Source organism: Carassius carassius, chromosome 47, assembly GCF_963082965.1.
Source record: "Carassius carassius chromosome 47, fCarCar2.1, whole genome shotgun sequence".
NCBI classification, from domain to species: Eukaryota; Metazoa; Chordata; class Actinopteri; order Cypriniformes; family Cyprinidae; genus Carassius; species Carassius carassius.
Genome location: NC_081801.1, coordinates 7,819,814 through 7,880,761, shown reverse-complemented (window position 1 = coordinate 7,880,761; position 60,948 = coordinate 7,819,814). Strand labels below are relative to the sequence as shown.

General features: G+C 36.5%; 2 protein-coding genes across 3 annotated transcripts; one reads left to right on the top strand and one right to left on the bottom strand.

Moving 5' to 3' along the window:
- Positions 1 to 7,383: 7,383 nt before the first annotated feature.
- Positions 7,384 to 32,722, top strand: LOC132130020 (tumor necrosis factor receptor superfamily member 10B-like). The gene is made up of 10 exons (XM_059541597.1): positions 7,384 to 7,636; positions 23,088 to 23,241; positions 24,150 to 24,278; positions 26,139 to 26,250; positions 26,561 to 26,691; positions 28,425 to 28,508; positions 28,712 to 28,749; positions 28,897 to 29,196; positions 29,368 to 29,404; positions 30,286 to 32,722. Exons 1-10 carry the CDS (start codon positions 7,610 to 7,612, stop codon positions 30,573 to 30,575), a joined length of 1,302 nt encoding a protein of 433 aa, XP_059397580.1. The 5' UTR covers positions 7,384 to 7,609; the 3' UTR covers positions 30,576 to 32,722.
- Positions 32,723 to 33,384: 662 nt separating this feature from the next.
- LOC132130395 (pyroglutamylated RF-amide peptide receptor-like) lies at positions 33,385 to 42,902 on the bottom strand. 2 transcript variants are annotated; one of them, XM_059542102.1, is made up of 8 exons: positions 42,380 to 42,902; positions 39,359 to 39,517; positions 38,573 to 38,634; positions 37,586 to 37,818; positions 36,078 to 36,175; positions 34,502 to 34,975; positions 34,300 to 34,395; positions 33,385 to 33,487 (listed from the first exon to the last, which is right to left on the bottom strand). In XM_059542102.1, exons 1-7 carry the CDS (start codon positions 42,708 to 42,710, stop codon positions 34,346 to 34,348), a joined length of 1,407 nt encoding a protein of 468 aa, XP_059398085.1. In that variant the 5' UTR covers positions 42,711 to 42,902; the 3' UTR covers positions 33,385 to 33,487; positions 34,300 to 34,345. The 2 variants fall into 2 exon arrangements, with proteins under 2 accessions (XP_059398085.1, XP_059398086.1); XM_059542103.1 differs by lacking the exons at positions 33,385 to 33,487; positions 34,300 to 34,395 and having other exon boundaries at positions 34,494 to 34,975.
- Between the last annotated feature and the right edge of the window lie 18,046 nt (positions 42,903 to 60,948).

Genomic DNA, 60,948 nt, shown 5'->3' with positions numbered 1-60,948 from the left:
AGGCCTGTGTGTGTGTGTGTGTGTGTGTGTGTGTGTGTGTGTGTGTGTGTGTGTGTGTGTGTGTGTGTGTGTGTGTGTGTGTGTGTGTGTGTGTGTGTGTGTGTGTGTGTGTGTGTGACTTGAGGTCGACTGGGCATAGTGACCCATGTCTCATTAAAGACCTAGTCTTTAGCCTCAGGGGAGAGCAGACATTCACTAGCGCACACACACAAAAGAGAGAAAGAACAGAGGGAGGGCGGCAGGGAGCACAGGGGTCAAGGCCAATAAGGAGGCCTTTAGCTGTGTTTATGAGTCTGTTATGATTCAGGCCTGTGAGTCACACACACCACTGCATATACACACTTTAAACACACCACCTGCTTCAGTCTTGCCTACACTGCATAATGAGCAATACTTTCTCAGTCAATTAGTTTAGAGAGTTTCACTAGTTCACTGACTTTTAGTTCATAAATAAATCACATTCTGTGTTGTAAATAGTGGACATGCTTTCAGAGGTAACATCTGCCTATTATGTAGCTCTTTTGAGGCTTTAGACTCAGATTTGCAAACATTTAATCATGGCTATTAAATTAAAACTCTGACAAGCCATCCTTTAGGAAGAAGTCCTTCTGAAAGCTATATCACAGGCAAATATTCCACACCTGGAACTGCTAAAGATTCCTCACATATCTGAAGAAATATCAGTCTTTGCTGAATGAATAGCTATTCTCATCACTAGCAAATGAGAGCACTGTAAATTCCACGTTTAAGCTTCACTGAGATGTGTATGGATGTTGTTGCTGTAACAAAATAAAATAAATATCATTTACAGCACATTTCATAGGTTCCACAAAAAACTGTTTTGCTAGATGTGTGTTTCTTTAAGTGTGAGCGCTTTTGGATTGTGACCTTTAGGAATAAAACACATTTTCAAACTTTATTTAGTTTATTAAGCTGAATTTTACTTTAATCAAATTGTAACAATATTGTGTACTGTATATACAATAGATGTATCACAAGAGAGAATTTTGTATTTTGTTCTCCTGAACCTTCAAAAGTCTGAATCTGAAATCATTAATTCTGCAGTTGAAATTACATTTTACATTTTTGGAATAAAATGGTCTTCTTAATGCTAGCATTTTACAGTATGTATCTCAAATATGCACAATTAAATTTTTACTGTTGTCTTTACATGTCGGATGTACATTATATACCAATACAGAGATGTAATAGATGACATATATTGATATATCAAGGCAAGAGTGATATTGCCATTTATTTTAACTACTGTATATACAATGATATATACTTTACACATATGTACTTTCTGTGGGTTCGAGTCTCGGGCCAGCAATTCCATGACTGAGGTGCCCTTGAGCAAGGCACTGAACCCCCAACTGCTCCCTGGCTGCCCACTGCTCTGGGTGTGTGTTCATGGTGTGTGTGTTCACTGCTGTGTGTGTGTGCACTTTGGATGGGTTAAATGCAGAGCACGCATTCTGAGTATGGGTCACCATACTTGACTGTATATCACTTCACATCACTTATAAACAACATATATAAATTCCCCGTATTAAAAATTGTATATATTCATATGCTGCTATCTATATAATGACTCTTTTTTTCCTTTTTACACATTGCATTATATGCAGCAACCATGAATGTCAACAAAACCTAAAACCAGTAAGAGAGGAAAAAAACTAGCCTGGCAACATCCAGCATAGTAGGCGAGCAGAATATAGAAAAAAGAACGGATTCTTTTCATATTATTTTGCTCTGTAAAGACAAAGTAGGAATTGTAGATGGCAAGTGATTGATACACTCTGCTATTTTGCTGTAGAGAGAGAGAGTCAAAACAAAAAGAGACAATAACACACAAAGACGCTGATGATAGAAGAAAGAGACAGGGAGAAAGTGATATGTGGAGCAGACTGTAGTGCTGGGGTCAGGAGAGCATTATCCACCAGTCATTTGAATAGACAACGTGACACAGGAAAAATCCACGCCCTTGTCACCGGCAGCCATACTAAATTACCGGATGTGCTCTTAGATAATACCTACCTTGTGAATTTTCAAGGCCCTGACTTCCCAGGTCTTCTTTTCTTAGAAAAACTTTTCTTAAAAAAAAAAGAAGTGTCAAGGAATCACATGCAGGTGTTTTATCTAAAGCTCTTGAATGCTTTATTTGTGTTTTCTGATTGTTTTACAGTGCGATGGAGTTAGCATGGCTAACTCAGAATCAGAATGGCCTATTCTGAACTGCTTCAGGGATTACAAATTCCACTTGTTGCAACCACATGAAAAATGGAAAGGAACATTCTGTCTGCCGTGATCATTTTCGCAGCGAAAGTTTTAAGTCAGAATCAAATTCAGACTTTTTACTTGTTTCTGGAAAGCTGGAAAGTTAATTTGCTTTTAAGAGCACATAAACAGACACAGAGAGCTTGTATAATGCAGATGACTCAATGAAATCCTTTGGGAGCCATTGAGGTTTATTTTTAGGTCTGTGGCTGTGTCCGGCTTGTTTCTCAGTGAATTGTCGGTGTTGATGATTGTAAGAGAAAATAAATGAGGGGATGTGTGGACGTGAAGACTTGCTGGAACATGCTGTAACAACATGTAGAGGTGTTTTTTATATATATTTGAGATGAAAAACATGAATGCATTGTGCATATGAACCGTGGAGTGTCACACTTGTAGACAAATATGGTCACGTGTTACATCTGTCACATGGGTAAATGTAACATCAGGAATGTGTTTTATCTGACAAAGGGTTTGCAGACATGAAACTATAAACATAGATGCTTTCAGGGTTAGTTCACAGACAAGTTCAAGTCTGTGTCTTTTCTGTTTTAAACACTTGAGAAACAATGAGAAGGCGTTACTGGAGCAGCCCGTGACGCTCAGGAAGTTTTCCTTCACTTTATTTTCACTTCTTTTTCCTCCTCGGCTTCAACCCTTCAACTGTTCAGAGCCCCCGTTTCCCCCTCCTCGTGTCATTTCCCATCTGCTCTGAGAGAAAACGCAGGCTTGTAGTTTATCAGCAGGTCAAATCACATCATCTGATTAAAATGAACAGGATCATACAAATTAAAGACCTTATAATAGTATGTTTTGTGGTTGATGTAGCTGGCAAAACTTAGGAAATATAAGTGAGTTTTAATGCTGTTTCATTTCCTCTCATGGTGGTGTATTATGGATCTTTTGCTCCTCATACTATATGCTTTTGGTTCTTGATATCTGGATAAATATATGCTTATGCAATAAACTTGGGTTTGACTGTGTGGGTGTATCCGGTTTAGTAAAAGTAAAGGTGTGACCAGGTGTTCGTGGGCTGTGCATAGTTCTGGTATATTGTCAGGCAACTTTCATATGAAGTCATTTCCTGCTTTTGACAAGATCCCATGAATACACAAACACACACACAAAATCAAACTCAGGAAGGCATGTGAAAGGACACAAACACTCATAATTTTGTTTTGAACAAGGAAGAGACGAACAATGATTGTGGCCTTCATACTGTCAGGTTTTACATACATTTGTTGGCTATTTAATTGAAAAAATATTAATATTATTTTATCATATTGTTATTGCTGACTACATAATAAAACATGAATTAAACAAAAAAAGTTGTAAATGTCTTTGATTTGTCAAACCATTAATAAATTTAAGCCTAGACAAACGTGGAGATAAATAAAGCCAATGGAATCAGTTTGAACATCTTTTAAGCGCTACAAACTTTGTGGACCACAAATGGAGACCTTTTTTTATTGATCTGGTTGAAGTTGCTTGCACAGATATTTTGAGGAAATTTTTGTGTATTCTCATTTTTAATTGTAATAAAAAAGGTTCTAATAATACGTAGATTCTATTATTAGTCTTATTCCAAGTCTGCCTCTAAGAATCTTTATTACGTCCTATAGCAATGTCGCAAGACTTTCAGGCTTTTTTGCCAATATCCATGTTCAAACATGTTGAGGATCCACTCTGAAATGGCATGAAACTGACAGTACTGAATGGATTTAGTCTAGTAAATGCAAACATAGCACATTAAAGGAAAAATTCTGTTGTTATTGTTTTCATCATCTAGATAATGTTGCTGTTATTTTTTTCTGTGGAAAAGACTTCGGAAGTGGTCACTTTGAACAGGTTATATGGAAATGATCTAAAGTATGTGATTTTTAAAAAATTTTAATAACTTTTTTGTGTGTTTCACAAAACAAAAACAGCGTGTGTGTGTGTGTCCGTATGTGTTGTGACATAAACAGACCCTAACAAATGATCGTCAGGGACCCATGCTTAAAATCGTTATAGTAACTGTACAAAATCAAAACTGTGTTCCCAAGTTTTTGTCAGTACCATGAGCTGAACATCCTGTTCACGTGTCCTCAAAAATGTATACACAGATATGATTTATAAAACATAAAAAACATACATGTTTTTAATGCTTACCATTTTCCCGAGCATGAGGCCGCACAGATCATTGCTCTGAATTATGGGACACATCCTGCAGCCCAGACGAGAGTATCCTGGTGTCAACCACCACCATCCTGTATTTTGTCAAACAAAATCTGCTCATTCCTCTCTGATTGCATACTTCTGTTGCCTCTTCAAAAAAAACTTTAGCGATGCAAAAGTTCATGCAACATCTTCCAACATCCCAAACAGTGTCCTTGGACTCACCCAAAACCCTTCCCCTTAAATATAAATGAAGAGAGGAGGAGGCATGGAAAGAATCTCTACTTAACTAAGTGATGGCAAAAATATGTGATAATTAGCCCTGTCCCACGGTAAATTCACCATCAGTCATACTGAGTCCATTGTCTGGGTCTGGCCCGCTCGTGTTCATTTTGAACTCCCTAAACAATACAAATTGAGGAATAAAGACTTTTTCCTTTGTTTGTTTATGTGTGTGGGAGTGAAAGAGAGAGTTTGAGGGAAATAGTGCAGACTTGGTTAATTATGCTAGTGTGAAAAGTAGCAGTCGGATGCCTTTAAGCAACACTGTCATGCAAGGTCAACCTTAATTCATCGGAGTGTGTGAGAGTGGCATTCTCTGCGGCCGGCCACAGGCATTACTCATTACATTTCTCTGAAGGAACCCTTCCCACAATGTGAACAATGAGGCCTCTGCGGTGTTTTGCGATAGATTTCCACTAAAAACAGCAAAAGTCATTCCCAGCTTGTCATCACAGGCTTGCCACAACACTCATATATTCTTGTTTTATGCCCCAGAATTTATTTTGGTGCATTCCACTGCAAATTGATTTATTATTATGTATAAATTTGTTTTTTAAAAGACTAAAATCCATGGTTTCCATCAAAACAGCTGCACAGATGCATGGGTTATTGCATGACACTGTGTCAAGATTAACTGTGCTTCACATATTAAAAATGCTAAAAAAAAAAAAAAATAGAAAGACACTATATATTTTCTTCCTGTAAACTGTACAGCCTCTCTCTCTCTCTGTTTCCTGATTTTTTTTAATATTTTCTGCCTCACTAGACTAAGCTCTCAGCATAGCATGCATACCAGGCTGTCAGTGTTTCTTCTGCCACCTTTGTGCTGATGTTTAGAAAGAGTAAGGTGACATGCATAAACATATCCATATGTCTTAAAGAGATAGAATCATGTGTTTCTTTGTGGTTATGATTTTGTGTGCACTCTTACTTTTCAACAATCACAATTTTTTTTTCTACAAGAACTGACTAAATTGATTGTGTAAATAAACAAGTATTTGCTACATATAATGTTAGATTTTATGGAAAAAATAAACATACTGTGCAAAGCAGTAATCAAAGCAAAAGGTGGCTACTTTGAAGAACCTAGAATATGACATATTTTCAGTTGTTTCACACTTTTTTGTTATGTATATAATTCCATATATAATTCCACATGTGTTAATTCATAGTTTTGATGCCTTCAGTGTGAATCTGATTATGTTCATATGTTCATAGTTCTGCCTATAGTGTACATACACTTTTACATAATCCATCTGTATAGTATGTTCATAGTACACCTACCTGTATATCATGCTTATAGTATTTAAAATCTGTAAATTATGTCCATAATACTTATCTGTATAGCTATTGTACATATTATAGACCTTGTATATTCTGTACTTACTGCTTATTGCACTTCTGGTTAGATGCTAACTGCATTTCGTTGCCTTGTACCTTACATGTGCAGTGACAATAAAGTTGAATCTAATCTAATCTAATCTACAATTTTCATAGTCATGAAAATAAAGAAAACTCTTTGAATGAGAAGGTGTGTATATATATATATCAGACCAACTTAATCAGTTTCCCTGCTCCTCCAAGTTGTACACCAATCCCAAACCTATGTGAATATGCATATAACATGTTAAGTTCAGAAAGGCTTTCAATAATAAAAGTAAAATTAACTGAAAAATGCCAGTTCATATGTCTATGGGAGAAATATTCCATCATTGTATTTATTAAATTTACATTATTGTTTAACTCCTAGTGTTTTCATAAGTGTTTTCAGCAGCGGATATAAAACACATCAGACAGGTTATTTCGCATAACAGCCTTGATGGATGGTTATTGTTTTGGGTGTAAAGGCAGATTAATTTAGCCTATGAGATAACAATTAATATTTTATAATAGGATAAATGTCTTTCTGAGTCTGCATGCATTATATGTCTGTTATAGTGAAATCACAAGCTGCTCACAATGGGTCTGCATAAATCTAAGCAAGGGACCACATCACTTTGTTCCACTATAACACTGAACATTCCAACAATAATCCATTTAAGACCCTGTGTTTTGTGGCCATTATAATGAAGGCCATTTATCTCTTTTTGTATGGATACCTTTACAGATGAACAAATGAAGCGAAGCAGATCATTCGGTCATGAGGGCCTGATTTCACAATGCTTGTGCATGTTGCATCAGAGGCTTGGAATGAAGGATTACCTTATGCCTTCTGTGCTGGAATCAGAAATCCCCTTGTTATCACCCTTCAAAGTCTTAAGGGAAATTGTTAATGACAGTTTATAGGTTGTTTAGGTCGAGGTGGTGACAAACCATCCTGAATGCAACATTGTTTGCTTTTTACTCTGGTTTAATTTTGTGAGAGGAGCGAAAACAAAATAAGATTATGATGATTAAATTTGCCTAATTTGTATAATTGTCAGAGTAAGGTTTTATAAAGTGGTTAGGAAGTCTGTAACCCAGTCTACTTTTGAACCAAAAATTATTCTTAAAAAAAATGGCATTACTTGTATTGACTTAAAAGGCAGGCTACCGAATTGTAGCAATGACCCATAATAATACAGTAACATACAAATCACGGCTCTTTCATTAGTCTAGATTTCTTCACTCTGATTGGCCAGTGAGAGTGACGTCACCGACCTCTGTCTGACTTTTTCTTCTTGACCAAAAGATCAGAGAGAAAGGCGTCGCATTACACCAACCGCGTTTCGACGAGAAAGCAGCCGACAATGATTCTGTTCTGACAGGCCGTCAGACATTGGATGTACTTTGATTTGGGTAGTCACTTTTCTTTTCTTTTTTATAGTTTGTTCTGAAAACATTGTTTCCGGAGCGTAAACGAATCAACAAGTTGTTGGAAAAGTCGGGAAAACGCGCCATCCTTTACAGGATGGATAAATCCACGATGAAAGTCATGGTAAGAAACCTCACGGGTTTTGTTTGGGTAGTTTGGCTGAACAGTGCATATTTTTCGGAGTACCTATTGGATTATTTCATTGTTGGCACACCATTATTCTGTACTTGTAGCAAAAATGGATATGAACTCCTGGTGTGAGCGATCATAACGCTTTGAATGTTATAAGTCATTTTCTATGATTATGCGTTGCTTCATCAGACTTTTCGGTGCATGCAAGTATATTTTATTCTAGATATGCTTTTGGTTTTCTTTCTTTTTTTTCTTTCTCTCTTTTTTTACTGTTTTAATTTGTATTATCACAAATATGAAAGTGGATAGTGATAACGAACATCAAACTGTACTGGCCGCTGATATTTTATTCTGGTTCCGACTTCACTTACATTAAAATAGTGTCATGTTTTTATATTGCGTTTTGATTTCATTTACTAATATCCGAAAACTCTTGTAGACTATCTCAATTCTTAGTGAGCTGCCTACCTAGGCAACATTTTCTTGACCATTCAGTGCATCCAACATGTCACAAAGCGCTGTCTAGTTTTTGAGACAGCCTTAATGTGTAGTTCATCATAATTTTGTATGATAAACTACAGAGATTACACCATATTACTTTGACATGTTAGATTCTGGTACAGATAACCTATATGCAACAGATTTTATTTCTATTTAATTTCTGACACAATGATAACTAGATGATCATGATGCTACAACAATAAAAATATGCATTAAACTTATTTTATAATTAATAATAATTATATTTCTTATTATAAGAAATAATAGTAATATTTGTATTTTGTTTGTTTGTTTTATTTGGATCCCCATTAGCTTCAGCATAAGCTAAAAGCTATTCTTCCTGGGGTCCTATAATCTACCATGTGACAATACAATTTATGACACACCATACATACAAGACATTACACTACATTGAAAATACATATTATACAGTTAATACCATTGATCTCAAAATAACAATTAAACAATAAAATAAAAAAAATAATTTGAATTTATTTTCATTTATTTAAAATAAGTAGACTATTTGATAAGATGCATGGTATTCACTTAAGAATAAATGACTTATTATTAAATAATCAACTTTTTTATACTATTTTTGAGTGCTATTTCCAGAGGCCCACCAAATAGTGACATATTGGTTTAAACCGTGGAAGCATTGGTTAAAAATATCAGCTGAAGCAATTATTGAACATTTCAGCTAGTAAAGCAGTTCCCGGTCTTCTCTTCTCTTATGAACCTTGCCTTGTGAGAGTTTTCTAAGAGTAGTGCCACTGCCAGTGTTAAGTTTAATCCACATTGAAAGAGCCATTCACTGCCCTTCTGTTGGTTTTTCCAGCTCTGCTTTGCCAAAAGTGGCACTATGAAAAACGCTTCACCGACTGAATGCTGAGACTCACCTTAAAAACTTTCCCTTGTGTTCAGAGCCACACTCGGCTCACACTGTGTATGTTTAACTTAAAATCACACCGTTCCATAAAGCAGCGTATTGAAAAACACAGGTTAGTTGTGACATAAAGCAGCGTATTGAAAAACACAGGTTAGTTGTGACATAAAGCAGCGTATTGAAAAACACAGGTTAGTTGTTGCACTAAACTTAAGCGTATTTCATGTAAATGCATGCATGCATACATTTATATAAAGAAGCAATTGGCACATTTAATCATTAGTTACTGAGTAAATTCGATAATAAAATCATCAAAGGGAATGATGGCCATCTTAACTAGTAAACTTGACTGTTAACTCAACAGCCTCTTTGTCCCATGATCCCCAGGTAGACTCATCCTACTTTGAAGCCCATGTTTGTTTATTGAAATGACAGGGCAGAGATTGTTTGCAACACGACTGTTTATGCACGCTGTAAACTTTGCTAAGTTATTGGTCTGCTCTGGTTGGCTGGTTACTAGATGAAGATAGCACATCCTTGCCAGTCTGCATAGCTCAAATCCTGGACTAGTGAGAGCGCATGGGGAGGGGGTGGACGGAGGCGTACAGCTCCCACTTTAAACTTTCTGTCAACAAAGATGACCGGAATCAGATCTTTGTCAGATCTTTTGAGTCACAAATATTTTGCGTACAATTGAAGCAGGGGCCCCCGATCCCAAAGTCTTTCCATTTTCTTCCTGTTGTGCTTGGGATTTCTTAGGAACGTAAAAACATACATGCTGTTTCTTTTCACTTTGTGCACAGATATCTTTCTCACTCTCTCCCTGTCTTGACCTTGTTTTTTTTCTTTTTTTTTAATACCCTCTCACACTTCTTGAAGTTATGAGTGTGCTCTCTAGGGTGTGGGCATGGACAGGAAGTGTGCATGGTATCTCTCCGAGCGGCTCTGAAATCCAAACAGGACATGTGCTGCATACCTCGGGATCCACAAGAAAGACTCCAGAGCAGAGTCGACATCCCGCAGCTCGTTAGGAACCTTTTAAAGCCGCTTTCCATTGTCAGATGTTTGTAGAATACACAATAACGAGGAGTCAGGAAGAGGGAAGACTGAGTGATGCAATTAAATGCAACGCTCATTATCAGAGCAATGAGAATGATGTGGATGTGTGGGAGACTGTGTGTGTTTTAGAAAACGTACCATATATGTTCGTCTCTGCTGTAGATTACCCACAATAAACAAGGTCCTGAAGTGTTTATACTGAGATGAGAAGTACATTAATCCTGCTCTCAAGCTTTACGGCTGTTATGTAAGGATGTTGATGAGTAGTTGACATGAAATGCTTCATGAAACTTTTATTTTTATAATAAGTATGCATGGAGCTTTTAAAAAATATTTATACATGTATACATATATATATTTTATGTTTATGGTTTATATGAATTGAGATTATTTTTTGCACAATGATTTTAGGATAAACTCATTGATACACGTAGTAGATGTCTCGGGGGAAATTTGGTTCACATGAAAGTAGAAATGAAATGCTTTAGGGACATTAACTTTCATCCAGTTTAACGTCATCAAAATCATTAGAAATTATTTTAAAGACCATTTTGATAATTCTTTGATAATTGTTACAGTTTTTACAAAATATATTTAAAATATATTTTATATTTATAATATATATTTTTTATCTTTTATTTTATATAATATAGGTTTTGTATATTTAAAAAGTATATTTTAAAATATTAAGGGTTTTAAAAGTGCAAATATTCTGTACTCTTCTCGATTAATAAAAGCAAAATAAGCCAATAAAATTGCTTATTGAATATTTATTGACATTAATGACCATTTAAAATTAATGAGTGAGGCAAAACTTGTTTAAAAATGGTGAAATACTTGGTTACATGACCTAAGATATAGACATTCATATAAATGTTAACCTAAAACTTAATGTTAATCAAATCCATTTAAGTAGGGAGATCATACATTTTTGTGAATCATGTGCAAAATCTTCAGATTATTCATCTTTCTTGTGACATTAAATTTGTGTGTTTTTCAAAAGTTCAAGTAGGAGACCAATGAAATATTATCTGCAGTCGAAATGAAAGGACCTTGATAGCATGTGGGTTTGTGGTTAGGCTTGTTTCTTTTGCCATTTAGCTCTTCCCAGGAAAGGTGAGGCATCTTTCGGTGTTTCATGTATTTCTAAGGTGGCCACACCTTACAGTTCACTGCACCCAGATTCAGTGACTGAATGTGAGATGCGTTACATATATTACATTGTGCCTGCTATTCAGCTACCCTTCTTTTCAACCACCATTGACTGCAGTTAAAATGCTAATAGTGTACATTTTTCTGTGTGTGTGTGCGCGCATTAGGGCTGCATGATAAATCAGTGTACAACTGCTCTGTGTAGTAAATGCTGCTCCATGTGAAAGCACGCAGGTAATGAAGATTTACCGCTGATTACTGAACCGGCTTTACTGACAAGATGCACATTCAATATTTCATGCGATTTATCGTGCATGTTAGTGTGCATGTTTTTCTATTCCATTGGGCACATAAACCTGAATAATAGGTTACACACCGACTCATGGAGACTCGTGTTACTGTGGGGACCTAAATTGAAGTCCCCAAGCTGTAAATCATAGAGAATGAGTTTTTTTGAGAATGTAAAAATGCAGAAAGTTTTCTGTTGAGGGGTATGTTTTATATGTGTAGGGTTAGTGTAGGGCGATATACAGTTTGTACAGTATAAAAACCATTATGGCTATGGAGAGTCCTCAAGAATAGTAAATGAGGTGTGTTCCTGTGTGTGTTCATTCTTGAAAACAACACTCACTTGCTCTTTTATTCTTATGTTTTCTACATGAATCCACAGGTTAATCACAGATCGGGGACCCACCACCGTGGCAGACAGGCTTGAGTTGGGGTCTGTGCTTGAATATAGGAAATTAGATGAGGGTGTTATTTCTCACTTAAGCGATGGATAATAGTGTCGTAATAGAAGCTTGGTCACACCTTGCAGATGTTTTCCATGTGCATTTGCAGTGTGGTCGGGAGTATTCCTGTTAAATCTTATCTTGCTATTGATGTCAGGGAGCAAAGAGCAACTGTTTAGCTTTCTATGAATGGACTAATGCACTAAATGATAACACTCTGTTGATATTCCCCGAGTATTCTGGTTAGAGGCTTGTGTTAAACCAATGTATCATCTATGTATTTTATTTTTTATCTAGTATGCCTTCATCAAATATATTTCGGTATATTTTATAAATGTTATTTATTAAAATATATTTTTGGCTGATATGATAAGAGACTGCTGGAGATGGGCCATATATATATATATATATACATATATATATATATATGGCCCATCTCCAGCAGTCTCTTCATACATATATATATATATATATATATATATATATATATATATATATATATATATATATATATATATATATTTATTATTATTTTTATTTTTTTTACTTTTTATATATATTTATAAATTTATCTTCTTCTTTTTAATGAATCATTAGTTGTTTATATTAATCCTGTGTAATCAAAGAACTTACATGTGACAAAGGTCATTTTAGTTTTGAAACTTGTTCGACCTGTTTTTGATAATCAATGGGGTTGTCAACGAGAAGAGGCACTGAGTCATCCAGGCTTTAAAGCTTTTCATTGGATGAGACTTTGATCTGTGACGCATATTCAAGCTATTTACCTCCTGAGGTTTCCATGGAAAGAGCTGTAAAGAAATGTAAATATTTAATGCTAATTAAATTTGGCAGGGATGGTAGAGGTTATTTTACTCTGGCTGTTGTTAGGATTAATCTTTTCAGTCTTGTTCAGTGGCATTTTTATCTCATTTGTCCCACCTAGTGACATTACCCTACTTGCCAAAAAAAGAAAATGCATCACACTTTAGGTAAATCGAATGTAACGTTATTAAATAAGTTCAGATGTTCTGCTTGTGGGCCCAAACCAGTAATGTGAAGCATGCTATCTATATTTAAAGTATTTAAAGACATAAAAATTTATTTGGGAAGAAAATAAGGAATGTGAATTGGAAGTTAAACTGTTAGTCAGACATATTTATGTGGATGGACCCATTTTAGTCTTTTCTTGTAGACTTCAAGTTCTCAAACAAACTATAATGGATGTTTGAACTAGAGGTCGACCGCTTTATCAGTTTTGCTGGAACAATCGTTATCGGCAAAAATCCATGCCATTATTTTTCCGCGTTCTGTCCGTTGCTGGAGTGGCTGATAGTTTCCTGGGTTGAGTCCGTTGCTGGATTGGCTGAGAAGGCTCTGTTTTCATTATACAGTGCAAGAGCGGCCTCTAGGGGCTGAAATCACTGACAGCACGTGCTGTGTGTTTAGACACGTGATGCTGAACAGAGCAAGAAACTTCTGACAGAAAATACTGCCTCCCCTCAGAGCGCCATTCACATAGTTTAACATTAAATATACATTATATTCGCCCCGAATCGTTGTTTACGTAGATAATGAATTGTATATTGAGCATTTCCATCGAAACGTTTGTCTTTCTGTGGCTCTAATAAAGTCTGTATGCTTCATTTATAGAACTATAATATAGATCGCTCTCTCCGTTTGCTCCGTTTTTTAAACACTGAACTTCAAACTTATCTTTGGCTCATTGTTCATTCTTGAGGTAAACTTGTGTCTGTTTGGTGAATAAATAAACTGTTTTAGACCGCTGCTCGAGCTGAACACGACGTGTCCGGAGTGTGTGTGATACTGGTGAGTTCTCCTGGACTCAGCGCTGCTCTTTCATTTTGATTAGATGATCACTTGAGTGTTCAGTAACAGAAGCAGTTCAAGTGTACTGGGATAATTGTAGGGCCCTATGATTTTCGCGATGCAGAAAACGCGGACGGAGTCGCCTAATCCATTCATAAAAACAGAATTCACAGTTTAGCCCTCGTGACGCTCATGGTGATTTCAGCATCTGCCGCCTCACTAAATGAGGACAAAAACACATGAACAACATCTCCAGAACTGCTCTGAGAGTCACTTCATGAGCATCTGACCGTTTGATTTGAACAAAAGCATCATATCACGCACATATTTGTAAAAGTATTCATTTATTTTGCAACCCATCATAATAAAAGTCCGGTTTTGAAGTCTATTGTTCAGTAGAATGTACATCATCTACTACCACTACTAAAATGAAACAAACATAATTTTTTAAGGAATAATCACACAACATTTCTTCCATGTTTTAATTTTAATAGTAAATCCCCCTTGTTTGCCAAAAAAAGTTTGCTTAATTTTAAGTAATTAAAAGACAAATAAAATGAATGTTTCATGCCTTGATTTAATAACAATAAAAATGTAAATACACACAAAAGTTTTGAGGGAAACATAATTAGGCTTCTTTAAGAAAAAATAAATAAGTTGTTTTATGCGTTCAAATAATTAGACATGCTAAAACAGAATTTGGTAACAGTAAAAAAACTATGGTGAGAATCAATAAAACATTTCATAGGGCCCTAATCATGTAATTTTTCTTAAACTTTTATTAAACTTATTAACTTATGAAAATGTGTAAGTTTCATGATTTTATTTAATTAGACTTACTTATTATTAATAAACTTTAATTGAACTATATAAAAGGAGTGGAATAAAGTTAAAATAGTAAAAAACAGAATCCAGAAAAATAAAATAACAGAATTTGGAAATAAATAATAATAAAAAAAATTAAACCGATTTCATAGGGCCCTATTAGAGTGTGGTAATTTCAATATTTACTATTACTATTACTGTTATTATTATTATTATTATTATTACTACTACTATTTTTTTGTAAATAAAGCACTATTTCAGTTTATTTTTTATTTTTTAGTATCCATTTTAAAAACTATCGGTTAATTAATCGGTATCGGCCAGTGTGGTCCAACCTAGCTGTCGGTATCGGCAAAATCCAATATCGGTCGACCTCTAGTGTGAACTTGTCTCTTTATCTCACCAGTTGTATCTCGTATATTGTGCAGAACCGCAGATGCGGTTTTACACAGGAAGTGCTCTGTAAATCACTTAAAAAAAACAAAAACAAAAAAAAACTTTTTTGCTTCAATTCTCTTTGTCTGTCTGTCTCTCTCACCCTCTCTTCCTCTCTCTCAAAGAAAGAGATTTGGACAGCCCTTTCTGGTCGCTATTCACTACACTCTTTATTAACAGAAGACAGAAAAGCCACAGGAAATTTGAAATGTTGAAAATTGTGCTGCCGTGGTATTCTGGGGCTATTAATATCCTCCCATTCACAATAAGGACAACAGGCTGCCCGCCTGATCTCTCAGGCTGAGGGCTTGCTCAGAACCCCCCTCATCACCTTCAAGGGACTGAGAAATCACACTTGTTTGGATGGAGGTTTCAGAATGTTTTGGTCATTCTGTCGTTCACTATGTGGTTTGGGGTTGTGATATCACTGGATTAGTTGTGAAACTTGATGTTAACACTTTTAGGAGAATAAATTGGTTTATTTGAAGGATTAGATGCTTGGTAAATGATTGTGCAGCTTGTTGTCGCCGAAAATTTAAACTCCCATTAAAGACTGTGTGTGTTTTTCTGTGGCCCAGCACGAAGCTGAACTCCAGATGAAGCCTCCACATTGTCTGACTGTTTCCTGTGTTCCCCGAGAGGAGCCATTTACAGATTTTCACACGCTCATACTCAAGATGCTAGTGTGTGTGTGTATGATGTATGTGTGCCTTCACACAGTCTGTGGTTTAGGTAGAGTTCACAAGTTTCAGTATGTGTGTGACTGTCATATTTCATCAAAAGGGCAGCTGTGGCCTCAATAAAGTATGCAATGTTTTGAAAGCAGTTTTGCTATGTTGCAGAGCTTTTTGTGTTTTTCCCGTAAATTTAATACAAAGGTGAAACCTCGCTACACTGAATCATCTGACTTACTTAAATTTCCCCCCTTGGTTACATAGATTTTATATGAAAATGTCAGTATTTGAGATTAGTACAAGTCAGTACAAAATTAGTAAATTATGTCAATTTTACATAACACACACATACACACACATATATATATATATATATATATATATATGTATATGAACTAAACAGGTCTAAAGTCACAGTATAGCCATAACAAACAATTTCTATTTTAAACAAATGCTGTGCTTTCATACTTTATATTTATGAAAAACCATGAAAAAAATGTACAAATTAAAACAAATCTTTCTCTATCAATCATTCTCCTCTCTCGATGAGCCTTTGTCCTTATGCAGAATGTTTATCATGTGCATCCTGTCAGTATAATGCGTAAAAGACCATAATCGGAGGTTAATGTGAGGCACAAGATTACATAAGGCTCCTGTTCCGGATCGCTGGAAATAATGAAAAATGGCTTGTCGTCCCTTAACCGACAGCTCTGATAGAAATCATCTGTTAAGTGCGGGGGGAAACTCCTGCCTATCCGTCAATTCCAATCATTATACATAATGAAATGCACAGTACAGTATGTAGTACGGATGTAGCCTTAATTGAACACATACACACACACGGCAAATGTGAATGACTGACGGCCTTATCGTACTGTAACTCCAAACAATAAAACCTGTGAGACCCTATTGTCAACTAGCCATTAGCCAAGATTGTGCCAGAAGTGAGTGTCTGTGTGTGTATGAAACGGATACAGAGAGAGAGAGACAGTACAGCTGCCTATCCATATGTGGAAACAGGCACTTTTAAACAATGAAGATGTCATGTTCTTGTCTAATAGTTTAGATCTGGCAGCAAGCATTGTATACTCGATTGTTTAAGTGTAGCAAAGAAAGCCAACACACTTAGCACCTTCATTCAGGCCAAAGGTTTCTTTGCACTGTTGTGTGGTTGTTTATTGCATGCTGCCATTGGCATTAACCGGTTCATTCATGAGCTCTTTTGTGACCACCGCTTCTGGTTACGTTTACTTTGGTGGTCAGCCAGTCAAACAAAACTCATTCATTCTTTTTCTGCCGTTCATTCAGTTAATTAGAGGTTAAGGTTACCATGTTGGTGTACGTCCTGACCTCCTATTACAGGCCAAACCCTAACGCAGATGGTCTGGATGCTGTGAATGTGTCTGCGTGTGAGCGTATCCTTCTCACTTTTTTGTGAAGGATGTTCTGTGAGATAAATGAAATTCACAAGTTTGATTTGAAGCGAGTGGAGGCCTTGAAGTCTGAACCAGATTTCACTGCCATTTCCTCCTGTATAAAAGAATTGCCTGGGAAAGCAGGAAGCCAGTTTGCGTTGAGTTTGTTCTGGTCTTATCTTAGTTCTATCCGGTCATGCCTAGCAGGTGACCCGCATCCCTCCGCTACTGAGACGCTTTTGTCATGGTTCACTTCACAGGCGGTTTATCAGGATAGTCTTGAAGCACTGATAATGGAGACAATAGTTCACTTTCAGCAGCACTAGCTAATAAAAGCCAGACCACCGGTCCACAAAAGCTTTTTTCCAGATGAGATTACTTTTCTAAACAATGTTTGAGTTCTGATTATTAGCATAAGATCTGTCTTTTTGTGTAATTATTGAGACAAGATTGGGTTGTAGTTTTTACTAAATTGTCTGTATTTGGGTGCTAATGTCTTCTGGATGTTTGCATCACAAAGTGAAGTGAAACAAACAAAACTTTAGATAAATGTAAGTAATGTAATGTAAGTTTATATATTTAGTAAGTACATCACCTGACAGTTTTTATTCATTTTAAATTATTTTTACTAAGAAGACTTTGTCAGGGCTCAAAAACAAGGCCAATGTAAGTGAGTTCTGGCTGGTTGATGAAACTGTGACTTGCACCATATCTTCAGTGTTTTGTTTTGTTTTGTTTTGTTTTGTACAATATTAAAATGAGAGATAAAATATAAAAAAAAATATATAGTATAAAAATAAAATCATAATCAAATTCTTATAAGTCAGTATTTCATAAAACAATTTTAGTTTTTGTCAGAGCCAGTGAAAATAAATGTGGACCAGCAGGAAAAAAAAACAAGTAAAATAAGAATGTAGATAAGAAGCCACTGTCTTTCTTTACTAAAATCTTCAAAAGGTGTGGCTGTAATTGCAGAAGCACATGAAAACAAGCAAGCCATGCCATGACGTCCAGTGTGTCTTGTTTGTTAATAGTTTCACTATGAGCTGTCAGCAAGAAAGCTGACAAGTTTGTTCTAGTGCCACTCTGGAATCCAGTGATTCACCAGCTCTGGAATGTGCAGACACAGGAAGTGATGTCACTGCTCCCCCAGCCTCCTTCTCTGTGCCTCTCCAAAGAAAAAAAGACCACCTGTTCTGGGATCAGACGTGTCGCCATGGAGACGTGAAGTTTCCATAGCATTGGCACACACAAACGCAGTCAGGAAAATGTTTGACTGCTTTTTAACGAGTGCTTTGGCATAGACATCTGTCAGACAGGCTCCACTGTCATGGGTGGGTGATGTCGTAAGCAAATCAGCGAACTTTGACCCAGATGGGTTTGCATGTGCCAAGGGGGCCAGAACAGGTGTCAGACATTTAATGCAGCTACAAATTTTTCTGGCCGTAGCAACTGATACGTGTGTTTCATCCTGTACTTTCATTCCATATGGAAAAATCCAGTCTTTGCAGTGTGTGCGTGTTTTTGGGTGAAAAAGAGCGAGTACTGTAACTCATTAGTGTGACTTTTAATGTTCCCCTCATCTAAATGGTTTCAGTGTGTCCATTCGGAGACAGGAATCTCTCTTCTTTCACTCCTCATTCCTCTCTGCCATGCCTTCCCAAACTCACATGCGCCTGCCCTACGTATTGCACCACTTCTGGTCTTCTCACACTCCGTCTATTGTATCTGTCCCCCTTCTCCTTTTCTTTTCAAATTCCTCCAGCACTCCATAGCCGTCGCTCTCTGACCCCACCTCCCGACGGCTGCGTCTAAATGGTGCGATTGTGTATGTGTGTGTGTGCATGTGAACGTCTGTGGAAAGTCTGACGTGAGCGTGGAGAGTGTGGCTCGACAGTGCTGCTCAATCCAGGAAACTCCCTTAGAACAACAAGGCATGGCTGACATCCAGAGAGCTCCACTGTAGCCAAAGTCTGTCTCAGACTCCCCAATTCCCCCCCCCCCCCCCCAAACACACACATACTCGCTCAAGAAACTCTCACACATGCATTCGTCCGCACTTATTTCATTGTCTTGAGAGGTTTTACGCTCAGTGGCATCTAGACTCAATCCGTCTTCCTACAAGAAGACCATTGTACCCTCTGCCGAGTTCTAAACCTTGCATCTCCAACCCCGAATAGAGTCTCTGCTCTGTTTTTGAGTTGATTTACTGTGGCTGTTGTGATTCAAATATGAAAGATGAAGTAGCATTCAAAATGCAGTAGTTGTTGAGAACCTCGGTTATGTTGCACACTATAGCGCACGTATCCCTGTATTCTCTAATACCCCTGGTCCTCTGTGGCGTCTTAACGCAGCTGTTCAGCTCTATTTGATACTAGTTTACATGTAGCATTCTGCTTTTCTCCTCGGTGGAATGTCTTCTCTGATTGGTCTTCTGTTTTGGCAACCCAGTTGCTATTCTACAAATATTAGTACATAATATTACACTGTCAACACCTAAAGTTTTGCTGTTGAAGTTTGTCACCAGCAATGTAGCTTAACTTATTTTGATTAAACATTGAAAGGCACATGGAATCAAAGGCTACAGAATAGAATGCTACCATATTTCTTTTTCTATGTAGTATGCAGCATGCAATTTTTTTTTGCATGTATAGAATGCTCAGAAGAATAAAAAAAAATGTGTAGTGTATATATAATCCCTGCGATAGTGTGTCCCACAGTGCAATGAACTCAACTTGATACACTACCATTGAAAAGTTTGCATATTCTTGAACTTTTTATTCATCTGAAAAAAAGTCACTATTTCAAGTAAATAAATAAAGATTAAAAGAAATGTTTATTAACCACATAAAAATATTTTGTTAGGATCATTTGAGACTAAATTCTGGAGTAAAGTAGTAACTGATGAAAATTCAGCATTGACGTCACAGGAGTAAATTTATATTTTAATATATATTTTTTATATATATATTTTTAGTTGTAATAATAGCCCTATTTCACAATTTTGCTGCATTTTGTTTTTTCTTTTTTGATCAAATAAATACAACCTTAGTGAGCATAAGTAACTCCTTTCAAAAACAATGTTATGATGAAAGTAATTTATTCAAATTGTAATGTTCATATAATGTTTTATTTCAAAAAGGCTTATAAAAATGATTTTTTTTTTACTATTCCGCAGCATTGTCTTTTGAAACAACAATGCTGCATGCTAGATGCTACTATTAGAATTATTATTATTTTACACAAAAAGTATACAGTATGCAGTGCATTATTCTTTCGCGAACACCGCTACAAAAACAGATCATTCAGATATCCGCATGATTAAATCACATCCTGCACATTAATAATGAGCATATTAATGTGAACACCTATAATCCAGAATTCTTCAATATTGGTAAGCAATGATTAGCCAATCATAATAGAGGCGATTTACATAATTAAATATTTTTATTTTATGGGCATTTGTTTATACTTCTTACAAAAATGTCCAACCAGTATCCCGAATCAAAACCATTATACTAAAAGATTGCACTCCATTAAAGTCTGTTCATCAAGTTTTGATTTTCCAGGTTTACCATCTTTATTTACTCTGTGATATGAATTAGCACTTTTAAATGACTTATGTTTTTCTACTGAGAAAAGAAGCACAACCCTACTCTCTAGATAGAAATGTGAGGTTTCAGTTAAATGCAAAGTGTTCAAGATAAAAGAGATGTGTGTGTGTGTGTGTGTGTGTGTGTGTGTGTGTGTGTGTGTGTGTGTGTGTGTGTGTGTGTGTGTGTGTGTGTGTGTGTGTATCAGAGCACATCCATATGGTGAATGAGTGTCTAACACATATGTTCAAAGAAAGCCAATGTGTGTGGGAGATAAAGAGAACTAGAGGCAAGGATTCTTCTTTATATGTGTGTGTCTGTGTGTGTGTGTATTAGAGGAAAAGGAGTGTGATAGGGTGGTTGATTTTCATTCATTCTTTGTGTGTGTATGCTTGTGTGTGATTGAGTCAAACGAGAGAAAAGAGATATTTGGCGGTCGTTATGAGCAGACAGAGATGTGTGTGTGTGAGGGAGTCAACAGCAGCTCTGTATGGACTCTGACTAGGGAGCAGGGGTCTTCTACTTCAGACGAGCACTTTACTCGGTCCCTGAGGCACCCCTTCTTTCTTCTCCTTCTTTTCAGCATGTCACAATGAGAAGGCCTCATTTATGAATAAACAACACACTTTAGAGCCACCACTTCAAATGACCCACATTCTCCCAGACACACAACACCATGATACACCTCACCGGCAACTTGACACTACCGGCTCCATCTAACGGCCTACATTTCCCATTATCCTCGGAGACAAAAAGACGGAGATACCCAACTGACTGGCCATTGACCAGCATCGGGGACATTTGTTTAAAGTGCCATATTAGTGTTAAAAAAAGCTACTTAAATAAAAATATATAAACTTTTGTAGCACCACCCCCCCAACCCAAAAAACACATATAATATTAATCAAGGTTTCTTGCACCAAAACACTCATAATTTAGTGACCATTTTCCACAGACCGTGTTCCAAATCAACAGGCTGTTTTTGCTACTGTACCTTTAGAAGATTAATATTACCATGCAGTTTTGGTACAAGGTAGCATACTACATATTTATTAAAATATCTGTTGTACACGTGCAGTTTTAAAAATACATTGAGATATGGACAGTAAGCCTTTAATTGTAACAATGATAGTGATTTAGACTTCTCAAAGTGCAAAACAGTAGCAACAAATGAGTCAAACATGGATGGATTCAGTGAGTTTATTCAGTGAAGGATTCAACAGACAGATTCAGATTGGTAACTTGAGTTTGTTAGGTTTTTTTAAATGGTTATTTAAACTAATGAATCAAAATAATGTCCAAATTCATATGTCCAAATGACAGATGAATCACTGTGGCATTTATTTGTGTGCCTTTGACATCAACTACAAATTTTATTGGTTTGTTCTTCCCTTTAAAAGCTGACATGCCTGTTCATTTTGCTGTCCTAAATATGTATAACCATATGATTAGCTTTTTATTTGCATTTAGCATTGTTTTGCACTGTTGTCTATGACTTTGTCGGAGCTTACTTTCTCCCCACCATTTAAGAAATCTATTTTTTTTAGACGTTTATTGGTGTTTCCATGGATCCCATAGAACACTTAGCGTTTTGTCAGGGTAGGTTGTTTTGTTCTGGTCCAGGAAAAGACTCTCTCCTGCTCTGTTAATTCGCTTTGCTCTGCAGATGTGCACATCAGATGGTTTGAATTAAATGCTAGACTGCTTACACAAGGTCAGCTATGAGAACTCAGAATACCTCTCTGTTTGCCTCTGGAACTGAGAAAGAAAGGGTAAATGTGTGTGAGAGAGCACAACTCTGCAGCCGTGTGAAAGTACAAAACTGGTATTTCTCTGGAAGAAACCTCTTATCTACTGTTCTTCCCAGCCTTTTTTTTTGTCTCATGTACCCCCCTGCAGCTCCATAAGTAAAGCTCAAATAACCATTCATTTGCACCAATGGCAACAACAAATTTTTTTATGAATGAAATCCAGATGAGACATTTAACAGTATTCCCTACTTTATTCCTGTTATATTTGTATTAATGTAAGTAGTAAGTAAATCTGCTGTCTGAAGTGTGTAAGACAGTCATTTATTATTTGGGTAGATTTTTTTTAAATCTTATTTTAGTTCAGCTTAAGTAGATGAATGCATCAGTGTGTTTACAAATGCATTAAGTCTGAAAATTAATCACAATTGATCTAGTGACAAACCTGATCCTAATATTTTCTAAAGTATTAACGCAAGTCATAATTTCCGTTTTACAGAATTAACTAGTAAAACCAAAATCTTTCTAAGTACCCACTGGGATACATGAATTGCAAGTGATGGTGAATGCATATTGAAAAATCTCATTTCGTTCTCCAGGTCCCTATTATCATTGCCTTGATTCATGTGGGTCATGGAGCGGCAGAGCTAGTGTTTGCAGGAGACCTCCAGAACCTCACAGCAAGACAGATGAACTGCGTGGAGAACCAGGAGTACCCTCACAATGGCTTCTGCTGCAAGAACTGTGAAGCCGGTAAGTTCTAGTGAAGATTCATCTCTGAAGTTCCTGTCAAACCGTGAGAACTTCCCATGTGAAGGCCAGTTTTGTAAACACAAATGACTCAAATCTTTCAAAGCAGTAAATTAAAGCATACACTGGTTTTCAAGATGTTTAAAATGGCTTTACAGGCTTTGTTGATGAGGCGCTAACAAACATTTGCCAGTGTTGCTATTAAGAGTATTATTCTTTAATGAAAATAGCAAAATGGTTCTTTTACATCAGTAAGGGTTAGGGTTGGCTCATCATAGAGATGCATCTCTTGAGAGATATTGTAAGGCTTGTGCCAAAGGTGTTTGTAGGCCTGTAGGTTTTGTAGGTTTTGCTCTCTGCAAATATGAAGCACCCATGAAGAGCAGCTTAAATCACCAAACTGCCAGATGGCAATTAAACACTAAATATAGAGTTTGGAAATATAGTATTGACAATTACAATGAGAATATGATGAATGTAAAACAAATGATATAATGAGATAATTTAATGTTTAATATAAAACAAGATCATTTTGTGAAACATAATGGCATAAATGTATTTATAAATGTACATTTATTTTATGAAACGTAATGGCACTTAATAGACAAAAATAGATTCTTGAAAAATGACTTAAATATGAGAATTTTCATGTGAGAAATGCTTATTAATAATTATAATACTAAATAACTGGTGTCAGAATATGTACCAAGAAAAAAATTAAAACATTTTAAAAGACATGTAATGTGACAAAGGAGGCATGCAGTTTAGATTAATAATACAATCATTTTAAATGAGTTTGATTCTAAATAAAAACTCATTCCCATTCTACTTTTCACTCCTAATGCCATATCTTATGTTCTAATGCCTTTCATGAAATCTTTTCTTTAACACATTGTTTTTTCTATTCACAGGCACTTATGTGAAAGAGAAATGTAGCAGGGACCAGGAGAAGGGCATTTGCGCTCCCTGTGAGAAGGGCACGTATGCCGAACACCCCACAGGCATGGAGCAGTGTCTGCAGTGCAGCCAGTGCCACAGAGGTAATGTTCTCCACCTTCTTCTCTAAACCAGCCATTTACCCCTGAGTTTGAGTCCGTATCATAATAAGATGTTTGTAAAAGGCAAAGCCAGATCTTCCTCTTAGAGTTGTTTAAAATAAGTGTTTGAATTAGGTCTGTGACTTGCACTTGGAGATACAGAAATCTCAACCTTGTGCTTTTGTAATTGATTGTTGAGTTTTCCAGTAGACAGCCATCTGTAGTCTGCTCTGACTCTCTAGAGAAGCAGAGCACTCAGGAATGTAACATTTATACATCTCAAATGATGGAACACACATGGTCCTTCCTTGTCATGCTGGGAAGGCAATAACGGAACCCATCACCAATGACTACTGGACAAACATTTAACCTCTGAATCTGCTGTCGGAAAATAGAAAATAAAAATAAAAAATTTCTGAGATGATATAACAATGCTGGCATTAGAATGATTTGCTTTTGGAAATTCAGACTCGCCTTTTGTACAGAATGGAAAAATGTGCGGCATACTGTGATCTCCAAGTGAGACGGAACACCTAAAGCACGTTGAACCCATCGCAGAAAACTCTGCTGTGACAGGTGCAATTATTTTGCAAAGCTATTTAGTCTGTCTGTGGTTCCTGTGAAGTCAAAGCCATCCATTAAACTGCTGTTTATTTTGATTGGACAGCTACATTCACCGTTTATTAAGTCATTTGATTTACCTAATCACTCTTTCCCACGAGACCCTACTGCTTGTTCAGATCCAAACACTACATATTCGTATAAACAAAATCTCCTATAGGATTCTCAAGAGGAAGGGGACATAAGCAGGCCCCATGAATAGAGCTGAGTCTAGTGTTTCCTGTGCTGGACACCTCGCTCCTGGGAATCTGATCTCCTAATGTTACACGTCCTGGGTGTGGCCCCACTCCTGTGTTCTTTCACTAGCCGTGTGTGTGTGTGTGTGTGTGTGTGTGTGTGTGTGTGTGTGTGTGTGTGTGTGTGTGTGTGTGTGTTAGTGAATGACTGATCTATCCTCTAGTTTATGCACACCTTTGTGTCTCTTGTCCAGGTTTGTGTGCATGCGTGGGTTTTAGAATGATGCAGGGCGTGCCTGTATCATGTGGCGTCTTGTTCGGTAACTGTTTTGCGCAATTAATCACTCCCAGGTTAGTCCTTTGCCTGCTGAGTCACAAGGGTGTGTTGATAAGACTTTCCATGCAGTACAGCTGTTGTAAACTAAATGTAAAGAAAATTTAATTCTGGACTGAAACTGGATCTGTATTGATTGGACATTCATCCTGTAATTAATTTAAATATTGAGTAAATTTTTTAGTTTTTTGGATTGAATCTGGATGGGGTTCTGGATTTATCAAAAATGTAACTATTTTATCTTACCCTGCAGAGGTGCATTTCTGCTGTCTGCTGAGGCAGATATTAGTTTTCAAATATATACATTGTATTATTATTTCATCTAAATGTGGATTAAATCTGGATCAGGATCTGGATTTATCTGACATTTAAATAATTTAACCCCCTTTTAAAGGTGCATTACAGCTTTTCCCAGAGACAGGTTATAGTTCTAACAATAATATATGGAATATTTTTTTTTTAATCTAGAGTTGGATTGAATCTAGCTGGATTATTCTCTTAGCATCTGGACTGAATCTGGATTGATGCAATCATTCAGTTCACCCTTCAGATGTGTGTTAAGACATTGTCTCTATTCCAGTTGTTCTCTGAGGCAGATGTTAGCTGTAACAGATAGACACTGAATCATTCTTTCATTTAATCAGACACTGTTTGCTGAGGCAAAACCATTAGGTCCATTGCTTCTCTCCAACTTGTTCTGATTTCTCAATCCTTCTCTTCCTCCCTTTACAGATCAGATCTTGGTTGCAGAATGCATCAGCACAAGCAACACAAAGTGTGAATGCAAACCCGGTACCTTCTGCCTGCCAGACGAGCCATGTGAAGTGTGCAAGAAATGCGCCAAGTGAGCTTCTCATTTCCTCTGGAACATGCTCTTCCCATTTGACCTCTGTTCTGCAGCATAACACCCAGATGAAAGCAGACAGATCTGACACTCCCATTTTCTATTCTCTTAACCTTTTAGCCCCAGCCTATGGTTTAGATCACAACCTTCAATGAGTCAGATCCCTTTCCCACTGATTCACTCTCTCCACCTTTAAACCATCAGGCTATTGCTGTGCTATTCATAATGACGATCATTTTAAGACTCCTATTTTAAGCCTTTGGCTTCACACCTTTTCTAAAAAAGCATTTTTTTTACTGTGGTTTTGCAGGTGCAAAGCTGATGAGGATGAAGTGAGCCCTTGCACTGCGGCATCTAATACGAAGTGCAAGAAGCGAAACTCTCCTCCGACAGAAGGTCCAACGGAAAAGCCTTCGGCACCAAATAACACTAATACTATAGGTAAGGCAAGCACATGTGTACAAAAGTCCAAAATAAACTTAACGTGCCCCTATTATGCCATTTTTAAGGTTCCTAATATTGTTTTGGGAGGCACCTACAATACAATTACATACATGCAAGGTAAAAAAATGCTTAAATTTTCTCAAAATATGCATTAAATATCACCTAATTTTCCAATGATTCTTAACAGTTTGTTCGAAGCAATTCTAAGATTCAGGATTTCCCGAGCCTACTCTGCTCTGATTGGTCAGATGGCCCAGTCTGTTGTCATTGGTCTACTGCTTACAGTTCGCCAGAAACGATACGCCCATTTCCATAGTTCCGCATTTTGAACCCTCAATAAAAAATAAAAACATCTATTATTTGTCATACTTACAGGTTGTGATTCAGTGGAGCCAGTTGGTCCAAATAAACAGGGTACTACTGAGCAATATTTCAAGAGCAAGTGTTTTGTGAATCCCACGTTGAACTCCCTGAGCTTAGAGAAGCACAGTCTGTTTGTGGCCAGCCAACGTAGAACATAGGCTGGAATTATGCAAATGTGTTACGTGTAGTAGAGCTGTAATCGGGCCTTAAAAGTTAGGCCTGACAGGACCCGAGCCCGACAAGTACATTTTGATTGACAGCTTTTTTAAAGCCCGAACCCGTTTACAGCCTGATATTATTTAAATGTGCGCAAGCACACAACTCTTTTGCCTTTTGTCAATAATGAGTCATTTATACATGTTTTAACATAATTTATTCATAACTAACGTAGACTAGACCACTTGGAAGTTGGAATAAAGAAATAAAATAAGTCCTCTGTGACATAGTAACATCTCAGTATTTCAGACATAGGCTCATTTAGCCTATAAATAGACCAACGCACCAATAAAAACGAGTCATTTTTAACTAATTAAATTAAGATAAATTTTAAATTAAGATGGGTATTTGGCAATAATGACATTAAGATAAAGGCTCCACCGGATTTGCTTCGCACTAGCAGATGATATTTAATAAAAGAATAATGCCAACATTATCGTAAATACTCTGTCCACATTATGCATTTAAGACTCAATTAATATTTAGTTATCATTTGAAAAAACATTACTCACAGAGATTAGGCTAATGTTTTTAGGCTAATGGCTAATGTGAAACCTACATGTTTTTGTGGAGGAAAATGATTGAATCCACTGTAGATGGCTTCAGCGCGTTCCTGCGCTCACTGATGGTGCATCATTATTCACTCATTATTCTCATTATAAACATGGTCAAAACTTTTCCACACCTCAGACTTTGCTTTAGTTGCTGGTGCAACTAAAACGTAATCGCCAGAGGCAAGCCTCCGTTACAGCTACTCAGCATTCATTTTCGCATCTTTCTCACGCTAATCAAAACACATCACATGACCGCTCGTTTAACCTGATGATCTAAATTAAGCCCGAACGCGATGGGACCCGACGGGTTCGGGCAAAGATCTTCAGCTCTAACGTGTAGCCGTAACGGAAGTGACACTAATACAATACTAACGGCTCGTTTAGGTTGTACAGAGTCGATACTTTATTTTGGGAGACAATAACTTTATTTATTGTGCATTTTCGGACAGCTATATAACACACTGGATGAAAGGCAATATTGGAAATGGCATAATTGGGGAACTTTAAATTGATAAAATAAGTGATGCAATCATGACATTAATTACACTGCATCATGTAATGAATCAAGGAAATATTTAATCTTCTTTTCTTTTTCAGCGATTTTTATATCAGTGTTACTTCTGCTGATATTCATCCTGCTTGGAATATTCCTCTATAAGAGATATCAACGTCAACAAAGCAGTATGTTAAAAATCCTCTTTTATTCCTTGTATTGAATAACACTGCTGCAGCAGTTATATCTGTATCATTAAAAGTAATTGCGCAACATTTAATGCATTCACAGTATTATGCCGTATATCTACTAAGTGGAAAATCAACCTTTGATTGAAACTGCTTTAAATACATACGTTTTATGGACATAATTGCTGTCAATTTTATTTCAGGCCCTGCTGTTGATTTGAAAGAAGTGAAAGTTCCTATTGTAAGTGGTTTTTGGCTTTTTATGCATTAGTTTGATTCGTTACATGAATATTATTCTAATGCTGCAAATAAAAAAACATTTTTTTATTAAATTATTTACTTTAACTTATAGTTTTAATAAGTTGATGTTCTTCTTGACATCACTTAGGAAAAGCGCCCAAGATCTGAAGAGGAACAAGAGAACAGCCGCAATGCTGGATTAGAGAGGGAAGAGGGGCAACGCCTAGAGTCCCGCCCCTTTCTAACGCAAGAAACACAGGAAACCGGCACCAAGAGCATACCAGTGGAGGATGAGGACCGGGGATTGGGTGACAGCTTGCCAAACACTACCAGCTCTTCCCAAACCAGTCTATCTCCCCTCCCTCCTGCAGTCTACAACGAGGAATCACCACAATCGACTCCCCAAGCCCAAAGACAGCCAGAGATGGTTACAGAGCCATGGGCAGGGGTTAGTAAGAACTAGTATCTGTTTAGATCAAAATGCAATGAAACAACAAGATAGTACATTAAAATGTTTGGAAAAATCCTTGTTCCCAAGTAGAAATCTTTATTTCCTAAAAACTGAAAAACAAATTTTACAACATTGCTAAATCAGATTTTTTTTTTTTTTTGTATATAGAATGATGGTCCTCCTAGAAGACTTGTTCCTGTACTTGGTAAGATATCATTCTCTCAGACACAGTATTTGGAGAATACATACAACATAACATTTCTTGGTTTATATTGAGTAAATGTGACTTTAGCAGTTCAGTAAAAGCATCAGAGGATAATTCACACATCACCAGACATCACAATGTTTCAATTTGTGAGTTTAGACTCATTAGTAAGATAAATTAGCTATAAAAAGAGAAATAGTGCAGTAGAAAGATATATTGTTCCTTTTTTTCAGTTTTTCTGAAGAGTGCAAATGTTCAAAAAACAAAAATGGAACTGAAAGAAAATGTAAAAAAGATACAAATAAAAATAAGATACTTTACCATTCAAATGTTTTGGGACGGTCAGATATTTTAAAAATGAAATAAGTCTCTTATGCTCACCAAGGCTGCATTTATTTTATCAAAAATGTTATTTATTATGATGTTAAAGCTGAATTTTCAGTAGCCATCACTCCAGTCCAGAAATCATTCCAATATGCTGATTTGGTGCTTAAGAAACAATAATATCAATGTTGGAAACAGCTGTGCTGCTTAATTTTTGTAGAAACTGTGATCATATTTTTCAGAATTACATAAATAAAAGGTTCAAAAGAACAGCATTTATCTGAAATGCAAAACTTTGTCATGAGTGTGAGTTTTGATTAGTTTAATGCATCCTTGCTGAATAATTACTTCCAAAAATAAATGAAAAATCATACTGACCCTGTGTTTATAATAAAGAAAATAAATATAAAACTAATTCCGTATTTTAATCATTCCTAACCTTAATTATAAGTACAGAACGCGCCCTCTTCATTAAAATAATTGGATCTTTATTGGAAGTTAATATTCAAAAGGGCCATTAAACATGTTTCTGAAGTCTCATTGCTCTGATTTAATAGGTGAGGAGGAGTCTCTAAGCAAGAGTTTCGACCTGTTTGACACCCTGGATGTGCGGTACCACAACAGGTTTTTCCGCAGCATCGGCGTCAGCGACAACGCCATCAAGATGGCCGAAACACAGCAGCCTATGGACAAAGTGTATGACCTATTGCGGGTTTGGATGCAGAAAGAGGGCCTGCGGGCAAACATCAACACATTACTACAGGCTCTGCTAGACCTGGATCAGCGGTATTCAGCAGAACACATCGCCTCCAAGGCTGTTGAACGAGACTACTACAAATATGAGTAACGTCTCTTAAAGACTGCAAGAAATTTGTTAAGTAAAAAAACGAAATAACGGAGAGGTGTTGATTCGTTGTGATTTCTCCTCAAAGGGTCTGTTGGCATGAACTTGATGTCCCGTTACGGCGACATTGGAGAATCACCTCTCTGTAGCGCCCAAGTTGGGTTTAGAAGCCAACACTGGACCTTTTTTTTGAGGATTTACACTGGCTAGCAGCAGAGGGCGATGTGTTCCCTCTAAACCGTGCATTGTAGTAGCCGTTACTTGATGCACTGGCCTCAGGCGTTTAAACTACAGGTTGATCCAAAGCCTACGTAATGATGTCATTAAACCTTTGATTAAGCCAAATGTTCAAACTAAAGCAAGTGTATTTAGTTCCGTGCCTTACTTGTTCATACTCACAGGCACAAACTGAAGATTTTCACAAGCTTCATACTACATATAGTCATATTTCTGCGGTTAATTACTTCTGTTCTTAGCTACCAAACCTTGTTAACGAACTCAGTTACAAATGAACAAATATGCCTCAAAATGAGTTTAGTACTTGGTTCAGAAAGAGTTTTGGATTTCAGTCGTATGTCAGCAGTCCAGAGTTTCATGTGAAGTTCAGAACTTGAATTTTTCTTCGGTTGTTACAGAACAGGCTGCCCCTGAATAATGCAAATCTGTGAAAGGTGATTTCAAATTTTTTTTTACTATTATTATTCTCGACAAATGACCTTCCTTCATCTGTTTGGTGCAAGGACGAGATGTTTTGCAATCTTCTCGGCCTTTCTTTCCTGTTCCTTTTTCCTTATTTATATTTAAACCAGTGATATATTTATTTGTTTCATGTAATTACGCATTATTTATACCTGTTACCAATGTTCACCTACAGTAAGTGTTCCTGAAGCATTTATCATAACTCAGATGTTCACCAGTCTAATCCTTCCGGTCCTTTCACAAGCAGATTAGTGCCATCTTCAGGTAGTTTATCAATAGCTAAGAAGACATTTCTGCATTTCCCCCGAGTGTGTCACTTACTACTGACACAGCATTTCTTGTTATATGAATCACAAAACGTGCCCTTCGCTATGGATGTAGTCGTTCGTGTTCTGAAATGCTACAGAAAAGCTTGAATGAGTACCAGGGTCAGTATCTCTTGGACGCTCGTATCTGCTTCCACAGATTGAATTAATATCGAGGATGAGGCATTTCAAACCTCTGCTCGCTGTTCTTGTTTTTATATGCGGTAGTGCACAGGTACGTGTTTTTAAATAGCTAAAAGATGAAGGAAATTTATGCTCACCCAGAAACTACTTCCAGTTCAGTTACGTTTTGTCTAGAATGTACATAGTTGTCAAGAATTGTATTAAACAAAACTAATAGATATATATTTATGCAAGCCCTAAGAGCAAAATGTAATGAAGTACTGCCTAAAAACTGAACCGAATGAACAAACAAAAATAAAAATGAACAAGTGGAATTGATGTTATCTGAATAAACAGGGGCTTTTAATTCATTTACGTAGCAGTAAATGAACTGTGTCGTCTGATTCGGCTGTATAGCTATGTAACTGTATTGGTGTATGAAATATATTTTCAGAACATATCTCACATCAGCTTTACTCCTTAAACAGACTTGTTGGAAGTTTAAAAGCTGAAATCAGATCCAAACAAAATGGCTCCAGTTCTTAAATTGTAGAGTTATGTACAGTGCAGGCACTGCCACCTATTGACGTAGAATTGAATAGCAAGAAAAAAAAAACCTGCATCAATTTTAAGGGACCTTTATTCCCCCCACATCTACACAGCCTTTTCTTTACATCTTCAATCTTTTTGCACTGAATTTAACATTGAGTGTCTCTTCAAATGTAGATGCAGGAGTTTTTACCTCTGAGCAGTTCAGTGCCATCTGTTTCTCTGTGTTGTTTTATACATTTTTTTTTGTTTTATATCGACTCCACGTTGATCCTGCCTTGACGCCTCTAACACAGCCTCGCATGCCTCAGTGCTCGCTCATTCTACGCTTCATTTTCTCAGTGAAGCATAGAGTAGAAGTTTTGTATCCCTTTCTTTTCCCCCATAGACAGTTGTTTGCTTGTTTATGAATGTAAAATGTGTGTTGTTGCAAAGTAGAATGTTTTTGTTTTAAAATAAAATAAAAATAAATAAAAATGGCAATTTTTCTTTCCAATTTATGTTTTAAGACATGGTGTTATTGTTTAAATATTAATTATATAATTATTATACTATTATTACTATTGGTTTTTATTATTTATTAATAATGTCTATTTCTTATTGTCTTTTTAGTCATTTATAATATATTTAACATTACATAATTTACAATCCTTTTTATTAATGGTGGTGCTTACAAAAGCACAAAAAAGCCTTAATTTTTAAATAATTTTCCAATCAACTCCTTTGTTTTTTAAAAATCATTTTATTATAATATTTTATAGCCTAATACTAAAGGGTTTACTCTGAGATAAAGAAGACTTTAGTGTTCATAAAAGAGAATGGTATGCAGTGACATAAACTTTCAATGTGAAACATCAAAATAAGTCACAGTGTAACAAAGATATACAGATTAAATCATCTAAGCTACTTGATGTGCATACCAATAGAAAAATATACACATTAACAATCTTTTAAAATACCACCTTTTAATTAAATAATTATAATCGTAAAGATGTTCATACTATGATGGGCTGAGGTATCAGGGTGCAAAACCTGTAAGCAATCTCCATCTCCAGGTTGTCTGAAATTGTAAAACATTGCATGTAGCAAACTCTACAACTGTCTTAATGTAAATCCGCATGTTGTTAGGCTTTATTTTCCAAAGACCTCTGCGAGTACCTGCTGACTCCCAGAACTTCCAGTAGACTTTGGGCCCCATCCATGCAGACAGAATCCACACTCCATGATGCAAGCACACTCCTGGATATGAGACATGAAAGCACAGCCAAACAATCATCAAATAATCTTTAACGCTACACTCCACAAACTGACATCAAAAGAAACTGGGTCTCATTCACTAATCAATGCGTGGCTTATTCATTATTATACGCACAGGAGAACTTCTCATTAATACGTTTGTGCGTATATGAATTTGTACTTCATTCTAAACCGTTCAACCGTGTGCCTGTAATTTACATCAAATGCACCCAAACCAGCTTCATATAGGGACATTCCACACAACTCTTATCACATATGACGCTATCTAAATCAACGCCAAGCAAATGTGACATCTTTGAAACCACTTCAAACACAATTATCATGTATTATACAGACCCAGTTTACAGACCTCTCAGTCAGCTGTATATATGTGTATCTGCATTTTCATGAGGAACACACTTTTTCTTTCACTTTTATAGGCCTGAAGAAAAGATTTAATCTTAACATGTTTATAACTCTACCCACAGTAAGTAATTTTTGTGTATGTGTGGTTTCAGTTGAATACAAAATTTATTGGTGAACGTTCAAACAGATTTAATGTAGAAATTCCAAATAAATAATGAATGAGACATTATTTTACAGATTCAGCTGGAAAATATTCACCAAAGTTTAGGAAGGGTGCATTGAAAATATGATCTTTGGTCTAAACTATCTACAGTAGTGTGTTTTGGTCTTTCTCCGAGCCGAACCAAAACTAATGATGTGCTGTAGCTGGTCTTGTTCATACGTGGTCTTCAGAGGCTCAGAGATTGAATGTACTTCAAAAACATCTGTTTCTATCATTGGTGACTCACTCCAATGCTTATCGTGGAGATATTAACTGAGCTCCAAAAACATCCTTCAAAGGTCTGAAAACTGCCGTCTACAGGTTGTTGAATCCACATCATTAGCTGTGAGAGCAAAAATGAAAACGATGACTAAAGGACGGTCTTCGAAGTCATTAAGTTGATGAGTTTCAGGTATCATTACAATCTCATTTTGTTGACATTTACTCACCCAGTATCCCTGTGAGATGCCGGTCCGATCCAGACGTGCTGTTTGTGTGTGGAGGGTCAATAACACTTAGTATCATGGTACTGGAGGTCTTTTTGGGCCTGATGGCACTAAGAAGGTTCATGGGGGGAAACATGTTAGTCGTAGGCCTCTCTGGTTCAGCCTCCCATGCTGTTTTACTACACGATCTGATCCCTCGTTGCCTACACGTTGTCTCCAGGCACCGTCTGGGTTCCACTGATTCCACTGCTGAGATGCCCACTCGTCTGTGACTCCTCCAGGACCAACAGGAACATGAGCTACAGCAACAACCTCTTGCACCTGAACATCCTCGGGTGAGCAGAGCCAGCAGGTCCCTTTTGAAGGTGGTGTTGAGGGCAGCATAAACCAGCGGGTTACACACAGAGTTGCTGAATCCTAAGATCTGAACCACGCTGACTAAGAGAAACTCGGAGTCAAGATCAAGGTCCAGCTGACCTGTGTTCAGAGAACATACATGCAAGGTACAGCTATTAAAGCGTATGGAAATTTCTCTACAAATCAAGGAAAAAAGCTTTCATTAAATGCTTTAGGGTTGACTTGTAGGGGCTTTACACAAATTAGTTTTTGTGTTAAAAACAAGAGGCAGGGTAATGGAACGAAAAAAAGGCAATGTATAGAATACACAGTATATTAGCATCAATAACAATATGTTGCGGTTACATCCTAAGCTGCTAGTCGAGCTCTTTAAGATCAAGTCAATTCTGATTGGCTGTCCATTTTTTTTATCGTTCATCAACTGGAAAAAAAAACAAAAAATAATTTTAAAGTGATGCCAACAATATCCTGCCTTATTTCTAACTTTCCTATTTTTATAGGATTATAACAATTATTTAAACTTTATAGTTATTGATGTTGGTGTGAACAGCCTTTTGTGTTAATGTCTTGCTCTTAAGTGGAACTAAATAGCTTCTATTGGTCAGAGAGATGAAAAGCAGGGATTTACCAAAGCCACACTGCATGTCCATTTATAATGAGAACAATGTATGCGACCCCAGAATAAACGGCACATACCACTGAAATAATTAAATGATGTTTTTTTATTTAAATATTTCCTCATCATAAGCATTTCATAGAGGTCTGATATCCTGCACTTGCTTATTAAAGTTTTTTTTCTTTCTTTTTTTTGCATAAATTACATTAAGGATGTTTATGAATTACATAAAATGCTACACCTGCATTAATGCATTTTTATGTGATATCACACAATCTGTGTATGGAGACAATAGTACTACACCAAATTCATAATAGTTGCCAGTATGATAACTGTGAGAGGAACACTAGAACAAATGGTTGCCTGTCGAAGATTCACCGGAATGAGGTGTTGACCTCTACGAAAGGTTAGGGAGGAGGAAAGGGATAAAGAAGGAAATAATCTGAAGTGAAAATGGATTTACTCTACTCTCACAGAAAGGACAGCTGACATCTGGCTGACAGACACATGTAAAAGTTTTTTTTTTCATTACTTGTGAGGGAAAGAAAAAAAAGCAAGGAGAATGACAACAGTAAGCAAGAGGGAAGGGCACAAGAGGTTTGGTACCGTAGTCAAGCAGGAGGGAGACCAGATGGAAGGGCGCCCAGCAGGCGACAAAGAGCATCACCACGGTGGCCATCATTCTTACTGCACGCTTCTTCCTCCTGAGAATGAAAGGCATTTCTATTGTCTAAGGCATATCAATAGAGGAGTGCCAATCAAACAGCATTTCTTTGGTCCAGTCTACCAAGATCATGCGAACCGAGAGCAACAATGTAGACTTTATGCAATGTTGGCAATGAAAGCATCTGCTAAACTGACCTTTCAAAAGCAGTGTGTGAGTCCCAGAATTAGATGGACAAACAAAGAGTGTTTTTTTTTGCTTGTCAAAATCATTAGGTTCTGAACACATGAGTATCCATGCTGCGCTATTAGCCCAGGGGCCTTCAACTTTTTTAGGCTCATTGGTGAAAAGAGCAAGGACACCCTGTTATATGTTTAATAAAACCGAGTGCTGCATTTTAAGCTTGTCCTATACCTTTGTACCATATTAATGTATTTATATACTTTGCAATGATGCTTACATTGCAAAACCTTAATCATTAAATGGATAATTTACCCAAAAATTGATTTTCTTTCATCATTTATTCACCCTCATGTCATTACAAACATCTATGACTTTATTCTGTGGAACATAAATGAAGGCATTTTGAGAAAAGTCTCAGTTTTTCTGTCTACATACGAAAAGGAAGCCGTTGGTCACCAAAATGGTTTGGTTACCAATATTTTTGATGTTGCACAGAAGTAAATCCATATTTGGAATGACATGAGAGTGTGTAAACGATGACATAATTTTCATGTTTGGGTGAACTATATCTTAAATGATTTACAGAATCATATACTTGTACACTAGATTGTAGTTTTACTTAATGGGATAGTTCACCCAAAAACATAAATTCTTCATTAACAACTCACCCTCATGTTGATCCAAACCTGACTTTTTCTTCTGTGGAACACAAAAGACAATATTTTGAAAAATACTACAGTGTTTTTGTCCAAACAATATAAGTCAATGAGGTCCAGTGTTGCTTTTGCGCATTATGTGGACAAATAGTTTGAAACATTCTTTAATATATTCAAAAGAAAAAAATGCTTTTATACTGCAGTCCAATAAATAATAAGTTAGTATTGAGTAACTTATATTTTAGACACAGTATTATTATTTAAGGCCTGCTCACACCAAAACCAATAACTATATTAGTGTCCACATTAGCGCATGTTAACATTTTGTTCATTATAAGCATGGGCCGCAGTGACGTTGTCTGCTGCATTAAATATTGTCAGTTGTCAGTTGTATTCTGATTTGTTTTCACTGTTTGTTTGTTTGTTTTTTTACGTTCGTTTTAATTTTGGTGGGTAAAGTATCCCTTTAATATATTTAGCTTCTTACTGTAATTGTAACTTTGGTTGAAGTGAATTTAATATTAATATTTTGTTGAATGCATAATTTCATTTTTGAGACAATGATGAAATAAACAATATAATAGTAAGCAAACCCACTGTTGTAGACAAACCTGGTAATCTTGTTGATTTCAGATCCTGGGAGCATTTGAAACATGACATCATGTACTTTGTGCTTGCCCCAGAGTTCTCGCATGATCTTCCAGTACAGGATGGCCATGGTCAACAAGGGGGCCAGAAACACCAGGACGGACAGACAGGTAGTGTAGGTTCTCCTCTGCCTCTGGCTTGGCCATACTTCCAAACAACAGGTATGGTGGACATCAAACAGGAAGTCATATTTCACCTGGATAGTTAAATAAGAGGAAACTTATTATGTAGGCCCTTCATTCTATTCTATTTAAAAAAACAAACAAAAAAAACAGTTTGACAGATGGAGGGAAGGCTAGAGGCAGCTAAATATTCAATCTAATGAATTTGTTCAGCAAATCATATTGTATAATGCTGCTCATAATTATTCATCATTTTCCCAAATGAACTCTAATGGCCTGGTTTACTGACTGACTGGCGTTGCTAATGATTAAAGACAGCTTTTTATCCTTCTTATAAAGTTTCTGCTGAATTCCTGAAACAGCATGACATCATGATCATGTGACTGGAGGGATGCATACAACATGTTTTTGAGAAGAAAAAAAAGTGTGAAAGCTGCACATGCAAGAGACATGTTCTGCTCATGTTTAAACCATCAGCTGCTTTTTCTTTTTATTTCATTTAGTCTTTTGCTTTAATAATCACAACCCATTTCATAAACTTAATGAAAACTAGGACATTTCTTTCTTTCCTCAGATAGATTTAGCTGATACTACTATTTGAGCTAAATACTGATGTTTAGGACCTATTTCATTGTGTTTCTCATCTTTGACTGTTAATAACTTGAGTTTTGTCTGTTTAATAATATGTCCCTGCAGCAGAGTGGGAGCAATCACTAAATTGCTTGTTTAGTCTATAATGTGTAAAATGGATAGGGATTGTTCTGAAAATGTCAGACAGAATGTGAATGTAGTATTTTTATTTATTTTTTCTTTGGTTTGCACGTTTACCTCTACTTTCTGAACAAACCACATGGGAGCTGCGATTGCGAGGGCAACCAACCACACAGCCACTGTAAAATGAGGGACAAGATGTAACATTTGTAGTTTTGTAGAATTTCAAAAGAACACAAAAGAAGATGATTTGAAAAAGGTCACTGTTTTTGTCCATAAGTCAATGGGGTTCAAATTTGGTTTGCACTTTCATTATATGGACAAAACATTCTTTAAAATATTTATGAAAGCTCGCCAGGGCAACCAACCACACGGTCACTGTAAAGTTAGTCAAAATACACAATATTTTTTGTTTTCTATGCAGTGTCTAGCTCAAGGTTTTCATATTGATGTCTGAGGACTGCAAGGAGTCTGCAAACTAAATGTACTATATTTGATAACATTACTTTTTATCTGCTTTCTTAGAAGTCATGAGTTTATTTATTTATGGTATTTTTTTGATGACACTTTTTTTAACAATTAGAAATCTAATAAATATTTTTAGTTCATTATAGTAACATGGGGAATGTTTTTGTAATAATATATATAATATTTTAATTTCCTTACTGTAGTGACATCATTAACAAATTAAATATTATATAAATTACAAAATAAAATTCAATTCACACTGTAAAAAAAGATGTTTATACATTAAACATGTATATTTAATATGTTTAAGAGGACCCTTATATTTTTAGAAGGGTTCCCTTACAATGGGGAAAGGTAAAATATGGGGCTTTCACAAGGGATGAGTTTACCTGCTGTTGTTTGAGATATCTTTAATAACCTCTTTTCATAACTCACCTAGCATTTTGAAGGCATGGCAAAGAAAGTAGCTGTTGTGGACATGCAGAGGATAAAGGATTCCCTGGAAACGTTCTATAGCAATACATGTCATGGTGAGCATGCTGGTCCCGATGGCCGTCACTTGTAGGAATGGTATTAACTTACACAGAAAATCTCCTGTCGGGCAAAAAATTTATGAGGCACAGTGATTGAATCGTTGGGACAGAATATGAGTGAATTTGAGAACAGGCTAATTAACTGATTAAAGACTGTGTAAAAAATATTGAATAACAAACTGCTTGACCAGATTTCATATACAGTATACACAGTAGGTAGGATTAACTGTTGACACATAAGAAAAATGATACTGAGGAGGATTGCAGAGCAACTAAAAGTGATAGAAGGAAATGTGTGGGCAGTTAATGTCTTTATGGACAATGATGAAGACGTACAGTGCCGGGAAAAGGTTTTTGCCCCTTTCTGTTTTTTTTTTTTAATGTTCGTCACATTTAAAAGATTCAGATCAAGCAAATTTCACTTTTACACAAAGATAATGCAAGTAAACATGCAAAATACAGTTTTTCAATGATAAAAAAAAAAAAAAAAAAAACTATCCAAACCTACCTGGCTCAACGTGAAAAATCAAATGCCCCCTCTTGTTAAATCATGAAAGAACTTTCATTAACAATATTATTTTAGAAAGCTATAAAATTAAATTTCAGTAGCCACACCCAGGCCCGATTTACTGCCAGACCTTTTGAATCAAGAAATCACTTAAATAGAACCTGACTGACAAAGTGAAGCATGCTTAAAGAGCAACACATGCCGCGATCTAAAGCAATTCAAGAACAGATGAGAAATAAAACAGTTGATGTCTATCAGTCTGGAAAGGGTTATAAAGCCACTTCTTAGGCTTTGGGACTCCAGCAAACCACGGTCAGAGCCATTATCCACAAATGGAGAAAACTTGGAACAGTGATGAACCTTCCCAGGAGTAGCAGGCCTCCCAAAATTACTCCAAGAGAGCAACAACGACTCAACCAGGAGATCATAAAAGAACCCAGAACAACATCTAAAGAACTGCAGGCCTCACTTGCCTCAATTAAGGTCAGTGTTCATGATTCAACTATAAGAAAGAGACTGGGCAAAAAAACAGCATCCATGGGAGAGTTCCAAGGCAAAAGCCATTGATGACCAAATACAACACAAAGGTTCAGTTCACATTAGCCCAAAAATATCTTGATTATCCAAGACTTTGTCAAATATTCGGTTGACTGAAGTGACAAACGTTTAAGTTTTTGGAAGGGTTGTGTCCCGTTACATCTGGCATAAAACCAACACAGCATTTCATAAAAAGAACACCATACAATCAGTTAAACTTCGTGGTGGTAGTGTGATGATCTTCAGAACTGGACGACTTGCCATAATTGATTGACTTGCCATGAATTCTGCACTCTATCAGAAAATACTGAAGGAGAATGTCCAGCCATCAGTTTGTGACCTCAGCAGGATGCAGCAGGACAATGATCCTAAACACACCAGCAAGTCCACCTCTGAACAAAATGAAGGTTGTGTTTAATGATCTGAATCATTCAAGTGTTACAAATATGCATAAAATAAAAAAAACAGGAAGGGGGAAAAAACTTTTTCACACCACTGTTGGGGTGAGGAACATTGTGACACAATGTTAAATTTAAAATTTTAACTTGAATGTATTTTAAAATGTAATTTATTTCTGTGATGAACAGCTGTATTTTCAGCATCCATTACTCAAGTCTTCAGTGTCACATGATCTTCAGAAATTATTTTAATATTCTGATTTGCTGTTCAAAAAAACATTTATTATTATTATTATTATTATTATTATGTTGAAAACAGATGAGTAGATTTTTTCATGTTTCTTTGATAGAAAGTTCAGAAGAACAAAATTTATGTGAAAAAGAAATATTTTGTTATAAATGTCTTTGTCACACTTGATCAATTTAAAGAATCCTTGCAAAGTAAAATTATAAATTTATATACTTGTGATAATGATAATAGTAATAATAATAAAAAAAGAATCGTAGGAGAATCGTGATCTCTATATGAGACCAAAAAAATCGTGATTCTCAATTTATCCAGAATCGTGCAGCCCTACGTAGCACTTCATTAACTTAATTTATCATTTAGAAGTTAATTTAAAACTACATTATGTGCAATGTACATGTTTGAATATTTTTTTTTTTAAGTTGAGTGTTGCTTGTTATATTAAAAAAAGGTAATTAAATTGAAGTTTGGGCTCTTTTTTAATCATTGTTAATGTGATTTTTTACACAACTGTTTAATGAAAAAAAAAAGTGTTTTCCCCCTGCTTTACCGAAACTGTACCGAACCATAACATCAAAACCGAGGTACTGTACATACTGAACCATCATGTTTGTGTACAGTACCTTTACAACCATAACAATAATGATTATTATTATTAACATAAGATACCCTTTCTTAGAGATGAAAAAAAAATCTGACATTCGACAGGCCTAAGTGCAGTTCTGCACATGATTTATTCACTGGCATGAATTAATGTTACAAGTGCATCTTTTAATCTGTGCACGTATACTGAAGTGTACTGCAGCACAAACTTTTGACGAATTGTAGTTTTGTGAAAGTTGAAAAAAGAATGTGAAGAAAGCACAGAAATCCTTTACACTTTGAACAATACTATACCATTTAAAAATGTTGAATTGTCAGATGAATGCACTAGAGGTCAAGTACTTTGTTAGGGTGCTTTCACACTTGGTTTAATTGCCTGTCGAGTGCTCACCAAAAGTGATGAAAGCACCCTTAGCTTCATCAGTGGCTTTGACCATGCATTAACTATATATGCTTAAAGCTTTACTTTCCCAAAGATCTCACTTAATAGTGTTGAGATTGAGCTATACATCAGGAGAATTATAAAAAATTAGGGAATAACTGGGTGACCAATTGTTTATAGACAGTTATGGTGCATTATAAACATAACAGAAACTGATTTCTGCCAAGTGTGAGCAAAATTAAGCCTACCTGCCAACCAGTTGGTGAAGAAGTGCTGCAGCAGTGTGGCAGGAACACACACTATGGATATTAGGAGGTCACTGAGTGCCAGAGAGCAAATGAAGAAGGTGCTGGGAGACTGCAGAGCCTTCCTGTGACATAAGAGAACCAGCACCGCCCCATTTCCCACCACTGCAAGCCCAAAGATGAGCACATAGAGCAGGCCAAAAACTGGAAGCAGGGCACTAGGGAGTCTGGGCACAGCCACCAGAGGAGGAATGGAGAATTCCTGGATGAACTGCCAGCGAGAGAGGTTGGAAGCCTTCAGCATGAGGTCCAGAAGATGGGCAGTCAGGTTCATATTGATGAAGGTCAAGGGTCTTAGCTGTTTGTAGAACACCAGCGTGTTTGATTCTTCGGTTGTAGTGCCAACTGTTGTGTAGCAACTTGTTTTAACAATCTGTGGAGTCTGATCTTCACGATTTCTACAGAGAGCCTGTTTAAGTTACATTAATAAATGGTTATGTGTCCAGTATTGATCTGTTTCTCTTTGAAATTTATGGATTTCAGGGATTTTTCATGGCTGTTCCTTTTTGTTTGTGAAAACATGCCTTTATCTCATTCCTATTAAGGGTATGCTTAGGGAGCATCGATTTTAAGTCACTGTGGACAATCTATTGTGTTTATTGACAGGTTGCTACTCTGCTTGACATGTTACAAGACATGTTACATGACAAAAACCTCTTCAGTCAGAAGTTGTGTGATACCAGCCTTATAATGATGCCCCACTGTTGACTCTCAGTATGTCAGTAGAATTTCCTTTATCTGTTCCAGCTCTTTCTCGCTGATGCCTGATTTCACATTGTCTCTTGACTCATGTTTTCACAATCCTTATCTTCACAGTCCGGGTGTCTGTAACTGTATTGCTTTCTCCATTCTGGAGTGAGTTTAGACGATCTTCATCTTGTAATCTTGCAATATGCTGACAAATCGACAAACATTGTTCAGTTTAGATGATTTGAATGTCCTTGTGCTGAGAACACAGTCCAAACTTCTGGGTGAAATCTACTTTCAATATATAGGTAACTCAAAATAAAATAAAAATTATTATTTCATTTAAATGAAGTGTTTGAATTTGAGGTACTGTCTTTGAGACAACGTTACCTTCTAGCAACTTGCACCGTTCTCCCCATATTAATATAATATTCTATTAAAATTATACTGTGGTAACACAACAGTAAACAGTCAATTGGATTAACATACAAATATTGTTTGCACATTTCTGTGTCTATTTCATGCTAAATATACAAGCAAATAAATACGATTACGATTAGCTAATGAATGCATCGATGACGTACCAAGTAGCCTATAATAACTTTATATTTTTACATCACAAAATACTTGACGAGAGGTTTTAAGATTGTATTCTTGCCATGTATATTAGTTAATTAAAAAAAAAGTTAATAAAGTTAATACAATATTGCATTAACTAAAAAGTGCTATAGCCGCCTGTCAAAGGTTATGACTGCAGGTAAAACACGCTAAACCAACAGATAGGGCTATTCTAAAAATAATAATAAATAAATAATCCGAAATCGAATCATCCTCCTCACATGTAGAAAGGCGATTCCGAGGTGATGTTATGAACTAAACTAATAAATAATCCTCACATTTTCTTTCAACAGATCACACAAATGATGGCAAATGTGTCCATTCTCCGTTTCAAAATCGGATCGCTGTGATCTGCTCCGGTGGATCGTTATTCCTTCAAAGTTTCTCCGCCGCTCGTTTGAACCTCTCATTTCATCGTCTTTCTGAACGGGGCTGAGACACTTTGGAAAACCTCCTCTGCTCCTCATCACAGTTAGCACATTTTATCTATGTATTTATTTCTTACCTGGAATTAGTCAGTCATGATTTCCTCTCGCAAGACAGCAAAAAACACTGACAGTCCAACATTCAACTACTGTAGCCAGGTGTAATCAGGTGACAGCAGTAACTACCGTAGAAACACTCCCCTTCGGCTGTGACGCTTCATCTGGTACTCATTTTTTTCATCTATCTATCTATCTATCTATCTATCTATCTATCTATCTATCTATCTATCTATCTATCTATCTATCTGTCTGTCTGTCTGTCTGTCACAGATCATGTTTTCATGCAATTTTAAGACCTATTTTGATGCAACTAGTGGTTATATCTAAGTGGGGGTTGCTTACTTACTTTTCTAATAGTCTTCCCATTAATGCCTTTATATTGTTCATTCAGACTGATTCAATGTGGAACTGGCAGGAACACAAGAGGCGGGATCTATCGCATGAACCAATCACAGCCGAGCATAACCAGTCATTATGTCTATCTATCTAGCTATAGCTATAGCTTAGGTCAATAACAAAAAATAAATAATGCAGTTTGTATTGTTATTTACAACAGTAATTACATGTATGTAATAATGTACATAATTGTATTTATTATTATATATTACTTTAGTTTCAGGAAATATAAATTAAAAAGCTGCCATAAACTTACTTAAGAATTATATTTACAATTATATAATTACATGTTTAATATGAAGTGACACCAACATGGTAGGAAAACCGACAGTCCATACTGTGATTTGATCTCTATGAAAATGTAATGTAAGAGAAAATGCAACCAGCTGTGGGTTGTTGATTATTAATTCCACATTACATAATTACAATTACATCATTTGTATTTAAATTTTTACTGCAAGAATACTATGATTGTCCTATGGTCTGGTTAGTGTAAGTGTTGTTCTCATACTCAAGCCCCAATGCATGATTTCCAACTCTTTTTAACTTGCCATTGAAATAGCAGAAGTGGCTATTTTCATCTTCAGCAACTTTATCCATATTATTTTGGGTTTTTTTTACTCAGAGGTGATGGTTGCAGTGCATTCTGCAATATGAAAGATAGATCTGCTGTCTCTTGCTTATGTTTCACTCGTGGTTTTGGTGTAGTATTGTATGTCATATTTCTTATCATCTTCTCCTGGCATCTTTTCAACCCAGAGCTGGTGCGATGAATTAATCCAAAGCAACCGTCTTCATCCCTAGACTGAGATCCTTCTGTTTGTTGGTTTGGTGTTGTTTTATCTTCTGGAGTCAGTATCTCAATTTCTGTTGTACATTCTGTTTCAGGAAGTTCTGTAGTCATTTCTAGCTCCTGTTTAGTCACTATGACAGTATGTTCATGTGCTCTTGAAGGGTTGGATGCAACTAATTCATTCGTACCTTTTGTTGCAAGATGTTCTGAACTTAAACCATTATATTCTGACTGTCTTTCTTCATGTGTGGTATCTGTTCTCTCCACAGGTGTTTTATCTTCAGGTGTTTGTAACTCAATTTCTGTTGTACATTCTGTTTCAAGAGTCTCTGTTTTCATTAATATCTCTTGTCTGGTCACTGTGAAGTCTTCTGCAGATTTTCTGGAAGGGTTTGGTGTCACTAGTTCATTTGTATCTTTTGTTTCAATTTTGTCTGAAATAAAATCAGCAGGTTTTGGCTGTCTTTCTTCATGTGTGATATCTGTTCTCTCCACATGTGTTTTATCTTCAGGTGTTTGTAACTCAATTTCTGTTGTACATTCTGTTTCAGGAAGTTCTGTAGTCATTTCTAGCTCCTGTTTAGTCACTATGACAGTATGTTCATGTGTGCTTGAAGGGGTGGATGCAACTAATTCATTCATACCTGTTGTTGCAAGATGTTCTGAACTTAAACCATTATATTCTGACCGTCTTTCTTCATGTGTGATATCTGTTCTCTCCACGTGTTTTATCTTCAGGTGTTTGTAACTCAATTTCTGTTGTACATTCTGTTTCAAGAGTCTCTGTTGTCATGAATAACTCTTGTTCAGTCCTAATTAAATCTTTTGCATGTTTTCTAGATGTGGTTGCTGTAATTAATGTATTACTTTCAGTTGCAAGATGGTCTGACTTAACATCATTCATTTTCATCATCTTCTCCTGGCATCTTTTCAACCCAGAGCTGGTGCGATGAATTAATCCAAAGCAACCGTCTTCATCTGTAGGCTGTGATCCTTCTGTTTCTTGGTTTGGTGTTGTTTTATCTTCTGGGGTCAGTATCTCAATTTCTGTTGTACATTCTGTTTCAGGAAGTTCTTTAGTCATTTCTAGCTCCTGTTTAGTCACTATGACAGTATGTTCATGTGGTCTAGAAGGGGCTGATGCAACTAATTCATTCGTACCTTTTGTTGCAAGATGTTCTGAACTTAAACGATTATATTCTGACTGTCTTTCTTCATTTGTGGTATCTGTTCTCTCCACAGGTGTTTTATCTTCAGGTGTTTGTAACTCAATTTCTGTTGTACATTCTGTTTCAAGAGTCTCTGTTGTCATTATTTTCTCTTTTTCAGTCCTAATTAAATCTTCTGCAAGTTGTCTAGATGTGGTTGCTGTAATTAGTGTATTTGTACCTTCAGTTGCAAGTTGGTCTGACTTAACATCATTCATTTTCATCATCTTCTCCTGGCATCTTTTCAACCCAGAGCTGGTGCGATGAATTAATCCAGAGCAACCGTCTTCATCCCTAGACTGAGATCCTTCTGTTTCTTGGTTTGGTGTTGTTTTATCTTCTGGGGTCAGTATCTCAATTTCTGTTGTACATTCTGTTTCAGGAAGTTCTGTAGTCATTTCTCTCTCATTTTTAGTCACTATGACAGTATGTTCATGTGCTCTTGAAGAGGTTGATGCAACTAATTCATTCGTACCTTTTGTTGCAAGGTGTTCTGAACTTAAACCATTATATTCTGACTGTCTTTCTTCATGTGTTGTATCTGTTCTCTCCACAAGTGTTTTATCTTCAGGTGTTTGTATCTCAATTTCTGTTGTACATTCTGTTTCAAGAGTCTCTGTTGTCATTAATATCTCTTGTCTGGTCACTGTGAAGTCTTCTGCAGATTTTCTGGAAGGGTTTGGTGTCACTAGTTCATTTGTATCTTTTGTTTCAATTTTGTCTGAAATAAAATCAGCAGGTTTTGGCTGTCTTTTTTCATGTGTGATATCTGTTCTCTCCACAGGTGTTTTATCTTCAGGTGTTTGTAACTCAATTTCTGTTGTACATTCTGTTTCAGGAGATTCTGTTGTCATACTTCTCTCTTGTTCAGTCCTAATTAAATATTCTGCAAGTTGTCTAGATGTGGTTGCTGTAATTAGTGTATTTGTACCTTCAGTTGCAAGATGGTCTGACTTAACATCATTCATTTTCATCATCTTCTCCTGGCATCTTTTCAACCCAGAGCTGGTGCGATGAATTAATCCAGAGCAACCGTCTTCATCCGTAGACTGAGATCCTTCTGTTTCTTGGTTTGGTGCTGTTTTATCTTCTGGGGTCAGAATCTCAATTTCTGTTGTACATTCTGTTTCAGGAAGTTCTGTAGTCATTTCTAGCTCCTGTTTAGTCACTATGACAGTATGTTCATGTGCTCTTGAAGGGTTGGATGCAGATAATTCATTCGTACCTTTTGTTGCAAGATGTTCTGAACTTAAACCATTATATTCTGACTGTCTTTCTTCATGTGTGGTATCTGTTCTCTCCACAGGTGTTTTATCTTCAGGTGTTTGTATCTCAATTTCTGTTGTACATTCTGTTTCAAGAGTCTCTGTTATCAGTAATATCTCTTGTCTGGTCACTGTGAAGTCTTCTGCAGATTTTCTGGAAGGGTTTGGTGTCACTAATTCATTTGTATCTTTTGTTTCAATTTTGTCTGAAATAAAATCAGCAGGTTTTGGCTGTCTTTCTTCATGTGTGATATCTGTTCTTTCCACAGGTGTTTTATCTTCAGGTGTTTGTAACTCAATTTCTGTTGTACATTCTGTTTCAGGAGATTCTGTTGTCATACTTCTCTCTTGTTCAGTCCTAATTAAATATTCTGCAAGTTGTCTAGATGTGGTTGCTGTAATTAGTGTATTTGTACCTTCAGTTGCAAGATGGTCTGACTTAACATCATTCATTTTCATCATCTTCTCCTGGCATCTTTTCAACCCAGAGCTGGTGAGATGAATTAATCCAAAGCAACCGTCTTCATCCGTAGACTGAGATCCTTCTGTTTCTTGGATTGGTGCTGTTTTATCTTCTGGGGTCAGAATCTCAATTTCTGTTGTACATTCTGTTTCAGGAAGTTCTGTAGTCATTTCTAGCTCCTGTTTAGTCACTATGACAGTATGTTCATGTGCTCTTGAAGGGTTGGATGCAACTAATTCATTCGTACCTTTTGTTGCAAGATGTTCTGAACTTAAACCATTATATTCTGACTGTCTTTCTTCATGTGTTGTATCTGTTCTCTCCACAGGTGTTTTATCTTCAGGTGTTTGTAACTCAATTTCTGTTGTACATTCTGTTTCAAGAGTCTCTGTTGTCATGAATAACTCTTGTTCAGTCCTAATTAAATCTTTTGCATGTTTTCTAGATGTGGTTGCTGTAATTAATGTATTACTTTCAGTTGCAAGATGGTCTGACTTAACATCATTCATTTTCATCATCTTCTCCTGGCATCTTTTCAACCCAGAGCTGGTGCGATGAATTAATCCAAAGCAACCGTCTTCATCTGTAGGCTGTGATCCTTCTGTTTCTTGGTTTGGTGTTGTTTTATCTTCTGGGGTCAGTATCTCAATTTCTGTTGTACATTCTGTTTCAGGAAGCTCTTTTGTCCTTTTTATTTTATGTTTTTTCAATGTATCCATATGTTTATGTTCTCTGGAAGTGGTTAGTGTCACTGGTTCATTTGTACCTTTTGACTGAATCTTTTCTGAAACAAAATCAGCAGGTTCTGAGTGTTGTTCTTCAAATGTGGAAGCTGTTGTCATAACAGGTGTTTTATCTTCTTGTGTTTGCAACTCAATTTCTGTAATACGTTCAGTTTCAAGAGCCACTATTGTCATCAATGTGTCTTGTTTGGTTGAAATTAAATCTTCTGCATATTTTGTGGATATGGTTGGTGTCACTGGTTCATTCGTACCTTTTGACTCAATATTTTCTGAAATGAAATCAGCAGGTTCTGAGTGTCTTTCTTCATATGTGGCAGCTGATGTCATCACAGGTGTTTTATCTTCTGGTGTTTGCAACTCGATTTCTGTTGTACATTCTGTTTCAAGAGCCTCTGTTATCAGTAATGTCTCTTGTCTAGTTGAAATGAAATCTGCATATTTTGTGAATATGATTGGTATCACTGGTTCATTTGTACCCTTTGACTGAATATTTTCTGAAATGAAGTCAACAGGTTCTGAGTGTTTTTCTTCATATATGGAAGCTGTTGTCATCACAGGTGTTTTATCTTCTGATGTCAGTATCTCGATTTCTGTTGTACATTGAGTTTCATGAGGCTCTGTTGTCATTTCCTCCTTATGGTCTGTCACTATGGTAGTATGTTCATCTCCTCTGGCGGGAGCTGTTGTAACTAATTCATTTATACTGTCGGTTTTAAAATGTTCTGAACTTAAACGATCATATTTCGACTCTCTTTCTCCAAATGAGGTATCCGTTCGCTCCACATGTTTTTTGTCTTCAATTGTTTGTAACTCAATTTCTGTTATACATTCTGATTCAGGAAGCTCTGTTGTCATTCCGGTCTCTTTTTCTGTCAGCATGGCAGTATGTTTATCCCCTCTGGATGTTGTTGGTGTCAATGGGTTATTTTTTGGGGGTTCTTTTGTCATTAAAATATCAGGTTGACTTGTAACCAAGATCAGCTTCTCTGTTGCTGTCAAGTCCTCTCTTTGCTCAACCTTTTGTTTTATATCAGAAACAGTGTTTCCCTTTTCTGCTGTCGCTTTTGCCAATGTTAATGTAATTCCACTGAAGCTTGTCTGGTGTTTTTGACCATCTTTTGTGGTTTCCTTAACTGCTTCCACTGTTGGCCTGATTTCTTTGCTCCCTGAAGATATTTTCTTCTCACTTCCTTCATCTTCTGCTGATGGCATCTCCAGTTCTGTTGTACAGTCTGTTTTAGTCTGCACTTTTGTAATTGCCATCTGTTGTTTTGAAAGTGTGACAGTATTTGCATATTTTCTGGAGGTGGCTGGATTTTCTAATTCGCTTGTATTCATTTCAAGATCTTCTGTCTTTAACAGAAGATCTTTAGTGCTTTCGGTCTCAAAACTCTCTGTTACTTCTACATTATGTGGTTTTGTAATCGTTTGACTGAATGACATGGTTGAAGTCATCTTGTCATCACCTACATTAAATTCATCATCTATTATGACAGTCGTTGGTGTAACTATGCTGTCCTTTGCTGTCATTTGGAAAAGTCCCATTCCCAGCAACAACAGTATTTTTTCCATGTGGATGACAGCATCATTACTAGAATTGGACACGAATTTCATAGCACTTTCTTCTAACTCATTTATTTCGATTTCTGCTACTTGGTGCTGTTGAGAATATCTTGTAGCCTGGTTTATGGGACAGATAGTTGAACCCTTTTGATTAGTAAATATTTTCAACTTTGTGGCAGATGGGAAAGTATTCCTTAGCATCTTAGCTAGTTCTGACACCTGTTTCCATAAACATCTTTCAGGTACGTCTTCAAAAGCATCTCCTGGAAATCCATCTGTTATTTGACAAGAATGATGGTCAGTAGTCCAGTAAGTGGGGTTTTCATTTGGCTGCTTGTCCAGTTTTGTGACTGCTTGTCTTTTCACATGGAAAAAACTAATTATAAGACATGTTTTTGAAGTGATGCCTTGTTTAGATGAATGCTTCTTCCCTCTTAGTAAGCTCCTAATTATCTGTCAGGGAAATATTTAATATACAGTGAGACTTCAGGTATTTTTCCTTAATGGTATTAGTGCAGCACAGACACACAAAAAAAATGTAACACTACTGAAATCTGTTGTTAATAGATGGTATGTGATCTCAATTAAATTCTTTGTACGTATGTTTACAAAAATATAATATAGCATATAATATATCAAAACCAATTGTTAAGAAATGAAAATGCTTTTAATCAGCATTTCTGCTGACTTTTGAATTTGTAGACTTCAACAGACAATGAGTGCTTAATGTTGAATCTTTCCTAATTACCATTTTCTCACATAGACAGCAAAAAAAAAATTAAATATTTAATCTCCTGATTGCACTGAAGAGAATAATTATTCAAATAAATGCTACATTATGCTAAATTGCTGTTTTAAATGTTTGAATGTCTTGCTACCAGCATAGCTTACCTTTGGTTTTAAAACTGCACTCTTTATTTTCTCTTTATGATGTCCTCTGTTAATCCAAGTGCATGGCATATGATTGATCCTGCGCACCTCTGCAATGTAGACACACTTTACTATAAAGCATCTGCACATGAAGCCATGTTTTTTAAGAACAGATTGAAGTAGAGCCCAGTCCTGACAAAGTATTTCTTGACATTGAGTCCTATTAGGAGTTCTAGATGTTTTCAGCAGAGGAACTACCATAAGAAGAGACAAAGACAACCACCATAACCTCATCACGCCATAGGCTCCAACAACATTTCATTTGCTGCTTCAGGACGTTAGACAGGAAGGTCACATCATGTCCTTATCTTTGTTTTATCTGAGTCTCTGGGTTTTACTATATACATATGATAAAACAAGACATGCACCACACTGCAACTGGTGACTATAATGTTACCCCATATCATCACATCCAACCTCCTTTAAGGGAATTACAGTTCCAGCTTATTTTAATGTGGAAATTGATTGTAGGCCTTGCAAACTAAGCCCAGAACCTAAACCCAACACAATTACCGAGACACACACTCAAAACCAAATTAATCTTGAATCACTAAAAGGAGCACCATTATCAATGTAATTGCTGTGAAAATGATCTGCAAACATTATTATATGTTAAAGTCAACATGAAATGGCAACGTAACCCTTTTTAATTTTGTAATGTGACAGGTTTTTTTTATTTTAATTATTTGTGATTGAGGGAAGAATGTTTTAAAGAGAACAAGAAAAGAGTCTTATACAACAATTTATTGTGTTTTAAAGATGTTTAAATATACAAATAAACACTGATTTATAACATTGATTTGTAAAGAAGGCAAAATATTATAATATATATTTTCCAAATGGCTTTTGTATAAGCGATTCGGCAAATAAATAATTTACTGTAAATATATACCTGACTAAACACAGCAAGAATAATTTAAGAAATTCTTTTGAATTCATCAGGTTTCTTTTGGTAAAACTGTGATTTATTTTTATCCATTGTCATGTTCTGTGTTGTTTCATGTTATTTATTTCACACTCCACGTCCAAAGTGGTTCATTGTACGTTTCATCTTGCCATCAAAGTAATAAAAACGAGCGTTTTCCTCAGCACTAAGTTCAACACTGTTGTGTGGCTTTTTTGTAGTATATTTACTGTGATTAGTGATTTCACTTAGTTGACGAGGGCTCTGTTTTTGGAGGTCTGATCTTGCATTACGTGTATTGTTGCTAGCTGGGAAATACGAGAGCGGTGAAGAGGTGGTGTAGTTTTTATTGTCTAATATCATCCTCTCAAGACATCTCTTTAAACCAGTGCTAGTACGGTGAATGAGCACAGAGCACAGGCCTCCAATCATATCAGAAGTTAGCAGAGGTTTGCTGCTTGTTGTCACTTTGGAAAAGTCACGTTTTGCTTCTTTGACTTGCATTGTTGTTGTCATCACACATGGCAGGTATTCATCTATCTTTTCACCTACCGAAAAGCTGTCTGGAATTTCATTGAAGCTGTTCAGGTTTAAAGGTCCCGTGTTTTGATGATTGAAGTAGGTTTGCATGGGTTTGGCCAAAAAGACTTCAGTAAGAATCCCAACCAGTTGCTTCACCATCAGCCATTTCCACTTACATTTCTCCTGACTGCTTTGGACAAGTGCTCCTTCAAAACTAAGCCCCTTCCCATTTGTGTGGTGATACGTGATCCAATGAATGTAGCCTGAGTTGTGCCAGTTTCCCTCTTCGTGAATGTATTTCACTTTGAGAGGAAATACACCACTTAAAATATGCGTAGTTGATAGGGAGGGTATTGAGGTAACTTGAGATGGGAGTGAATGCAACTTTTCTCTGAGTAGATCCTCAACAACCTGTCAGAAACAAAAAGAACAATGGAAATAATAAATGTGAGAAAGAAAAAAATAAACACAAAAACGGGACCTTCTGCTTTCTCTAACAAGTCTTATTTTAAGGTTTGTTTAACAAAGATTATGCTGATTCTAGAGTGTATTAAATATGAAATTAATCATTCATTATGACATACTCAGTGAGCAGAAATATCAAAGGTTTATTTTTGGTCACTTGATCCTGCTTTGAATTTCACTTTAAATATGCAAATTATATATATATTTTTCATGTTGACTTAATGCTTTAATCTGTCAAATGACAGATGTTTTAATAAACTGTTTATAGAAACCACTTTGTTGCGAGTAGAAAAAAAGTTTATGCTTAGTATAATAGTACACCAAAATCTTGCTCAGAGTTGTAAAGTCATGAAGGTGTATAATTGATTTTAATGTCCACAGACGTACATAACTCCAGAATGGTGTAGTCCGAAAAGACTTTTTTTATTATTCAATAGACATTATCAAAGGATAAAATGCAAGATCTTACCGATGGTGATATATACCAATTCGTAATATTCTTCAACAGATTGTGCTCGGACAAATCAGGGACCCCTTTATGGCTTATTTTATATGCCCAAAAAACGGGCACATGTCTTAAAGTTGGAAAAATAGCAATGGAAATGCATTTCTCATCATGGCATTTACAACAGAAGTCCACAGATGCTTTTTTAAGAAGCAGTCGAAGATGGGTCCATCCCTTGTAAAAGTGTCCTTCACAATAGTTCCACTTTTCGTTTTGGTGATCCGGCTGAAATATATCACCGCACACACACAAGCACACTGAGGCGAAGCTGAGGTGCCAGTGTAGCCTCATCATGGCTCTTTCTCGACAGCTGTCTGGAAGCAGTTGGGCTTATGCGACAAGCTCTTATCTTTGTTTGATTTCTTCTTGCACACATAACTCACTGTGTTCTGTCACAGGATACCAGTCATCTTAAAACTCATTAACGGCCGAAGCGTAACAATTTAACATTTATTTTTTTGTTTAGTTTTTATGTGGTAAAGGGATAGTTCACTGATCAGTGTATATTTGGATGACCTTTATTCCAGGTTTAATTGGGAATATAGTGTAAAATTGTACTGACATGTAAACTACAATGGAAAAAATCACTATTGACCCCATCTCTGGCTCAGATTACCACAGAAAATAAAATTAAAAAAATTAATACTCTGCAGTAATGCTCTATCTCAACTTGTAGAGCACAGTGCTAATAAAGATAAAGTTCCTGGGTTAGATTTCCACAGAACACACTGACGGATAGAATATATACACATTAAATGTCACTGGAGGTCACTTAGGATAAAGGTCTAAAATGTGCTGTGGCACACTTACATTGGAAGCCTGTAGTCTAACGGCACTGTTATCTCTTTTTTCTTTCAGAAATGAAAGGTCTTTTCAACCGTGTGACAGAATGAAGTGTGCATTGACATTTGCATGTGATTATGAATGTGTGCAGACGTTCTGTATTCAAAGTCTCCCAGGGCTCTGACTCACTTGATATCTGACCTGAAACCAGCACAGAAAGCGCACCTGAATCTCTCCAACCGCAGAGGTAGGAATGACATTATTCTGCTAGATTGGGCGCACATATACCAAATACATTTCTAGCTTTTTAGTGTTTTTCACACTTGTGCTGATAGAACAATGCAAATATTTAAAGTTTTAGTGACCCTGAGCAGAACCAAAAATTAGAGCCACAGCTTTCAATAATGACCATATGAACACCATATTTAATCAGAGAGGAATTGTTGTCTTTCCGTTTGTGACCCAAGGTGATAACAGCACAAAAGAAAGAACGCCTTCCATTTTTTGCTTTGCGATCAAAGTTAAAGATCACTAAGAACAGAGAGGAAAGTGGGTAGTGTGAGGACAAATAACAAAGAGAAACCAATGGAAATAATCAAAGCATGCACTTTGGTCATAACCAGGAGGATGTCAAAGAATGGAAGCCAATCTATCTCACAGATGGAGGTTAGATCTTCATCAGTGGTGGTCACAGATGGGGTCCTTCCTATGACAGTCTTGTTTTCTCTTCCTTACAGTCATGGTTGCGTTACACAAAGTCCAAAGCCTATCTATCTAGTTGAATTTGATTGTTGAATTGTACAGTTTTGTCTATTGTTCTGACTTCATTTATTTGCATAATTGTTGCTCTGTCTGTTGTTCTCTTTATTTTTATTTTTTATTTTAGGCCTTTACAATTTCAAGTTTCAACATTTTTGTGCTTTTTCAGTCGGCATTCAAAGTTGTCTTGCCAAACATATTTATTTAAAAATGACAGTTATATGTATTTGTTTGAATTTCAATTAATCTTGTGTTCTACCTCCTTACATTTCAATTTGAATATTAATCCTGCATACTATTCCACACCAATTCAAATCCAGTAATTGAATTGGAATTTAAAAGGCATTGTCAGTTTGATTCTAAAAACCTGGTTGACGCTGACAGCATTATATTTGATGTTTGCATTACACATTTTGTATTCATTAGGAATACTACAGACAATGGGCAATGAAAATGCTAAAGTGAATGTGATGAACAGGAGCAGCAGGAACGTTCGAGCTTTTATAAGCCAAGAGAAGCTGGACGTTGAAGCCTTCATCACAAAATACAATGGCCAAGACATGATGGACACCCTGCTGCCGCATTCTGCAATAAAGAAGTTCTGCTTCCGGCCCGACGTCCCAAGCTACCGTATTCTAATTTCTGAAAATGGTGAGCTTCCTTGGGAAAAGAACCAGTATATTTCACTGTTCATTGAAGATGAGGACGATAAAGAAATCTGTATTAAGCATGTCTGTCTTTGCATGCCTTTACCTTCTGTAGCTTCAGTTTTAATATATGATATATGATGAGACACGTTATGTCTGTTTATTAATGGCTCATTGTGACATAATCATCCTCTTTGTTGTTTTTCACCATTATGTTTAATATCTCTCTGGTAAATTAATCCGTATTGGTAACTTAACCATATTGGAGTTAATAAATATATCTGGACAATGTACATCTTGGTACATCCTGTGTTTTTTAAAGCATCTAGAACATTACATTACCATTGAAAATATACCACTTCTGGTAAGTTTTGTGGACTGAGAAGTTGAAAATTTCTTTCAATTGAAAAAAGTGAGTAAACGGCCATCAGTATTTGAATAAAAAAAAAAATACATAGACTGTTATTCCCTCACGTGGCTTGATTTCATGCAAATGTGAGTAAGTGACTGGAAGACGAAAGCCACCCAGAGTACACTGTACTTTTATTATGACATATAAATCACATCTCTTTTTTAAAATTCCTTAGGTCATTTCCTGGATAAAGCCTGCTGCCATTTAGATCATGTCTCCTGTCCAGCATTAAGAAATGTGCCATTTAGATAACGGTTGAGTAAGATAGTCAACTCTTACTAGCATTAAAAGACAAAAAAAGTCATATTGTTTTGTATTTGCTTTCTATCTGCTCTTGTGATAGCTTATGTGAAAGAACATCTAGTGTTCTAGAACATCTAGAACATCTAGAAAGAACATAAAAAGAAAGGTAATCATTTTGTAATGAAAGAATTGAAATTATAAACTTTTTGTTATTTAAAAGCTGTATTAGATGTCACTGGTACTGGCTGAAGAATTGAAAGCTATTGAAGATGATAAACTTAAATATAAAGAACTATTTGAGTATTAAATGTTCATGTTTTACTCTGAAATTATCCAGTCATTTTCTTTGTCTCTGTTTTAGATGCGTGTGTGGCTTGGGTTTTTGTGTGTAATGTTGTGTGTGTGTGTGTGTGTGTGTGTGTGTGTGTGTGTGTGTGTGTGTGTGTGTGTGTGTGTGTGTGTGTGTGTGTGTGTGTGTGTGTGTGTGTGTGTGTGTGTGTGTGTGTGTGTGTGTGTGGGTTTTTGTGATTTACGAGGACATTTTATATGAATACACGCCACACTACGAGGACATTTTGGATTATGAGGACAGTGTCAGTGTCCTCATAATTCAGACAACGTAGAAGTGCTTCTACATGTGGGAGGAGCTCAAATTCAAATTTTCTCCAAAAGTCCTTATAGTTCACAATCATCGGACTTTGTGTTAAGAGTGTGTATCGGAACTGCGCTCCTGCAGGTGGGTCTTGGTACTGCACCTCCTCATTAATATTCACACTTGTGAATGGAATCGCGGGTTTTGATTGGCTGAAAGGTGAGAAGTCCTTGTAAATTCGGGTTTTGTCTAACCACTGTGTTTTAGCCATTCACACAAAGGACAATAACGATAAAGATATGTTTGTAAAATAGATCTAAATATAAAGGAATAACAAAGTCCACACCACAACTATAAAAATAAAAACACAGAGAAGCAATATCATTGGAATCATTTTCCTACCCTCCCCCACCTCCGACCGAGTCTCTTCCGGCTGAGATAATCAGCAAGTCACCCTGAAGACACTTAAGGTAAGATTGATGATAAAACTCAATAAACAATAAAACAGTATATTATATTAGTTAACGTTATAAAACAGACAAACAGCTTTGGTCACGTTTGTAAGCTTTTATCTAGCGTTTCCTCACAAAATATAAGGAGTATAAGGATATATAAGGAATTAACTATTGACTTTCTAACGTTAGTCTGACAAATAAACAAGCAATAACTAAACCGCTTGTATTATGTATGTTTTGGGTTTAAAAGTTAATGGCTAATGGTTAAATAACTCATGATGCCAGATTGAGATCATATTTATTTTGCTATCTGGGCAGTTCAGTGTTGTGATAATGGGGTTAATCTATGAAAGGCCTAATGGACAAATATTGTAGTGTTTGATGTAGTAAATTGGAGTTTACTGCAGTATGTTAGTATAATAGTGATTACTACACTTTGTTAATGCACTTCAGTATCCTGTAATATTAGTGAATTGATAAACCATAGTATTCTTTAATTTTTACTATGGTAAGTTTAAAAAAACCTATTGTATCTAGGATTATTACTCTAGTTTACTATAGTACAGAAGTCTACTACATGTATTTTTCATATGGGAATGGTGAACTTGAGGTTTTTCAGGGCACACAGCTGTTTAGTTGTAAACTATTTGTGTGTCTGATCAGATCCTTTTAATAGAGCTCCGGGGGCTGACGTCATGCAATCTAAACTCCGCCATTTTGGCAGTCAACCAGGAGAGCACCAGAGCGGCTTTTGCGTTATCGATAGCGGTCGGGTCGAATAATAATTCAAAACAATTACTATTTCAACATGGTGGACAGCTGCTGTGTGCCTGGATTCCAGAACAGGTGGAGGAAAGCATTTAAAAGCATTTTAAATGCTTATGGAAAGTGTATGAAATTATTTTTTTTTATGTTCAGTCACAATTGTGACCGGTGGGATAATGTGTAAACTAATATCAGTTTATATATATATATATATAATATATCAATCAGATACATTATCCCACCGGTTTATGATTGGACATAAACTCACATTTTCACACACTGTCCATAAACATAAAAAAAAAACAGGCTTTTGTAGGCCTTTAAAGAGTCTCCGGAATAGGCCGAGGAAAAGTTAATGAAGTAACGTTAGTTATATAACGTTATATCAGGATACTGCAGTTCAGGAAAGCTATAAGTTCCTTTATTAATACACATGAAAAGCACCCCGGGGGCATTATAGGGATCTGTTATGTTTAATCTATTAAGTTTTGCTATGTACAGGTCTATATCTTTTTAATTAAAGTGCGCAGTGAACTCTGTTGCCTTAAAACTCATGCTGCCGTCATCCGTTCACGCTCGTCTCGTACGGCCTCTTTACTGCCAAAATGGCGGTGTAAACAGAATAGGTCACGTGGCGTCCGGAGCTCTATTGTTTACAGTTCTTTGTGAAGGTTATTCCTGTAATAGTACAGTAAGGGTAATCGGTGTTGTTTTATCAGACCTGCTGTTAGTTTTAACCTTGCTGTAGGTGTCTGTAGAGGTTTCATATACTGTATACAGGTCATTCTCAAAAAATTAGCATATTGTGATAAAGTTCATTATTTTCCATAATGTAATGATAAAAATTACACTTTCATATATTTGATTTATTGCACACCAACTGAAATATTTCAGGTTTTTTATTGTTTTAATACTGATGATTTTGGCATACAGCTCATGAAAACCCAAAATTCCTATCTCAAAAAATTAGCATATTTCATCCGACCAATAAAAGAAAAGTGTTTTTAATAAAAAAAAAAAGTCAACCTTCAAATAATTATGTTCAGTTATGCACTCAATACTTGGTCGGGAATCCTTTTGCAGAAATGACTGCTTCAATGCGGCGTGGCATGGAGGCAATCAGCCTGTGGCACTGCTGAGGTGTTATGGAGGCCCAGGATGCTTCGATAGCGGCCTTAAGCTCATCCAGAGTGTTGGGTTTTGCGTCTCTCAACTTTCTCTTCACAATATCCCACAGATTCTCTATGGGGTTCAGGTCAGGAGAGTTGGCAGGCCAATTGAGCACAGTAATACCATGGTCAGTAAACCATTTACCAGTGGTTTTGGCACTGTGAGCAGGTGCCAGGTCGTGCTGAAAAACAAAATCTTCAACTCCATAAAGCTTTTCAGCAGATGGAAGCATGAAGTGCTCCAAAATCTCCTGATAGCTAGCTGCATTGACCCTGCCCTTGATAAAACACAGTGGACCAACACCAGCAGCTGACATAGCACCCCAGACCATCACTGACTCTGGGTACTTGACACTGGACTTCAGGCATTTTGGCATTTGCTTCTCCCCAGTCTTCCTCCAGACTCTGGCACCTTGATTTCCGAATGACATGCAAAATTTGAGCAACAGTCCAGTGCTGCTTCTCTGTAGCCCAGGTCAGGCGCTTCTGCCGCAGTTTCTGGTTCAAAAGTGGCTTGACCAGGGGAATGCGGCACCTGTAGCCCAGTTCCTGCACACGCCTGTGCACGGTGGCTCTGGATGTTTCTACTCCAGACTCAGTCCACTGCTTCCGCAGGTCCCCCAAGGTCTGGAATCGGTCCTTCTCCACAATCTTCCTCAGGGTCCGGTCACCTCTTCTCGTTGTGCAGCGTTTTTTGCCACACTTTTTCCTTCCCACAGACTTCCCACTGAGGTGCCTTGATACAGCACTCTGGGAACAGCCTATTCGTTCAGAAATTTCTTTCTGTGTCTTACCCTCTTGCTTGAGGGTGTCAATGATGGCCTTCTGGAGAGCAGTCAGGTCGGCAGTCTTACCCATGATTGCGGTTTTGAGTAATGAACCAGGCTCAGAGTTTTTAAATGCCTCAGGAATCTTTTGCAGGTGTTTAGAGTTAATTAGTTGATTCAGATGATTAGGTTAATAGCTCGTTTAGAGAACCTTTTCATGAAATGCAAATTTTTTGAGATAGGAATTTTGGTTTTCATGAGCTGTATGCCAAAATCATCAGTATTAAAACAATAAAAGACCTGAAATATTTCAGTTGGTGTGCAATGAATCTAAAATATATGAAAGTTTAATTTTTATCATTACATTATGGAA

Coding starts and splice junctions, on each gene's coding strand:
- LOC132130395 (XM_059542102.1), bottom strand. CDS start 42,710: ATGAACCTGACTGCCCATCTTCTGGACCTCATGCTGAAGGCTTCCAAC. Junction 38,635..39,358: donor CCATGCCTTCAAAATGCTAG/GTGAGTTATGAA, acceptor CTCATTTTACAG/TGGCTGTGTGGTTGGTTGCC. Junction 37,819..38,572: donor GGTTTGTTCAGAAAGTAGAG/GTAAACGTGCAA, acceptor TTAACTATCCAG/GTGAAATATGACTTCCTGTT.
- LOC132130020 (XM_059541597.1), top strand. CDS start 7,610: ATGGATAAATCCACGATGAAAGTCATG. Junction 28,509..28,711: donor ATATCAACGTCAACAAAGCA/GTATGTTAAAAA, acceptor ATTTTATTTCAG/GCCCTGCTGTTGATTTGAAA. Junction 29,197..29,367: donor TTACAGAGCCATGGGCAGGG/GTTAGTAAGAAC, acceptor TTTTGTATATAG/AATGATGGTCCTCCTAGAAG.